The 72,089-nt window shown below is 44.6% G+C and overlaps 1 long non-coding RNA gene across 1 annotated transcript; it reads right to left on the reverse strand.

The window, feature by feature from the left end:
- Positions 1-5,650: 5,650 nt before the first annotated feature.
- Positions 5,651-33,365, reverse strand: LOC121000003. Its single transcript, XR_005778722.1, has 4 exons — positions 33,287-33,365; positions 9,990-10,094; positions 8,283-8,361; positions 5,651-5,946 (listed from the first exon to the last, which is right to left on the reverse strand). It is a non-coding gene; the product is annotated as an uncharacterized LOC121000003 (long non-coding RNA).
- Positions 33,366-72,089: the final 38,724 nt, after the last annotated feature.

Here is a 72,089-nt window from a genome sequence, read left to right on the forward strand (position 1 = left end):
GCCCTAACTCAATATTTTGTGGAAGCAGGTATATCAAACCCCTTATTCAGTATTTGGTGGAAGCTGGTATATCGCACCCCTCAATCAGTATTTGTGGAAGCTGGTATATAGAACCTCTTAATAAATATTTGGTGGAATCAGGTATATCGCACCCCTCAATCTGTATTTTGTTGAAGCAGGTATTTCAAACCCCATAATCAGTATTTTGCGGAAGCAGGTATATTGCAGGCCTCAATCAATATTTGGTGGAAGCAGGTATTTCAATCCCCTTAATCAGTATTTTGTGAAAGCAGGTGTATCGCAGGCCTAAATTAATATTTGGTGGAAGTAGGCATATCAATCCCCTTAATCAGTATTTTCTGAAAGCAGGTATATAGAACCTCTTAATCAATATTTTGTGGAAGCAGGTATATCGCACCCCTCATAAGTATTTTGTGGAAGCAGGTATATCAAACCCCTTAATCAGTATTTTGTGGAAGCAGGTATATCGCACCCCTTAATCAATATTTGGTGGAAGCAGGTATATCGCACCCCTCAATCAGTATTTTGTGGAAGCAGGTATATCGCAGGCCTCAATCAATATTTGGTGGAAGCAGGTATATCGCACCCCTCAATCAGTATTTTGTGTAAGCAGGAATATCAAACCCCTTACTCAGTATTTTATGGAAGCAGGTATATTGCACCCATCAATCAGTTTTTTGGGGGGCAACAGGTATATCACACCAGTTGCAATTAGTTATTCCAATAGTGTTTGTACCTCTATATAGCTGCGGTATCGCATCAGAACCGCACACAACTGCTGCACAATACAAATGCACTATAATATACGTTCTATGTTAGAAACTAAATTACAAGTATATCACACCCCTCAGTATATCACACCTATTGATAGCACACCTATTCTAGTCCTTAAAAGGACTTTTGTGGCTCTATTAGCTAGTGTTTGGTGTCCCTAACAGTCTGTCCCTGCTCCACAAAGCAATCTCTCCCTACACTGGCAAAACACAGAATGTAAAATGGCTGCTAGATTAATGTTATAGGGTGGGGGGGTGTCCATGTGCTGAAATATCTCAATTGGCTGTTCTGTCCCACCTGATGGATTTGTCATGGATCAAAGTTCGGTGCAATGCGAAAGAATATGGCGCATACGAACATGGCCACATGTTCGCATGTTCGGCAAATCACGAACGCGCAAAGTCGCCGGGCGAACCGCAAGGCTATCTCTACTCATCAGTGATACCAGCATCAGCTTGAGAAGGACATACATACAGATACGGTATATAAAAATAGTTCACATGGCACATACTATAAATCCAAAGTTGTTACTTTATTCCAAATACTGTACATCGTAACTAACTCACATATATGGGCTTGGAATAGCAGGACTCCCTCTCATTTTGACAGTGTCACTTGAGACATGAAATGGCCATTGTGTCTGCTAATTGAGAGCATTGCTTTCCTGTACCCCAATCTGTCTTTATTTTGATGTCTATGTAATTAAGTAAAAACATTGGATGTATGGTGAGTGCCATATTAACAATTTTTTCTACATCTAAGAAAGTGTTTATAATGTGACTTTTTTTCACTATTGACCACCGCTGATTGATAAGTAGAATGAATTTGCAGACAGATATTTATTAATTGAGGTATGGTGGTTTGTGGATGGTGCAGCGCCAATTGTTTTCTCCATTGGATTTGATCTGTTTGAGAAGCACTGATATGGAGTTAATGTCATGTTTGGCATAGCTGTGATTTAGAACAATGCTTTTACAGTATTGAATTCCTTTTTATTTCCATCTTGTCCAGTTCCTACTTGTCTACCTTGGTCTATCATAGACATTTGACCATTCAACTTCCCCTAACGTTCATAATAGTCTTGAGCTTCTTTCTGGTGCTCAGTTATTACTATGGGCCACATGCAGGTTGAATGATACTGTTTCTCTTGTCAATTACCTCAGTGAAACTATATGGACAAATTTCAACAGTGTAACAGTAGCTGCTGTGTGCCGCTGTTCTCCTGCTCACCGCCGCGGTCCTGGGCGCCGTGTTCAGCGGTGATCTGCTGCCTGTGCTTCCCCATTCACCGCTGCTGTCCTGAGCTCTGTCCTTGCAGGTACTGTTTGTTCTGGGACCCGCTCCACAGTTTCCTTTGAGCCCTGGCCACAGCATGCTTGCTGCTTCTTCCCTGCAGTACTTCCTTAAGGGCCTGTGCTCATCACTTCCTGTGTTTTATGGGTTAGATCATGTGACCTTGCTCACCAATCCTAGCCCTCCTACATGTATATAAGTGGCTGAGCCCCCTTCTCAGATGCCTGAGTGTCAAGGTCCTTGTGTCCTGCAAAGGTTGCTGATTTCACTGCCTGTGTTTCTGTGTACCTGACCCATGCTTGAATTCCTGGACTCTGCTATCTGTTTTATCTCTGCCTGCATGCCTTGACTCTCCTGTTGCCTATCCGGACTGCCTGACCTGTACTTGTGCCATATGCCCTGACCTATTGCTTGTTTGAGCTCGCCTCTGTCTCATCTTTCGGTCCTGCACTGTTGCTCCTGATTACGACTCGGCCTGCTGACTATGTCTGTACCCCTGGTACCCTGCTCAAGTACCTACTGGTCCCCCTGGACCAGCTGCCTGGTGTGCCAGTCCTTCTCAAGAGATAGCGACGTGGTGTTCCACTTAGGAAAGCCTATCCCCACCATCAGGGATACTGTAAAGAACGAGGTGTTCACTTAGACAACGCTCTTAGAGGAGGTAGGATGCGTGGCATGGTGGCTTCACACCCACTGGTTCATGACAAACAGGGCTGACACTTTAGCATCACATAGGATCAGTTGACTTTTGTCATCAAATTCTTTGGCAGGTAATAATGCAGTAACTTGCATAATTGTTTCTGGTACACAAGTGAGAAATTGTTCAATAGTTACTATACATTCTTTTTTTTTCTTGATTCCATAATTGAATGAAAGACAACTGCAGTACCATTTTAAATGGGTTGTCCGGGTTCATAGCTGAACCCAGACATACCCATATTTTCACCCATCATGCACCGATGCTCTTCTTTGCCCTGTGCTGAATCGCGCAGGCTAAAGTCATTTTCAGAAGACCGGGGACGTACCGGCTGTTCTTAGGGCTGCCAGGCGGAGCTTCTGCCCAGCAGTGAGCCCGGTGACATCAACAGCACTGATGGGCGGGCTATAGTGCTGCCTTAGCCTGTAAAATGTTACCGAACACACTGCTGGGTGGAAGATTCGGCCCAGCAATGTGTTGTTGTAAATAAAAAAAGTCCTAGTCCTGCACGATCCAGATCTGAACCCGTACAACCCCTTTAAAGCACCATTTTCCCCTTCCAACAGCTAATCAATTGGGCTTCTATGAGTCACACCACCACTCACCTGATATTGATAACTAGCCTAAGCCTAGGTCATCAATTTTAAGGCTGGAAAGCCCTTTAAGGTTCAATATCTACCATTTCTGTTTAGAAGCAATACATTTTGCACACAAAAAGCACACACTACTGCGAGTAATAACACATTAAGATGATTATGAAGAAGAAGAAGATCATATTATACTAAATCTAGCATCTCTATCTTTGGCACTTTAATAAAAAATGATTAAATAGTAATTTATTTGACCCTAGTTAGTGGACAATGAGCTAAGGCTTTGTTCTGCAGGCTACTATAGCCCACCACCATATAATTACACCCACATATGGATTTATTTCATTGAAGAATAAGGAGCAATAAATGGATCCAACCTTTATGTGCACCTGCGGGGTCATGATGTAATCATTTTAACACATTTCTGCTTAATATGGAAAATAGGCAGAATATATTTAATGATGAAGCTTGCAGCTTTGCTTGCCTGACCAGCATGTGTGGTTTGTTTGAAGTGAAAGTTGTTCAGAAAGCATCTCTTCAATCTGAAGAAATAGCTAATAATATACGTTAATGTTATACATACATGTAATAAAAAAGGGTGGATTTTTATTAACAAATAGGGGAAAAACTTTTATAGGTAATACTTGAATTTGAAATAATATTGAATTAAATAGAATGTACACACTAGTTTTTACATCCACATCTTTATCCCTTACCATGCTTAAAGTAGAGATTGATTTTCTTTCATCAAACTTTGATCTAAACAAAACATTCAACCTGCAAAATGACTTAAAAATACAGTATGTTCCTTTTATTATTTCTGATGTCCCCCAGCTGGCCACGTGCGACTATTGCAGTTGTGGATCAGTCTGTACATGCCCAACATTTCCATTGTACAATTATTATCTCCAGTAACCTAGCCACTTATAACCAAAGAAAGTCAATCCCAGACGGCACTTTGATCTCTCATAGGGTTGACAGCAGCAAAAAAAGATATCTGTTGTATTGTGCAACTTGTCAAAAGTGGGCTGTTTTAGATGATTTGCAACATATGGTGGCAGCTAAAAAATAGTAAACTAAAAACTTTAAATAATAATAACCTAAAGATACATACTGTACTGTGTCTAACAGCCAAATAGCTCCAAAGAGAAAAAGGCTGCATGCTACGTTTTCCTGTCCGGTGCTGGCAATGTATAGATGCCAGAGCTGTGCACTGACGTGCAGTACACACATATCAGTTGTATCCAGCTCACGGCCTAAAATAGCTGGCTGGGCACAACTGATATACTGCCTGATAAACCGACTGTCTAGATCTACCTTTAGAGTGATACAAAAAAATCATTTTAATTACAATGTATTGAAGGAGATCAGATCATACATTTAGTAAATATCGAAAATAACATTCATACGCCAAAACAAAATCTGAAAGATTGCATATGAGTACATCTTCCGTTCTCTTTCTAAATAGTATTTTCTAACTGAAACTCCAAGCAACAATACAATTGAGATAACACAAGATAAAAGTATAACAGCCGTTAAACATGCTGTGTTTAAAATGATTTCTTACACCATACATCAATTTTATTTTATCACTTATCTTTATAAAGAAAAGTTTATAATTTGATGTAATGACCTTTGTGTGTCCCCCAGTGAGTGTCCATACATGACCTCTTAAGAGTGACGGCTTTCTCAGATTAAGGTCCTGCTCTCCTGACCTTTTCATGTTCTAAATGGTCTAACACACAAAACCCTCTTAATACCTTTTCTCTTATTTACTTACAAGACATGGATTACCACAAATCTGTTATAGCCAAGATTTACTATAGTTGTGTTTTGATTATTGCTGGAAATTCAGTTTTGCTATATTATGGAGTTACATCATTCAAAATCAATTACCCAGATCAAAGAGGGGCTGAAAATAACATTTCTCTCTCTTTCTCTGGGAAAAATCGAACACATCCATGTATTACATGGTAAAATGATTGACACCTCTGGGCACCATCTAAGGTTTAGTTTCCTCTGTGGTGGTGCTACAGGGAGACTGAGCACTTGCTGCCAGATTAATCTATAAATTATGCTGATAACTTGGGGTAAATGCAACAGGACAACCTGTCATGAGTTTATTTTAGGGAATAGATAAAGCAGACAACCATTTTAGAAAGCATAGAAAGATTGGTAATGATAATCTCTCTTCTCGGACTCTTGGGTTGGGATTATGTGTTCAGGTCATGATGTGAATGTATTTTTCAAACTTGGATTGTATGAGGACAATGGCAATAACGATGATTTAAAGCAACACTTTGGTTCTAGAAACAAATCATATTAACTGGGGAACGAGCAGAACACTAACCTGTTACCTCCTTTTCATCTTTTTAGCTGCAGCTCTGCCAATTCCCCGTCTCCTCTTCTGTCATTTAAGATGGCCACACTGTGTGATTAGTTGGGGGACTTCTAAAACTGCAAGAAAGCTGAATTTTCACTTTTGCCGTGAGTATTACTTTGTTTCTATTTAAAGGGGTTTTCCAAGATGTTCTTTTTACTGATGACCTATCCTTTGGTTTTCCATACAACCTGCAATAAATTTATAAATACCACAAGTTAGATTTAGAAAAAAAAATTAAATGTAATCAACCCATGGATGAGCAAATTGCTTGTATGCCAGCACAGGGAAGGAACACTATGCCAACACTGCGCATGCGCTAGCTGGCACATCGCGAGATTACGGCGCTCTAGCTTTGTGATGTCGGGGAGCAAGGAGAAGATTCGGAGTATGCGGGGCAGTGCTGGGCTCCTTCACAGTGGGCGTGGCTGGGCTCCAGAAACGTTAGTAGTCTCATTTACATATATGTAAAAAAAAAAAATTTACACAATAAAAGCACAGAGAGCTATGGGGACTGGGTATTGCGGATGTGCTAGCGGCCATCTGGCAGCCCATGTCCTCAGCTCTATACCCAAAATCCAGGTGACAGGTTCCCTTTAATTCCGGCTGTGCACAGAAGAAACACTGAACCACGCATAAGGTAAAGATCCACCTCAAACAAATAAGATTTCCAACATCTCCAGCATGAAAAGGTAAAGTTAAAAAGTTAAAGTTTACACTTAAGCATTTCAGGTTCGATAGCGAGTAAAGGCCTCTGAAACGTGTAAACACCATTTTTGGTTGCACCCCCATAACTTTTTGTTTTAGTATAGATGGACCTATTTTAACGTCATCTGTTCAAGCTGTGGTTGCTAGATATCTTTTTTGTTGTAGAATTTAGATGTGATCAATGTCATTTGAGGAAATATATTTAATTTCTACTAACATAAAATATAGAAAAGTGACCTGTGTTTCTGCAAACACATGAATCACATTGATTTATATGTTGGAATTTGCATTTTATTATTAAACATGTTGCCTTTTTTCAAAATTCCTTATTTGACTTTTAGCCTCAATCAGAGCTATTTATTTGTATTGCTATGTTACTAATTTTGTTTATTTTTGTTGTTCATCCCTTCCAAAAAAAAAACTTGATCTGCAGTACCCATAACTCAAGAAAGCCAGAAAGCTGAATATAAGCAGCTCAAGATTTCATTATTTCATGACTAAAAAAATAACTGAAAGGAATTAAAAAAGAAAGCAAAATTTAAATTGTCACCGGAGAACTGGATTTTGGCAGTGTGACTTCTCATAGAAATTGGAGAACTTTCAACTTCTCAATAGTTTGTCTGAAAGATGCCAAAATATCAGTTTTGTCAGAATGAACCAAGCCTGGATTTAGGAAGATTTCCCCACTCTTCAGACTGAGGCCGATAAATAGTTCTGGTCTTGCCTTTTTTTGCCATTGTTGCTGCCTGTCTGCGATCATATTCCTTACGTCTGCTGCTGCCGCAATCATGCCGCTGCCTCCATCATGGGTTGATGTTTCTGGAGAAATACACCAAATGGAAAAAGATTTAGGAAAACTAGAGAAATGGAAAAAAATCGGACAACTAAAATGTAATGTTGATAAGTGCAAGATAATGCACCTGGGGTGTAAAAACCCAAGAGCAGAATATAAAATCTGTGAAACAGTCCTAATCTCAGTATCTGAGGAAAGGGATTTAGGGGTCATTATTTCAGAAGACTTAAAGGTAGGCAGACAATGTCATAGAGCAGCAGGAAATGCTAGCAGAATGCTTGGGTGTATACTAAACTAGTACATGGATTGCAGGATAAAACTTACCAGGAAAGATTAAAGGACCTTAAAGGGCTTCTGTCACCCCCAAAAGTCTTTTTTTTTTTTCATTTTTGGGCTAATTAAGAACCTTATAGTGCGATTATTCAATATATAGTGCTCTTACCTTTTTCTGTGGCTTAGTTTCTTTAAAAAACGCACTTTTATAATATGTTAATTACCTCGCTACCAGCAAGTAGGGCGGTTACTTGCTGGTAGCCGCCGCATCCTCCTTTCAAAAAAACGCCCCCTCCTCCTGTTGATTGACAGGGCCAGCGAGCGCTCTCCTCCTCCGGCTGGCCCTGTCAGCATTTCAAATCCCACGCCTGCGCCTTACGTGTCTTCATTCGGCACAGGGCGTTTTTTTGACAATTTCTTATAACTAATGCCAAATATTTCATCCCATACACTTCATATTTTTGAAACAGAAAACATATTTTAATTGAGTGGGTGAAATGACTTCCATACTTTCATGTGGCTAAGTTAATAGGAATTGACGATGGACATCAGAGATTGGACTAAATCAATGACCACATGACCACCTAGTTTTTCTGGATATTTGTATTTTTCCTTTTTATGTTTCAGACATTTTATTCCCTTTTATATATGAACTTTAAAATAATAGGATCATTTAATGAAATGTATCTGAGTCAAAATGCACATTGATTTATAACAAGCAGAATTGTTTGGCGACATAATAGACAAATTTACCTTTTATGTGGTTAGATGTACATTTTCATGATGTATTTATTCCAAGAATATATAATTTCCTTTTTGTACATGCCATTGACTGAATTACACAACCAAATTATCCACAGACATGTAAAAAGGGCAAAAATGTATTGCTTCTATTGCATATAAAATTATAAATTCTTCCAGCAAACAAATGGGACTTTATCACCATCAATGGTGGTCATCAACCGTAGTGAATGGGCAATATTTCTCTTGATGAGTTATTTGTTTATGTCAAACTGTCTGTGCTCTTATCCTGTCTGCCTTTTGCCTTGTGCCAATGAATAGGTTAATCAACAAAAGCTTTATCAGCACTTAGGCTTTGTGAGGGATGTTGTCTTGAGTGAGAAACACAAGGCTGTAAAGAGCTGAGCCTTGGATCTCTGAGCCTACCTTCTAAATAAGGAAGGTGACAGAGAAGGGAACAGTCAGAGAATAGATTAGGCTGGTGTTTTGTGATAACAGATTTCCTGACTAACATGACTCTCCAGACATGAGGGAAGATCTGAGGACTGTTCTGCTGTAGAGCTTGCTCTGCACAGTTATCGCTAGAAATAATGTTTTTTTAATGGGTAGACATTACCCATCTGTGCTTAGTGCCCAACCCACCAAACTTTCACAGCCAAAATGCCTTGTCTATACCTTATCTGACAAAGGAAAACACCCTATATAACATATGCACAATTAGTGCATGTACTGTATCATACCTCCCAACTTTTTGGAAGGTCAAAGAGGGACAATTTTGGTTCACTGTGTAAAAGATCCATTTTCCCTGCATATCTATACACCTCAATAGTTTTCTTTTACACAATAGTGCAACAGTTATCTCAATATAGAACTTTCTAAAATCCAAATTGCATATAATAATGAAATAATATGCAAGGTGAGCTCTAATACACAGAGAAAAACCAGACAAGAATTTCTTGATCAATATTGTAAATGTAATAATGCAAATCTTACCTCAGATCAAAAGGAGCGACATTTAAAGGGGTTGTTCCATCTCAGACAATGGGGGCATATCGCTAAGTCCAGCCACCACCAAGAGCACTCCCCATAGAAGTGAATGGGAGCACACCGCACATGACTGGCCACCTCTCCCATTCACTTCTATGGCCCCGACAGAAATAGCCGAGTCAGCGCTCGGCTATTTTTGGCGGCCCCATAGAAATTTATGAAAGCGGCTGCGCAAGTGCAGTGCACCCTCCACAAGTTTTCGGGCCCCGTTCTATGTATTAGTGGGTCGCTGGGACCCACACCTATAAGACAATGGGGGCATATCCTAGCGATATGCCACCATTGTCTGAGATAAGACAACCCCTTTAAGGAGCAAAGTGGGACAGAGAGACTTTGGTCAAAAAGAGGGACTGTCCCTCCAAAAGAGGGTCTGGTGTATATATTTGAAAAATGCCTCATTGTGATTCCCATCTATCTGTACATCTGTCCTTCTTTGTATGAAAACAAATTATAGTGTAAGATGAAAAGCAATAATTTTTAAAGGGGTTTTCAGTATTATAAAAATAGTCAAATAGCTGTATATGACCATAATGTCCTATCCCACAGATATGTAATTACAACGAGGGGACTCATAGGGGCATAGTACTATTAGTATTATATATGTTTATGTTTAATATGTCCTATGTGTATATATACTATGGTAATAATGGTGTGGTATATTAATGAACTTACCTGAATGCAGAATGTCCTTGTTTTGGATAGCCAATCTTCTGTCTTACATGAGGCAGGAAGATACCATGAGGGAACAGCAGCTGTTAAACCACTAACATGAGATACCTAAAAAAGAAGAAGAAAAAATGTTAGTGAGCATTCTCATTTGGAGGAAGAAAAGAAAAACACCCTCCTTCCCTTTGTCGCGATGTATGTCTTTAGGGGTAAGGCTCCCAGTTTTAATTTGGCAGAGAATTTATAGTTCAATGGTTAATATATATGGTTATATTAATCTGATATGTTATTGATTCGAAAACTATTATTTGGTTAACCATAAAATAAATATTGCTATAAATTTTGAACGGATTCGCCTAATAGTGTCATTATTTAACATTAGAATTATTGGTGAGATTTAGTAATAATAGGAATTATGCCACAATGAAAAACAGCTTATACTTAATGTTTAGTTCCCCACCTTTTCTGTGAAAATAGTGCCATTCTCCACCCATGGGCCATGTTGAGCCAGGTAACTCAAGGATTTACTATTCTAGAAGTAGAACAAAGCTAATCACTGATTTTAGCAATGGTTTGGGTTCCCATTCATGATTAATGGTTGCTTTGGTCCCATGTGCAGTAAAACATGCCATTGTAGGGCTATGGTAATTTGAGTAGTGGCAGGGTGAATGACACTCTCAGTGTCAGAATGACAAGGATTGTATGATCTATTCTATTCTAGGATTGTATGTTGATTGTATGATCTATTCTTATTTTTAGGCATATTGAACTTATAGACCCTTATTGAAAAATGGCAGGAAACCCCTTTAAAGTGGTTATCTGGGAATTTATGTTGATGGCCTATCCTCTGGATAGATCATCAAAATATCATATCAATGGGGGCCTGACACCCAGGACCCTGGCGAATCAGCTATTAAAAGAGGCCTGTGCTCCATAAGCGCCGCAGCCTCCTCCTGGACTATGTGACATCACTGTACATCGTTCACATGGCCTAGTTGCAGCTTAGCCTCATTCAAGTCAATGGGGCTGAGCTGCAATACCAAGCACTGCCACTATACAATGTACAGAGCTGTGCTTGTAAAGCTGCCAGAAGCCGGCTACGCTCACCAGAGCTTGTGAACGTGGCGGTTCCCTGAAACAGTTCATCAGTGGGGTTGTTAGGACTTGGACTCCCATTGATGTGAAAATGATGACCTATCTCGAAGATACAGCACAGTGACTCAGTGGTTAGCGCTGGTGCCTTGGGTTGGGTTAGAACCCGACCAAGGACAACATCTGCATGGAGTTTGCATGTTCTCCCCATGTTTGCTTGGGTTTTCTTTGGGTACTATGGTTTCCTTAAATCGCTGCAAAAGGTGCACCACAATAATATGCTTCTGACAATACTGGCCAAACCTGATGTTAAAAACTGAGACTTTGGCCAATATATTCCAGCCAAGGCACCCCGTCAAAGTATCTCAATGTGGCATAGGTCCTACCGCTAACCTACCTACAGTGTGTGAATACAGTCCGATAGGTGCTGAGGTCCGACTCACAGCAAAAGTCCCACATACCTCTATAGCAAGATCACTAATACAATGGGAGGGTAGGAGGAGGCTGCGAGCCCCACCTATAACAGGCCATGTTACACAGGCTACCAGTTGCACAGAATGTTACCAATGATAATCTATGGCACATTCCATATATATCAAGAAAAAAAAATCACTGAATGAAATGGCCTAAATGGGAGGAAGTGCTCGAAAGCCCAAACACTGTAGCGTGTTTATCCCCGGGGAAGCAATCCCTCCGCATGTGATCCGCTGCTAGCGGCAATCCCCAGCAAAAATGCATACAATGGAGGATGTCGACAGCGGACCACATGCATCACAAAAACATCCTACAAAAGATGGGATAATGAGTGGATGAGAAAAAAAAATCCATAAATCAGTGCAAAAGATGTACCACAAGTATATGCTAATGACAATACTGGTCAAACACTTACGCTGATGTTAAAAACTGAGACTTTGGCCAATATATTCCAGTCAGGAACATATCGGAGCCCAAGGCACCCTGTCAAGGTATAGGTCCTACCGTTAACCTTCCTACAGTGTGTGAACACAGTCCGATAGGTGCTGAGGTCCGACTCACAGCCAAACTCCCACATACGGATGTAGCAGGGTTAACACACATGCTTTATGAGACATGTTATCTAAACTAAATGCAACTAAATGCGTTAAGCAATTGCTTTTCAATGGCTTTTGTTTCAAGATAACGCGATGAGTTAAGAAATTTGAGTTAAGAGTGTGTGTGTTACCCCTGCTACATCTGTATCTCCATAGTAAGATCACTAATACAATGGGAGGGTAGGAGGAAGCTGCGAGCCCCACCTATAACAGGCTATGTGACAAAGGCTACCAGGTGCACAGAATGTTCTAGAAAAAGATCTAAAGCTAGAAATGGTGGAGGATCCGCCAAAGTTATGAAAAGGCCGGCATCTCTACATAACTTCGGTGGATTCACCACCAGCTATGGGGTTTATTAAGACTGGCATAATAAATGCCAGTCTTAATAAATGTGCCCCTAAATCTTTGTCTTGATATGTTAAGTACATAAGGTGCTAGGAGGCAGCCATGAATGGAAGTCATTAAAGTCCCCATGGACTGTGATTGGTGGTAATGCCGATCGCAAATACAGTGGTCAAATGTCACCAACATATCGCAATCTTCTCGACTCGGGCTGCCTTTCCCTGGCTTAGATCAAGGAAGGCGGCCAAAACTAGTAATAGGCCTGAGCCTGTATAAGGCTTCCAGATCAATTACTAGTATATTACCCTGCTGGCATGCAGATAGCAGCACTGCTTTGGAATATACTGAATCCTGTATTCTGTAATGCACAGATATGCATTACAGATTACAAGTTGCAGTCTAATGATTGCATGATATAGTCATTTATGGTGACTTAAAAAAAAGTTTTCAAAACCATTAGAAAAAAATATAAAAATTCAAATCCCCTCTTTTCCTAGAATAAAAAAGTTAAACATATACAATAAAAACATTAAACATCATGGGCATTGCAACATTTGAAAATGGGCATACTATTTAAATATAAAAATATTTATCCCATACGGGGAACGGTGTAATGGAAAAAAATCTAAATTTGACAATTTTTTTCACTTTTCCTCCCCAAAAATTGAATAAAAAGTTGGTGAAAAGTAATACACAATCCAAAATGGTATAAAAAAAAAACGACAGATCATCTGGCAAAAAAAATGCCCCATACAGCTCTATAGACTTAACTATAAAAAAAGTTATCAAGGTCAGAATACGGAAAGAAAAAGAAATTGTCCAAAGATTTTTTTTTCAGTATTGAAACACAAGAAAAGATATATAAATATAGTATCATTGTACTGAACAACAGAATGAAGAGCATGGATCAGTTTTACCGCACATTGAATACCTTAAAAACAAGACCCATAAAATTGTGGTGGAAGTAAGTTTTATTTTTTCCAATTCTACCCCATTTGGACTTTTTTTCTACCTTCCAACTAAACTGTATGCAAAAACTGGTGCCATTAGAAAGTACAACTTGTCTAGCAAAAACACGCCCTCATACGGCTATGTTAAGGGAAAAATAAAAAAGGTATGACTCTTGGAAGGCAGGGAGTAAAAAATAAGAGTGCAAAAAAGGAAAATGGCAGACTCCTGAAAGGGTTAAACTATACAGCAAGCTGTTCTAGCATAGGAACATCCTGTCGGAGTTCATTGAACGTGGCATAGCCGGATACTGCCTTTCCACACTGGATCTCATTAAGTATAATGGGACCCGGCGGGATCTGTCCTGGGGCACCGTTTTTTCTGGCCGAATCCCGGCACTAATGTCGTAAACAGGCCAGATCCCTGCCATGTTCCATTGCAGTCAATGGGGTCTGACGGTGCTCCAGTCCTTTCTGTCTATGCCGGATGCGTTAAACTCTGGTAGGCTCTTCCTCTAAAGGAACAGCCTGCTAACTAGTTTTAATGCTAGTATGAAACTAGCCTTAGTTGTCCACAGATTTTAGACTTCAAACCTACATCTTTGTGCAGAATTACATTTGTTAAGCACATATACATGCCCTTTTTCCATACATGACACATCTGTTGTACATGAAGAACCTCCTTACTTACCCTTGTGTTGAGATGCAAGGGTTATTCTTTGGAAAAATTCATAAATTGAAAATGTTTAAACAATGTAAACTCTGACAAATCTTCAAGTCTCACAAGTGAACAGAAAATAGCAGAGTCTAATTAGATGATAATTAGTAGCAAAAATGAAACAGCATAATTTCCAGTTATCTTAAATTACAGTCTTAATAGAATCTTAAGACACTTGCAAAGTAAAGGAAAGGAAACTTTTGCCTCCCCCCTTCCTCCCCGACAAACAATGCTGTATTATTCTGTAGACCATTCATTTATCCTGTGACTAGAATCCACATTAGTTGTTGTACGGTACACTGAAAGATGAAAGCATCATCCTGAGGACTAGGTTAATACCTTGAAAGGCCAAACACTTGACCAAACATTGCACCAATCTCATTTTACATTGTTGGCCTTCATAAAGCTATTTATTAAGCGGAAATCAGTTTACTTACAGAGCAAGCTGAGAAGTCTATGTTAATCTCCCCTGCATTAGTCACGCTGCACTAAGTAAGCGTATGTCGAAAACAAGTACTAATTGTGAGCCGTAACCGCCATCACATTTAATGCAGAGGCCTACAAGATATTTGCATAAAATGTTCAACTCAACTGCAAAGTCATTATATGGATTTTCCACTTCATGGCTAGGTAATGTTGGGTGATTAATCATTACGAGTTTTTCTGTTTGCCTAGATGAGCAGTTTCGGTCTGGAAGGGACAAGTGGGCAGCCTGTAACCCTTCATTAGGTCAAATGTGTTTAGGCAAAATTCGAAGATGGATCAGAAAGACTTGCAGAACATATAACCAAAACTGTATGTTGGTGTTTTCTCAACATACAATACCTATAGTATAAAGGGCTACTTTTTGGAAATGGGGCCTTGAACAACAAACAGCTTGCCTTTTTCAAACGGTTTGTTTAATAATTTTAAATCATATAATACTATCATATTGTGCTAAAATAATTATGTCACCATATAGTGCACCAGTAATATGTACTATTCAAATAATATTGTCATATATTTTTCACATGCATTAAAGGGGTATTCTCATCTGAGACAATGGGGGCATATCTTTAGGATATGTTCCCTTTGTCTGATAGGTGCGGGTCCCATCTCTGGGTCCCGCACCTATATCAAGAACAGAGCGGGAAGGTAGTGACTGGAGGACCCCGGGTTTTCCCTGTGTGCAGCCACCACCAAGTGCTCTCCCCATAGCAGTGAATGGGAGCACACCTCACTTGAACGGCCCCTGCTCCCATTTATTTCTATGGGGCTGACGGAAATAGCCGAGCCAGCTATCACCTATTTTCGGCAGCCCCATAGAAATGAATTGAGGGCGGCTGCACATGCGCAGTGCGCCCTCCACGACCTTCAGGGCTCTGTTCTCGGTGTCCCTAGAGATATATGCCCCCATTCTCTGAGATGGGATAACCACTGTAATACTAAAATCAGTTCTTTAAGAGGTTTTTCCGGAATCAAAACTTATAACCTATCCACAGGCAATTAACCAGTTTAACACCTTGAAATAGTCTTGACTGTATAAAGAATGAAAATAAATTCACCGACTTCACACCAATGATACCTACATATAAAGAATACTTCCGTGTATAATATAGCTCCATTTGTAAGTTCTGCTATACTTCCGACCAGTAACTTAAAAGTGATGCCATGATAAGTATCAGGGAGGATAGGGCTGCAGACAGCTGGGTAGTCAAAGCATAATGGTAAGATACTCACTCTCTACCAAACAATCTTTGGGAGTATTATTTTTGGTTTAGAAATGTATATTATAGATGCTGTGACCAAAAATGTGTTATATGAAACCAAAGAATCTGCATTGTAGCTAATACAAAATTAAACGTGTTTCTAGAAAAAGTGGGATAGATTTACCAAGACTGGCAGTCCAGTCTTGATCCCCTGTGCACTGTAGTGAGATGCACCTATTATTTTTCTACTAAGGCGAGATGAGACACCGTCCTGACCACCAGCAGGCTGGTAAACAGCATAGCGCTCTGGTGCTCGCTGTTTCAGTAGCTCCTATGAAGGTGCAACTCTCTAACTTAGAAACACCATAGCTTGCTGTGCCACGCTGTTTCCATGGCTCTCATACACAGCAATGGAAGCTAATAAAACTGTGACCATCAGAGCACTCTGCTGTTTCCAGGCCGGCTGATGCTAGGGACTGTGTCTCATCTCGCCTTAGTAACTGCGAGATGAGACAATCCCTTTAAGGGGCAGATGCCCCTTAATAAATTAAGTGCATCTCTGACACTCTGTGCACCAGAAACTTAAAACTACGCCTGCTAGTATTTGTCATAGACTTAAGCAATAATTGACACCAGTTTCTGGCATAAATTATAGTAAATACCAAGGCCTCACCCCCTCCTACTAAGCACCACACCCTCTTCTTGCCACTTTTAGAAAAGCTAAAATTCACTACTTATGGCACAAATGTGTCATACACCATTGTTTGTGATGTTTTAATGCCACTTTTGTGGCATAAAAGTGTTGTTAAATATTCCCCTGTATATGCTCTCCTCTTTTCATTTCTAACAGTGACTCTTCAAGTCTGAGGTGTAGCTGCTGTAGGAGTAGAGGAGGGCAAAACACATCAAACACCTAAGTGTGCACCAAACCGAGGTGTGCACACCATAATCACTTCCAAGACCACTTTATTACTGACTGAATATTACCATACTGTCATTAAATAGAAACACTGTATACAGTATAGTAAAATGCAATGACTTACAGTTGACAAAAGTGTTCTCTGATTGTCGTTCTCCCCATTTCCCATCTTTTCCATTTGGCCCAGACCACTATGACGACTTCTTTCACCCTCAATTTGTGTTTGCAGAGTTTGCAGAAATTTTAGGCTACTCCATTTTCCATCATCTGCCTATCATGAGAGGCAGCCGTAGCGCTTCCGTTCCTCTGTGCTGCCGGTGCTCTCCTATCTCATTGCAGCCCGGACGTTCGCGGCGTCCGGCTGCGCTTCAGGGTTCCTGGCGTCTCCGTTGCCATTGTGACGGGGGGCGCTGTACGTCCGACCGCACTCCTTCAGCTGGAGTGGTCGGCGTTCCCTGTCGCCACGGGAACCAGGAGGGACTGAGGGCCGAGCTAGGCACTCGGCGCTCGGCTAGAGTCAGGGAGGATGGGTCATGTGACGCTGGTCACGTCACATGATCCCTCTCCTCCATTATTTAAACAGGCAACCTGCTGGCCACAGGTTGCCTGTGATTTTTGTCTCTTAGGCTGTGTGTATTGTAAGATACTCTATTGATTGACCTCTGGAATCTGACCTTGACCGTTTCCTGACCTCCCTTTGCCTGCTCCCTTGGTTCTGACGCTACATCTCGGATTCTGACCTCGGCTCGTTCTCGGATTTGCCACCTGCCTCTTCTCTTTGTATTGATGTGACCTCCCAGACTAACCTCGGCTAGCTGACCCGCCTTTGCCTTCTGACCCGCCTTTGCCTTCGCCTTTGCCTTCTCGGCTAGCTGACCCGCCTTTGCCTGACCCGCCTTTGACCCGCCTTACGCCTTTGCCTTCACAGGGTACCTCTTTTTTCCCACTTCCTTGTCCATTTGTCTGCCTGCTTCTCGCATTCTTTGCCTTGCTGTCTGGCACCTTCTCTGTTCCTTACAGAGGTTAGGGACCGTCGCCCAGTTGCGCCCCGTCACCGTCGCCGGTGGTGCAAGTAGGCAGGGACAGGGTTGAGGGTGGCAGTCTAGGGGGTGCACTTCCTTCTACCTTCCCTTCCCGTGACAATAGGTGGTTGTGCATCAGTGCATTCTATGTCTTCCACCCCTGGGGAATGGCTAGGTGGATGCCCTTGGGAAACCCTGCCAGCAGAGTCTTCAAACAGCATAAGAGACTGCTGCATGACTTGAGGCTCAGACAGGTTCCCCAATATGCACAGGGGTGATGTGACAGAATCACAGGCCTAATTAGCATGGACCCTCTACAGAGTCTTACCGAGCATGTGCAGGGTCTTGCTCAAATTGTGCAAGAGTTAGGGGAAAGGTTACAGGCACAGGAGACCGCCCGAACACCCCCCATTCTCACTCCCGCCGCCATTCAGGTGGAACCGCATATTAAATTACCCGATCAGTTCTCGGGTGACCGCAGGAGTTTTTTAGCTTTCAAAGAAAGTTGCAAGCTCTATTTCCAACTACGACCTCACTCCTCTGGTCCTGACCAACAAAGGGTTGGGATAATCATCTCTCTACTTCAAGGGGACCCCCAGGAATCGTCCCTTTCCTTGCTGCCAGATTCCCTGCGTCTTAATTCTGTTGACCTCTTTGTCCAGGCCCTAGGGGTCCTTTACGATGAGCCTGACCGAGCGTCTGTGGCTGAATCTAATCTAAAGGCCTTTACCCAGGGGGATCATCCCGTGGAAGATTATTGTACCCAGTTCCGCAAGTGGTACGTTCCTTCGGGTTGGAACGAACCAGCCCTTAAATGCCAGTTTAGGGCAGGGTTGACAGAGAGGTTAAAGGATAGTCTGGCCTGTTACCCTAGTGCTGACTCTTTAGAGGAAACCATGACGTTAGCCATCAGACTAGACAGACGGATTAGAGAGAGACAGCGGGAGCATTTGTTTTCTCCTCATAGCCTTTCAAGGTCTGAGGTTTCTCCTATCGAACCCAAGGTGGAGACTCAGATGGATGAACCAATGCAGCTCGGGATGACACGAAGAGAACTACGCCATCGCCGGGGCTCTTGTTTTTATTGTGGTGATTCCGACCACTGGGTCCGTCAGTGTCCCAAGGCTCCTCCTTCCGGAAGATTTTCCAAGTCAGAGGGATCCAAGGACAAGGTACTCCCGGAGGTGGTAAGAAGCAAACTATTGCTGCCTGTCTCAATTGCTTTTGGGGTCTTAAAGGGTTCAGGAAGTGGATTAAGGGTCAGCATTTAGTTTTATTGATCTCAAATTTGTTGAACGGTTAGGTATCCAAATACTAAAATTGTCCACGCCGATTCATGTGTTCGCCATCGACTCTACCCCCCTGCTGGGGGGCACGGTAAAGCTCCGTACTCCCGAGATAATCCTGTCTGTGGAGGTCTGCCACTCAGAGAAATGTTCCTTTTTTGTTCTAAAGAATCTTCCTGTTCAGGTAGTACTAGGCATGCCCTGGCAACATAACCCGGTCATCAACTGGAGTTCGGGCGAGTTAGATAAATGTTCCAACTGTAGTTCTTGCTTAACTGTAATTCAAGCTGGGGTTTCTTTAGATGTCATTCCTCACTTTATTGCTGACTTTCATGATGTTTTTTCCACTGCTGAGACAGACATTCTCCCTCCCATAAGCCTTATGACTGCTATTGAGTTGGTTCCTGAGTCAAAATTTCCTAAGGGGCGGATTTACAATCTTTCTAGCCCTGAACGCAGTGCCATGAGAGATTATATCCAGGAAAGTCTTAAAAAGTGGCATATTAGGCCCTCCACCTCTCCTCTGGGAGCAGGGTTCTTTTTCGTTAAGAAGAAGGACGGTGGTCTCAGACCCTGCATTGATTATAGAAACTTGAATAAAATCACTATTAGGAATCAATATTCCATCAAGTTGATTCCTGATTTATTCAGCCAGGTCTTGGATGCTTCTTGGTTTTCTAAACTCTATCTGAGGGGGGCTTATAACCTGATTCGTATTAAGGAGGGTGATGAATGGAAAAATGCCTTTAACACTCCAGAGGGACACTTTTAGTATCTTGTTATGCCATTCGGTCTCTGCAATGCCCCAGCTGTGTTTCAGAATTTTATGAACGACATTTTCAGAGAGCTTATTGGCAAGGTTTTGATTGTTTATCTTGATGATATTCTTGTCTTTTCATCGGATTGGAAGACCCATGTTTTGCACATCAGATTGGTTCTTAAAATCCTCAGAGAGAATCATCTATCCGTTAAATTGGAAAAATGTGTGTTTGGAGTTCAAGAGATTCCCTATCTCGGATATATTCTTACTCCTCATTCATTTAAAATGGATCCCAGTAAGGTTCAGGCTATCCAAGACTGGGTAAGACCATCCTCCTTAAAGGCACTTCAACGCTTTTTAGGATTCTCCAACTTTTATCGTAAATTCATCAAAAAAATTTCAGTCATTGCCAAACCCCTTACTGATTTGACTAAGAAAGGGTCTGACCTTGTCAACTGGTCGTTGGAGGTCTGCCAGGCCTTTGAGACTCTAAAAATTAGTTTTCAAAGGGCCCCAGTCTTGGTTCAGCCTAATCCAGAAGAACCTTTTGTGGTGGAGGTGGATGCCTCGGAGGATGGCGTGGGGGCCATCCTCTCCCAGGGGTCTTCCAGCTTCACAAATTTAAGACTGTGTGCCTTATTTTCTCGCAAGTTCTCTCCCTCGGAGAGAAATTACGATATTGGAAACCGTGAGTTACTGGCCATTAAATGGGCATTCGAGGAATGGAGACATTATTTAGAAGGGGCTAAACACTGTGTTACTGTTCTCACAGATGGCCAAACGCCTTAATCCTAGACAAGCCAGGTGGGCCCTGTTTTTTACTAGTTTTAACTTCTCTGTTACTTTCAGACCAGGAAGTAAAAATATTAAAGCAGATGCCTTGTCCCGAAGTTTTATTGTCGTCCAACCTCCTGACACCCCTTGTGAACCCATCTTGACGGCAAGCATCTTTGTGGCAGCAATTTCTTCAGATCTTTCCTCGGAGATTCAACGGGACCAGCAACTTGCTCCTCCACAAACACCTTCAGATAAGTTGTTCGTTCCCGAGCATTTTCGTTTTGGACTATTGGTTGAGTGTCATGACTCCGTTCTATGTGGTTATCCAGGCATTGCTGCCACTAAGGAATTACTATTGAGGTCTTTCTGGTGACCCACTTTATCTAAGGATGTGCGATCTTATGTTTTGGCTTGTGAGGTATGTGCCAGATCTAAAACCCCGAGGTCACATCCCGCTGGTGAACTACAACCACTACCCATTCCCTGCAGGCCATAGTCACACATTTTCATGGATTTTATGTCTGACCTGCCCCCCTCTGAGGGGAGGTCAGTGGTTTGGGAGGTGGTTGACCATTTTAGCAAGATGGTGCACTTTGTTCCCTTAAGTAAGCTCCCTGATGCGAAAACCTTAGCATGCTTGTTTATTGAACACTTGGTACACCTTCATGGTGTTCCTGAAAATATCGTCTCTGATAGGGGCGTTCAGTTTGTCTCTGGATTTTGGAGAGCCTTTTGCCAAAGATGAGACATCACTTTATCCTTTTCGTCCGCCTTCCATCCAGAGACTAATGGGCAGACGGAACGGTTAAACCAGGCAGTGGAGCTTTTTTTAAGGTGTTATGTATCGCACAATCAGCTCTTGTGGGTGAGATACCTCCCGTTTGCAGAATTTGCCATCAACAATCGGGTTAATTCATCCACGGGGGAATCTCCTTTTTTTTGTAATGGTGGTTTTCATCCGCGTTTTTGCTCTAATTCTTCTGTGTTCTCACTAAACCCGCAAGCAGATTCTTTTACCTCTAGACTGTGCACAGTCTGGGCACAGGTTCAAGCGAACCTGGAAAAGACCCGGGAGATTCAGCATAAACAGGCCAATAAGAAACGCTCTAAGGGAGTAAATTTTGTACTCGGCGATAAAGTGTGGTTGTCGACTAAAAATCTTTCTTTAAAACATTGTTCTAGGAAATTCTCTCACTTTCATAGGACCATATAATATTATTGAGGTTATTAACCCGGTGTATTTTAGAGTGAAACTACCCAGCTCCCTTCGTATACATAATGTGTTCCAGAAATTGTTACTCAAGAGATATGTGTCACCAGTGGCTCCTTCCAAAAAACCTCCCCCACCTGTGGAGGTTGAAGCTCAGGAGGAATTCATCATCTCTGGAATTATTGATGTTAGAAAGGTTAGGAACTCCTTTCAATACCTGGTCCACAGGAAAGGTTTTGGACCTGAGGAGAGGTCCTGGGTTCCTGTGTCTAGGATGCATGCCTCCAAGTTAATTTATAAATTTCACAGGGAACACCCTGAGAAGCCCTCTCTGCGATTGTTGGGTCCAGAGGCCCCTCGTCATTCCATTCCTCTGCGCTGCCGGCGCTCTCCTATCTCATTGCAGCCCGGACGTTCGCGGCATCTGACTGCGCTTCAGGGTTCCCAGCGTCTCCATTGCTATGGTGAAGGGGGACGCTGTACGTCCAACCGCACTCCTTCTGCTGGAGCGGTCGGCGTTCCCTGTCGCTATGGGAACCAGAAGGGACTGAGCGCCGAGCTAGGCACTCGGCGCTCGGCTAAAGTCAGGGAGGATGGGTCATGTGACGCTGGTCACGTCACATGATCCCTCTCCTCCATTATTTAAACAGGCAACCTGCTGGCCACAGGTTCCCTGTGATTTTTGTCTCTTAGGCTGTGTGTCTTGTAAGCTACTCTATTGATTGACCTCTGGAATTTGACCTTGACCATTTCCTGACCTCCCTTTGCCTGGTCACTTGGTTCTGACGCTACATCTCGGATTCTGACGTTGGCTCGTTCTCGGATTTGCCACCTGCCTCTTCTCTTTGTATTGACGTGACCTCCCGGACTGACCTCGGCTAGCTGACCCGCCTTTGCCTTCTCCTTCACAGGGTACCTCTCTCTTGCCCACTTCCTTGTCCATTTGTCTGCCTGCTTCTCGCGTACCGTTCTTTACCTTGCTGTCCGGTACCCTCTCTGCCCGACACTTACGGAGGTTAGGGACTGTCGCCCAGTTGAGCCCCGTCATCTAGGGCGGGTGGTGCAAGTAGGCAGGGACAGGGTTGAGGGTGGCAGTCTAGGGGGTGCACTTCCTTCTACCTTCCCTTCCCGTGACAATAAGTGGTTGTGCGTCAGTGCATTCTATGTCTTCCACCCCTGGGGAAGGGCTAGGTGGATGCCCTTGGGAAACCCTGCCAGCAGAGTCTTCAAACAGCATAAGAGACTGCTGCATGACTTGAGGCTCAGACAGGTTCCCTGATATGCATGGGGGTGATGTGACACTGCCCTACTTTTTACAACTTACAAAATGCTCCCCCTTAGTATATATTGTATAATAATGCCCATTTTGCTCCCTTAGTATATAGTAATGACTCATAGGGGGCCCTTAATATCTAGTAATGCCCTGTTGTGTCCTGATAATATGTAGTAATCCCATAAAGTAATGTCAAATTCTGCCCACTTAATATCTAGTAATTCCCTTATTGTCTCACCTTACTATATAGTATTGCTCCATTGTGTCCTCTTAAATGAGTTCTCCAGGAATGATTTAAAATGGCCACAAGCAACCTGTCCTAGAATGTGAGGAAAACTGCTTTCCTCCACCTGCAGAGCTGTCTAGAGGGGTGAGGGGGTTGAGCCTTACAATACACTCTGGCTCTTGCATATACTGCACACTGGTGAGTGTTTCTGATGGTATATTGTGACCAGGATTGCTTCTATTTTAGAACATGTAATGTGTCCCCATACTCTCACCCCCCCCCCCTTCCCAGGCAGCTCTGGAAGTGGAGGCAACCAGTCCCAGTCCTGCTCACATTCTCGGATAGTAACTAGAGTAACTGATGAAAAGTAGTTTATGGCAAAACCCCTTTAATATTTAGTAAGGCCCCATTGTCTCTCCTTAATATGTAATAATGCCTCATTGTGCCCTTTTAATATGTAGTAATGCCTCTTAGGCTCCCTTACAATATAATCATATAACTTTTGCCCCCCTAATATATAGTAGTGCCCATTCATATATGAAATAATGTCCCTTTTGCACCTTTAATGTATAATAATGCCCCATTATGCTCCCTAAACATATAATAATTTAACTTGCCGCTCCATTAAAAAAATAATAAAACTTGTAATCACCTTACCCTAATCCTCTGACGTGTGTGACGAGTCATCTACCTCCCTGGACAGTAAGTGTCCCAGGGCAGGTGACAGTAAGCGGTGTCGACACTGCACCATCTACACCAGGATGCTGATATCCTGTGAATGGTCCAGCATAAAGAAGATGAACGATAAGGCAGGAAGCCAGTTAAACTCATCTGATCAGTCCTCCCCAAGTGGGCCCCACCATGTCAAGGAGCCCTGGTCCACCACTCCCTGCACCCTCATAAGCTACGCCACTAATCTCAGAGATGTCCTTAAAATCAACCTGTCATTATGAAAATGCAATGCAATCAAAAAGCTGCAAGTTATAGAGCAGGAGGAGCAATCTATAATGCTGTCGTTTTTTTTTTACAGTATAACTCGTCGTATTTCATTCATTAAAATTTCTGCTTATTCCAGGCTTTGACGTGCAGGGAACGGTCCTATCAATGTCTGACAGCTATCTCTGTATGCACAGTTATATCCACGTCAGATCCTACAGATCATCTGCATCGATAGAACATGGTCTTCATTTTGTAAACCTATTTCTGCCATGTCAAATATATACATTATTCATTTTGAAAAAAACTGATTTGCCATAAAAATTTTATGTAAAATAGAATCCCAGTGACTTTCCAAAAATTCCAAATGACCACATAAAAGCATCATTTCCACTCGCAGCGCTGCATTTACAATTCTGGAATATCACATATTGTGTGTGTTATTTCATCAGCTCTTCAACCCCCTTTCTGTATGAGGACAAATCTGCTTTAAACCGCAGCGAGTGACAAAATCTGAGCTATCATCCAAACGCAGGATTTGGAGTTCACTTGCAGCCGCAGCCGCATAATTTGACCTTGAGCAAATCACTTCATCTCCCCATGTCTCAGATCATGAACAGATTACTTTATCTCCCAGTGTGTGACCTTAGCTGTTTGTAACCAAGTGAGGATAAGGATATCATGGCTCTCATGCTACAATTCAGCCCGCCAGATGGCTGACCAATCTGGAAATAGATTTAGGTCCAATAATGTTCATGCTAATTATCTGTTCTGACCTGCAGTATAGCAGGTTGTGTGTATGTATGTCTGTACCGATGTATGTTTGTGTGTGTCTTGAATATGAATGTACACAGTAATTGTATGTGAAGAGCACTTAGCATCATTTTTTATTTTGTGTATTGTGATTTATCTGAGTATGTGTAATCGTATTCTGCTCCACTGCCTGCGCCTTAGTTTATGGTAACAAATAGGCTTGACCCTGAATGAACAACGCTTTGCAACAGGAGTCTGTAATGTGCCCATATATTTCCCTGAAGTGCTTGCTATTCCCTAGTACATAGGTTATTAAATGGTGTCCTCATGTAGTGTGCGCCAAATAATGGCATTATTCTTCTTGTCACTTTATAGGATTACATCCTGTAGACAGGTTATTGTCTATGGTCTATAAGGACAGATTGAAAATGCTACATAATTTATTAATGACATATTTGTAACTATGTAGTAACACACATACTGTAGTAACATACATAGGAACTAGTGATGAGTGAAGTTCTTGAAAATTCAATTTGGCCAAATTTCGCCAAATTTTACAAAGAAATTCAATTTCTGATGAATTTGTGATAAATTCACGATTGCGCCACCCCCATAATTGAACCCCTCAGATGCCATGTTCATAGCGGCATCTGAGATGCACATTGTGGCTTTCAGGGGTTAATCCGGTGAAAATAAATAAATAAATACTCAGCTCATCCATTTGATCAAGTAGTGGCCACCGGGTCCATCTTGATTGAAGATCCAGCACAAAATCCCGTGAGGAGCGTGATGACGTAATCGCACCGCCCAGTGTGGTGACATCATATGTCATTACATGCAAGATTTCTCGCTGGATCTTCAAGGCAGCCTCTACGTGATCAAATGGATGAGGTGAGTTTGATTTTTCTTTTTTCCCCCATTTCAGGGAAAATTGATTCGTTAGCACGAAGCACAAGGAAATGTGGCTTTGCTGCGAATCTAATTTTCCCTGAAATTCGGATCGAAGTCCACTGTGGATACTTCGATTTGCTCAACAGTAATATTAGCATATGAAAAAAGACATCTGTCCATCTAGTTCACCCTGTTGTCCTACAAAGTTGATACAGAGGAAGGCAAAAAAAACAATGAGATAAAAGCTTTTTCCTCATTTTAGGGGGAAAAAATTCCTTCCTGACTCCATTCAGGCAATCAGAATAACTCCCTCTCTAGTAACTATAGTAACTATAGTCTGTAATATTATTACTCTCCAGAAATACATTCAGGCCCCTCTTGGACTCTTTTGTGAACTCACCATCACCACCTCCTCCGGCAGAGAGTTCCATAGTCACTGCTCTTACCATCAGGGGTGCACCACCAATGAGGCCAGGTGAGGCGATCGCCTCAGGCAGCACCAGGTAGGGGCAAGAAGGGGGCATCGGAAGGGCCATGGTCAATGAGTCTTTTCATTGTGGCAAAGGAAATTAGGTTAAGAAATTAGCATTGGTGGGGGGGCGCTGTTTCAGTTTTCACCTCAGGCAGCAGAAAGGCGAGGTGCACTCTTGCTTACCTCAAAGAATCCTCTTCTATGTTTGTGTGCAAACCTTCTTTCCTCCAGACGCAGAGGATGTCCCCTCGTCACAGTCACAGTCCTGGGGATAAAAAGATGATGGGAGACATCTCTGTACTGACCCCTGATATATTTATACATAGTTATGAGATCTCCCCTTAGTCTCTTTTTTTTCTAAACTGAATACCCTAATTTTGATAATCTTTAATACTGTAGTCCACCCATTTCAAATATTACTTTAGTTGCCCTCTTTTGAACTGTCTCCATGTGTGGTCTGACTAGTGATTTGTAAATTGGCAGGACTATGTTCTCATCATGGGCATCTATACCCCTTTTGATGCAACCCATTAACTTATTGGCCTTGGCAGAAGCTGCCTGACACTGGTTTCTACAGTTAGATTTACTGTTAACTAAAAGTCCCTTTCTAGGTCAGTGTTACCCAGTGTTTTACCATTTAGTATGTACGGGTGACTTGAATTTGGCCTTTCCTCCGCAGGGAAAGTCTAGATCCCTGTAAGGGGTAAATGTTGCAGGATTGCCAGATTATTATTTTTTTTACAGTTAGCCCAAATCCGAACCAGTTGGTTGGTACAGTGGGACCACACCCACTGCCAGTGGCAGTTTCTCTCTATTTGCAGGCTATTGCTTTCTGTTGTGAGTCCCCTCAGACAAGTAGCTCTGAAGAATGGGTCTGTAACTGTTATCTTTAAGCCATATTTTCATTAGTTTGATAAGATAAGAATTCAGCTATAATGACCAAGTGACCAATGATCAAACCCTACACAGATGTTTTTGGTCAGATTCGAACCCAGGAACCCAGTGCTGAGCCTTTTGTATTCCTCAAAAATGTGTAACTATAAGATATTGGGGGTCATTTATTAAGACCAGCGTTTTAGACGCCGGCCTTAATAGCTCCTATATCAGGTGGCGGATCCGCTGAAGTTACGAAGAGGCGCCGGCCTCTACGTAACTTCGGCACATCCAGCGCCAGTCTAAATGTAAGACAGCTTCCTAGCTGGCTTACATTTAGACCATTTTCCATGCCTAAAACATTTTCCACACCCTTCCCTGCACATGCCATGCTCCCTTTTTCCACACCCGTCCCTTTCCCTGCCCACACCACGCCCACTTTTTTCAGACCTGGTGAGAGCAGGGAAATGTCATAGACTAACAGTTGTGCTGCAATCTGCTCTTGAAATACGCCTGATATAAGGGTATTTCAGGATAATAAATGACCCCCATGATTCCTATTTGAATTATAAAATATGTATGCACTCTGTAAAGTTAGTTTTAAACATATTTGTAGCAAGCAATTAAATACAACGACAAATATTTTTTTTATCAGATAAGGTTAGAATTTATTATAATAATTGACACGCACGGATGAGAAAAACTTGATAGACTTTCTGCTCAATTTTGAGAACTGCCATTTACCTATAATTCTTCCGCTCTTGCATGTGGACATATACATTATCCCCCTCCTCAGCACCGTGGCCTCAATTAACTCGAGCTCGTTAGGGAGCGCTCGGCTAATGACGCTCTGTCTGTCAAAAAGAGTAAAAATAACCACAACACATCATAATATTTAATCAACACAGAGATTTTGTGGAGCAATCTTGTCTTGAAGTATCAGGTGTAAAAGCTGCTGTAAGCGGCTGGCGGGAGAGACAGAATTGACAAGGCATGAAAGCGGAATATGTTTTATAATGTAGTCTAACGAGGACGTAAAGCCTGCCTTCTCTACCTGGGTAAATATATTACAGGGCCTAAGAAATGTACAAAAATTTTCAGCTAAAAGGAAATATTCATATTACATTCAAATCGTAGGCTGTCAAATGCTCAAATGCAATATGAAAAATAGCTTAGTATATCGTAGACAATGTAGTACAAATTATTATCCTGCTGAGAGTAATAAGGAAATGATTTCAGATGCTAGTCATTGCCCCTAATGTGACATGGAACTACAGGATGTTCCATAGAAAGGCACATAAATAATACATAAAATACCAAAGCCCAAAAGTCTATACTGTGCCTTGCAAGTCTTATATTGAGAGATCACTGTAATGATGTGCTGAGTGAGCAGGCAACTATTGGGAAGGGACAGTTCCTTCCCAATAATTGCCTGCTCGTCAGTGGAGGAAAGAGGTGCATTAGATTAACTGATCACTTCTAGTGTATGGGGACGAACAATGGCTTCTGCTATTGCTGTCCTCATACAGAGTCATCACTTTTCACACACCACGATCTTAAAACAATCATTTAATGTGCTGCAAGACAGATCGTTTCACCTGATGAACTAGAGTATTGCTCATTCATCGGGTGATCAGCAGTACGTTTACATGGGCAGATCATCGGGAATGAGCATTTGTACCAAAAAATCGTTCCTGATAGTTGTGCAGTGTAAATCTGCCCTTAGTTTCCAATGTGTCAGGGCAAAGTGCAAGAGAAGCAGATCTTAAAGGGAGTCTGTCAGCAGTTTTGATAAACTGCTGACATGGCTTGTTAGGTGCTGGGGAGAGCAGTACAAACATACCTTTTGTGAAACATTTCTCATCAAGGGTAGTGAATATAAGAATTTTTATTTTGCTAAATTGTGCTCTCAAGTGCCCAGGAGGCGGGGCTTCTCTGTGAAGTACTTCAAAGCTCCTCCCCTCTGCTCTGAGTGGCAGCTGTAGCATCCAACCAGGTGACCCCTGCAGCCACCAGTCAGAGCAGAGGGGAGGGGCTGTAAAGCAGCTTAATCCAGAGAACAGAGAGCACCGAGAAATATTTTCCTAGTAACCCCCTTAGGAATTCTTGCCCATTTCAGCACTGTTACCACTACTATCCTTTGTGACAGTATCTCCCCTAACCACAAAGGCCAACAGAAACTGCTGTGGTCATGTCACTATGAACCATATTTCACCCTAAGCATCTGTAAAACTGAAAAGTGCTGCTGTAACCTAGAACACAGTGCTGTGAAAGGTAAGTAAATGTAAGTGCCATTCCACTAGATTGCCACAATGCAGTGTGCACCACAGATCATTTTTTTTTACCAATTTGTAGGCAAGTTGCCATGGAAACCAGTGACTTCATGATCTGTGTCACTGCTGTCTGCTCCTATTGTATCGCTGATAATAATCATGTGTATAAAAGGAAAGGGAAATTGGTTCCCCCGCACTTCTATAAAGTACTATCTAAAAAAAAAAGTCCTGAAATCTTCTGAGCTACTGAGCCTCATAATTGGCTCATATGTCCTGTTCTGCTGAGACTTTCAGCAGTCATCTCATTATCGTTACAAGCAGGATTACAATGAAATGTAACATTTATATATAGATAACACAGGAAGGTCACACCTAACCTCCTCCCGCTCACAGCACAATAACCCTTGCACAGGTTACACATTATACCCAGAACACTCTCTCAGAGAAGTCAACGAATCACCTCCCATCCATGGAGTTTATGGCTCATGTGTGTAAAGCATATACTGGAATGCTGGTAGCCACTGCTCAAGCAAGATGGCCTTCTCCATAATCAAGTACAGAAAAGAAACAATCTGTAATCAAAAATAAAACATAAAAAGATTAGGATTAGGAAAATGGCAATTATTTTGCCCACGTAAAAAATTGAATCAATGAGCATTTCATCACTTGACGTTTGTTCGATGGTCCCTTTTAGGGCCCCTCTACAGATGGATTTGGCTCTTTTGACCACTCCAAAATGCCACAGAAACCATGTGCTCTTTTTCTTTGTACCGCATGCATTTTTTATGTTACTTTTTTAGACAGTTTTTTGTAGTGTGGTGGGGGTTTTTTTGAGAATTTTTTTTTTTACTATGGAGGAAAAATAAATACCATTGCTTCAACAGGTTGCATTTAAAATCACAACCATGACAAAACAAAATACCACTAATCAGAAAAAAATACCACTAGACTAAGAAACGTGTTTAGCGTTTTGTATTTCCCATAGACGTACAATATAGTTAACATTTAGAGCTAATGTTTTTGTTAGTGAAACATGCACAAAAATATGAAAGTGCGAAAAATGCCACTAAAAAATTAAAAGTGCTGAAAATAGATACGTGTTAATCCAGACTTACATTAGCCAATGATTAGGAATTCATATGAACGATGGTTACCCCGTGTGAAAGGCCCTTTGGTGAATCCGTGTGAGACACAGCATTTGATAGACTGAATAAAAGACCAGCTCACACTGCCCAATGTTCAGGCCGGACAAGCAACAAGGGATGATAAATGCATTTATTGGTGCTCGTTGGCACCCGCTTATTACATAGGTCAATGCAAAGTGAATGTGGGAGGAAAGGCTGCAGTTCTATTGATTGGCACATTCCTGATTACACAAGGAGGTGCTGCCAATAATCAGCCATCTTTCATCCTAAGCAAAGACACAAGTTAACCGGCAAACCGAACATCGACTCATCCGCTGATCATAAGCAACACAACTAGGTTACGGCCACACATTCAGGTCTTTTGATGTAGTTTTGGAAGTCAAAACCAGGAATGAATCTGAAAAGAGAAGTTGTACCTGTCCTTTATACATTCTATCCTTTTATGATCCACTCCTGATTTTGGCTTCTAAAGCTGCATTAGATAACCTGACTGTGTGGCCGTACCCTATACTATTCTGAATAAAAAGAAAAAAGGATTTTGTCCAAAGTAAAAAGTGTAAAGCCTATTTACTGGCCCGTTGATGTGCGCTTGGCAGCTGAAGGCATCTGTTTTGGTGCCATGTTCATATGTATCTGCATTATTGAGAAAAATGGTGTTTTAATATATGTAAATGAGCCTCTAGGAGCAATGGGGGTGTTGCCGTTACACCTAGAGGCTCTGCCCTCTCTGCAACTACTGAGCCCTCCCCACTTTGATTGACAGGGTCAGAAGTGATAATGTTATCCAGGGATGGACTGGCCATAAACACTACAGGGAAATTCCCAGGGGGCCACCCAAGCCCTCCATATGACGACAGCCAGGTACATGTCACAGAACTGATCAATAAGGATATCAGTAATCCAAGTCGGTCACTAGTGTAACTAAATCATAAATAATCACAGAGCACCTTCACCAGTGCAAAACGTAACCTTTACTGATAATATTAAAAATACCCCAAATTTTTGACTGGTAAGCTGGGTTAGGTAGAGGAAAAGAAAAATATCTTGCCCTCACACTTACCCTATATACTGGTATCCCTGCCTACAAAAACGGAATGGGGCGATCCCGTGTCAGTAACCTCCTATTTGCCCTATATGCCCCTGACAAGGGATAGATATCACCATCCGATAGAAGACCTATCATACCTGTTGAGCCAGTGTATAATGTCAGTGGTCAAGATACACATAAAAAAAATAATTCATAAATATATGATTATCACACACATATCATGTCTGCGCCTATATATCCAGTGGCATCAAATTTTTGATTGCCCCCAGACAAAGGGAGCACACACCCTTTGTGCCAAGTATTTCACTTTTTCCCGACTCAGGGGACCACATCAACAGAAATATTACCAACCTTTAAAGATGAAGGGAAGATACACGTAAATGTGCGAATCAACTTAAATCCACAATGCCTATAAACTATCATATACATTTATTGATTGTTCCAAAGAAAAAAACACCACTTAAAATAGAATTCAATATCTATTAACTGTATGCATATTATAGATAGTAAAAGCTTTAATACTCATAGTATAGCAATGTATATAATTCAGCGGATAAGCGTATCTATATACTTCCTTAAAAGAGCAAATATCAGTAATCACCATTAGTAAACGGACACCATACATATGGACTATATAAATATATAAAAAATAATGAAGATATTCATGGAAATAGTATAGCAATGCGTAAGCTTAGACTAATACTATGAGAGGCAGGTCTGTAGACTCAATTATATGAGTCACCAAGGAAGATTTAATTACACTTCCCTTATGCCAAGTCCAGATCTAGATGGGTCCAGTGGTGAAAGTAAATCAGCATATCAGCATTGGTGGTGCAGCGGTGGCCATCATGATAGAAGTTTGGTGACTGTCCATGTGTGCATGCAGTCAGCGTCGCTCTAAATACCCGCGTGCCGGAAAACCGTAAATCACGTGATCAGAACGCACGGCCCGTGGTGGAACGGAAAACCAAGAAGTAAATCACAACTATTAAAATATGCATCTAACAGGACAGAAGACTTGCTGGGCATGTAAATCATGATTAAGAGCCAGCCAGGTACATAAAGATCTGATGCTCTCAGCTTTAAAAGGCTCCATTCACACGTCCGTTTAATGGGTCCGCATCCGTTCCGCAAATTGCGGAATGGGTGCGGAACCATTCAATCTCTATGGGGACGGAATGGATGCGGAGAGCACACTATGTGCTCTCCGCCTCCGGATTTCCGGAGCGCGCCACCGATCTTCTGGTCCGGTCTGCAGCTCCGGAAAAAAATAGAACATGTCCTATTCAGACAGACAAGTCTGTTCTATGGGGGTGCCGGCCGGGTGTATTGCGGATCCGTGACGCACTACGGACATCTGAATGGACCCTAAATGCTAGGAGCATCAGGCACTTAGACACCGGGCCAGCGCCAACAGGTGCCCTCCTGAATTCCACTATATTGACGTCCCCAGTACAGTGATACAGTTTGATACTGTGGCACAGGTGACAGTATTTTGTGCTGCACTGAGGTATTTGGTTCTGCTGGACCTGTATTTAGTTTTGTACTATGGTATTGCTGGCCCTACCTACTTCTGTTGTACATGCCAACTTGTGTTGCCATCTTTTGGGGCCACTTTTTTTTTTGTTTTGTTTTTCCAGGGCCACTTTAGGTTCCCTGTCACTGCCTGACCCTGTAAATCAAATCAGTTGCAGAGAGATCAGAGCCTCTAGGAGTAACAGCAAAGCCCCCATTGATCCTATTGTATATATTAAAACACCCTTTTTCTCAGCATTGCGGGCACATATGAACACGGGACCAACACAGATGCCTTCAGCTGCTAAGGGCACATGTAACAGGTCAGCCAGTGTCATAGGTACAAATCTGCTGATAGATGACCTTTAACCATCTATTTTGCTTCTGAGTGTCTTGCAGGACACATTTATTTTGCACAAGCATCAATGTAGTTTAATATTTGGATGCATATATTCAGAGCAGACATGCTGATGAAATGTACCTCTATGTGTATTTCCAATATGAAATACTGAATTCTAACAAAAGGAACCCAATCCATGGCAGCAAAATGTGAAACAGAAGATGTAACAGATGACTGAACCACCATGATGGACGGTCCTCTGGCTTTTTACATCTGTTCCCAAGCAGCATGCAGATCCCATGTCATGCTAGTGATCACACAGCCACAGCCTGGAGCCTGCACCTTAAATCACAGTGAAGACTTACCTTCAAATTCTGTCTGTGCAAAAGACCTAGGAGAAAATAAAGATATTTTTTTTTAACTACTTTGCTGAAAAGGAGGAATTAAGCATTTTATACAGCAAAGGTGGCACTGGTTAGCTCAGTGTACCGATTACGTATGTGACATTAACAACGCCAACTGAGAGTTCAAAAGAGAGGAAACAGTGCCCTCTACTGGCCTGGTATGAGAAATAAAAACTAGGTGAACACATGAACAAAAAATGTTAAACTTGAGTTGTCCTTGTATAAATTAGAACCCGATATCCATGTAATAAATTAAATTGTAGTCTATTACACTGCAATAGTAAAAAATGAGCGCAGAAGGGCAAGAATGCCTAGGAAAAAACTTTCTTGTCCATTAAAGCTTTGTGTGCCAATGTATAATACAGATTTGCTAGAGTTGAGTTCATTTAGCATCATGATTGCTCTTCTTAGGATTGAAGGTAAAATCTGCTGAACTATTTCTCCTCATCATCATGCACGAAAAAAAATCGAAATGACATACGGTGTGCTTATGCAAGTGTTGCTCATCCATTGACGAGTAACATAAATATAGAAGGCTGTTAGGATATACAGGGAGTGCAGAATTATTAGGCAAGTTGTATTTTTGAGGATTAATTTTATTATTGAACAACAACCATGTTCTCAATGAACCCAAAAAACTCATTAATATCAAAGCTGAATATTTTTGGAAGTAGTTTTTAGTTTGTTTTTAGTTTTAGCTATTTTAGGGGGATATCTGTGTGTGCAGGTGACTATTACTGTGCATAATTATTAGGCAACTTAACAAAAAACAAATATATACCCATTTCAATTATTTATTTTTACCAGTGAAACCAATATAACATCTCAAAATTCACAAATATACATTTCTGACATTCAAAAACAAAACAAAAACAAATCAGTGACCAATATAGCCACCTTTCTTTGCAAGGACACTCAAAAGCCTGCCATCCATGGATTCTGTCAGTGTTTTGATCTGTTCACCATCAACATTGCGTGCAGCAGCAACCACAGCCTCGCAGACACTGTTCAGAGAGGTGTACTGTTTTCCCTCCTTGTAAATCTCACATTTGATGATGGACCACAGGTTCTCAATGGGGTTCAGATCAGGTGAACAAGGAGGCCATGTCATTAGATTTTCTTCTTTTATACCCTTTCTTGCCAGCCACGCTGTGGAGTACTTGGACGCGTGTGATGGAGCATTGTCCTGCATGAAAATCATGTTTTTCTTGAAGGATGCAGACTTCTTCCTGTACCACTGCTTGAAGAAGGTGTCTTCCAGAAACTGGCAGTAGGACTGGGAGTTGAGCTTGACTCCATCCTCAACCCGAAAAGGCCCCACAAGCTCATCTTTGATGATACAAGCCCAAACCAGTACTTCACCTCCACCTTGCTGGCGTCTGAGTCGGACTGGAGCTCTCTGCCCTTTACCAATCCAGCCACGGGCCCATCCATCTGGCCCATCAAGACTCACTCTCATTTCATCAGTCCATAAAACCTTAGAAAAATCAGTCTTGACGTTTCAGCTTGTGTGTCTTGTTCAGTGGTGGTCGTCTTTCAGCCTTTCTTACCTTGGCCATGTCTCTGAGTATTGCACACCTTGTGCTTTTGGGCACTCCAGTGATGTTGCAGCTCTGAAATATGGCCAAACTGGTGGCAAGTGGCATCTTGGCAGCTGCACGCTTGACTTTTCTCAGTTCATGGGCAGTAATTTTGCGCCTTGGTTTTTCCACACGCTTCTTGCGACTCTGTTGACTATTTTGAATGAAACGCTTGATTGTTCGATGATCACGCTTCAGAAGCTTTGCAATTTTAAGAGTGCTGCATCCCTCTGCAAGATATCTCACTATTTTTGACTTTTCTGAGCCTGTCAAGTCCTTCTTTTGACCCATTTTGCCAAAGGAAAGGAAGTTGCCTAATAATTATGCACACCTAATATAGGGTGTTGATGTCATTAGACCACACCCCTTCTCATTACAGAGATGCACATCACCTAATATGCTTAATTAGTAGTAGGCTTTCGAGCCTATACAGCTTGGAGTAAGACAACATGCATAAAGAGGATGATGTGGTCAAAATACTCATTTGCCTAATAATTCTGCACGCAGTGTACATAGGAGCACATTTATTAAGACCTGCGTTTTAGATGCCTGTCTTAATAGATCCCTAAACTGGCGGTGGATCCGCCGAAGTTATGTAGAGGCGCGGGTCATGGCCGTCCTTAACGCAGGGCAAAAGGGGCAGCTGCCCCGGGCCCAGTTGCTCCTGGGGGACCAAAGGCAGCTGGATCTTGAGCCCTGCTGGCCACTGACCCATAAGACGCACTTTTTTACCCCCAAAGTGAGGGCAAAATTCCATTATGGAAGCGCTAGTACCGGAGGACCAGGAAGTAGTGAAAGCTCTATACTCACCACTTCCTGGTCCTCCGCTGTCGGCTGTGAAGGCTGCGCACAGCGTGAGGGCGCTCTGTGACCTCACGCTGTGCACGCCGGTTCACAGAGCACAGCCGACAGCAAGAGGAAGAAGATCGCAAGCGGTGAAGAGTGGCTGCATCCAGGAGCAGGAGAGATAAGTGCTTTACTTTTTTTTGTGATCTGAGGTTTGGGGCTGCTGCATTATGGCTGGGGGCTGCATTATGGCTGGGGGCTGCATTATGGCTGGGGGCTGATTATATATGGCTGGGGGCTGAATTATTGCTGGGGGCTGATTATATATGGCTGGGGGCTGATTATATATGGCTTGGGGCTGATTATATATGGCTGGGGGCTGAATTATGGCTGGGGCTGCATTATGGCTGTGGGCTGAATTATGGCTGGGGCTGATTATATATGGCTGGAGGCTGAATTATGGCTGGGGGCTGAATTATGGCTGGGGGCTAATTACATATGGCTGGAGGCTAATTACATATGGCTGGGGGCTGAATTATGACTGGGGGCTGATTATATATAGCTGGGGGCTGATTACATATGGCTGGGGGCTGATCACATGCGGCTGGGGGCTGATATGAGGCATGGAGGACTGATATGAGGCATGGGGGTCTCATCTGAGGTCTGATTGGGGGACTTCTTTATATTGGGCTCTGATCTGAGGTCTGATTGGGAGTCTTCTTTATATTAGGCTCTGATCTGAGGTCTTATTAACATTGGGGATCTGATTGGGGCTGTGAGCTGAAGGCTGATTAATATTGGGGGTCTGACCTGAGGGGTAATGACATTTTTTTTTTTCCTATTTTCCTCCTCTAAAACCTAGGTGCATCTTATGGGCCGGTGCATCTTATAGGGCAAAAAATATGGTACTTGCTTGCTCCTCCTACTGACCTCCCCTGCCCTTTGCGTACGCCGCGCGCCGTGACATCACGCGGAGGCACTGCAACGCTAGGGTGAGCCGAGCCCCGCTCTCCTTCCTGAACTGCAGAGCGGTGCCCACTTCCATCCCTGAGCCAGCTGCCCAGAGCACTGATCCTGAGCCTGCTGGAGTCTTCAGAACTGTAAGTATTTACAGTAATTCACTGTAAGCTATATTATATATATATATATATATATATATATACACAGTGCTGCCCATAATTATTCATACCCCAGGCAAATTTTGACTTAAAGTTACATTTATTCAACAAGCAAGTAATTTTTTGACGGGAGATGACATAGGTGTCTCCCAAAAGATAATAAGACGATGTACAAGAGGCATTATTGTGGGAAAAAAACATTTCTCAGCTTTTATTTGCATTTGAGCAAAAAGTGTCCAGTCCAAAATTATTCAAACCTTTCTCAATAATCAATAGAAAAGCCTTTATTGGCTATTACAGCAATCAAACGCTTCCTATAATTGCAGACCAGCTTTTTGCATGTCTCCACAGGTATTTTTGCCCATTTATCTTTAGCAATGAGCTCCAAATCTTTCAGGTTGGAGAGTTTTCTTGCCATCACCCTGATCTTTAGCTCCCTCCACAGATTCTCAATTGGATTCAAGTCTGGACTCTGGCTGGGCCACTCCAAAACGTTAATGTTGTTGTTTGCTAACCATTTCTTCACCACTTTTGCTGTGTGTTTTGGGTCATTGTCATGAAAATTGTCTGAAATGTCCACTGGTGCCCAAGGCCAAGTTTCTCTGCAGACTGCCTGATGTTGTCGTTGAGAATCCTCATGTATTGCTCTTTTTTCATGGTGCTGTTTACTGTGATTAGGTTCCCTGGTCCACTGGCTGAAAAAAAAACACCCCCAAAGCATTAGGTTCCCACCACCATGTTTGACAGTGTGGAAGGTGTTATTTGGGTTGAAGGCTTCTCCTTTTTTACTCCAAATGAAGGAAACATCATTGTGACCAAACAATAAAATTTTTGTTTCATCTGACCATAACACAGAAGACCAGAAGTCTTCTTCTTTGTCCAGATGAGCTTTTGCAAAGGCCAAGCAAGCTTTTGTGTGCCTTATCTGGAGAAGTGGCGTCCTCCTTGGTCTGCATTGTGCAGTGTCCATTGGATTGTCTGCCTTGAGACATTGCCACCAGCAGAGCCCAGATTCACCAGGATGGCCTTGGTGGTGATCCTTGGATTCTTTTTCACCTCTCTAACTATCCTCCTGGCCAGCACGGGTGTCACTTTTGGCTTCCGACCACGTCCTCTGAGATTTTCCACATTGTGGAACATCTTGTATTTTTTGCTCAAATGTAAATTAAAGCTGAGAAATGTTTTTTTTTTCCACAATAATGCCTCTTGTACATCGTCTTATTATCTTTTTGTGAGACACCTATATGTCATGGTCTTACCTGCTTGCTGCTCTCCTTCGTTTGACATGTGCTGGCGGCCATCTTGGGTTCTGGGTTTCTTGTAGCCTTCCACCCTGCGGCTCCTCCTTCCCCTGGGAGGAGCTGGATGCCTAGCTCATATATATAGGAGGTCTGTGGCTTCAGTTCCTTGCTTGGTCCTCCTGTGTTCACATGCTTCTAGACTGCTGCTGCTTCTGGTTCCTGATCCTGGCTTCGTCTGACTACCCTGCTGGTTCCTGATCCTGGCTTCGTCTGACTACCCTGCTGGTTCCTGATCCTGGCTTCGTCTGACTACCCTGCTGGTTCCTGATCCTGGCTTCGTCTGACTACCCTGCTGGTTCCTGATCCTGGCTTCGTCTGACTACCCTTCTGGTTCCTGACCTCTGGCTTCGCAAAGACTCTGCTCGGTTTCACCATCCGTTTGGACTTTTGCTTTACAGCTTTATTTTCAATAAAGCCTTCTTATTTTCACTTATCTCTTGTTGTACGTCTGGTTCATGGTTCCGTGACATTAGGACCAAGCCATGAATTCTGACGGTACAGGGCCATCCTCGCTACCCACGCTGGTTGCCAGACTTGATCAGCAGGATCACCTGTTGGGTCGGTTCGCTGTGGCGTTGCAAACCCTGCTTGAACGCACGGCTCATTTCGCTCCCGTTGCCGATGGGTCGGTTGTCGCTCCTGGGCTCGCTCCTACTGCCGCTCCGGTTGTTGCGCCAGAGTCTACCCCGACACCTGTTGTTGCGCCTGCAGTGTTTCGGGGTATGACCGGTTCTGCCCCTCTTCCACAGCGCTTTGGGGGAGAGCCAACTCAGTGCCGAGGTTTCCTTAACCAGGTGGGCATTTATTTTGAGTTGCTGCCACATGCCTTTCCTACTGAGAGATCAAAGGTGGGCTTCTTGATCTCGCTGCTCTCGGACAAGGCCTTGGCCTGGGCCAGCCCTTTATGGGAGAACAACAATCCGGTGGTTGCCGAGTTTTCCGGTTTTGTTGCTTCTCTTCGGAAGGTATTCGATGTGCCGGCTCGTGCTGCCTCTGCTGCGAAGCTCCTTATGTCCATCAGACAGGGTTCACGATCCGTAGCTGAATACGCCATTGAGTTTCGTACCCTGGCAGCAGAGGTGGGCTGGAATAATGAGGCTCTGGTCGCTGCTTTCTCTCATGGTCTCTCGGATGCCTTGAAGGATGAGGTTGCAGCTAAGGACCTACCAGTTGAGCTCGAGTCTCTTATTTCTTTCCTGATTTTGATTGACACCAGACTCAGGGAGAGACCTTCCTTTAAGGAGAACCTGCGGAGGTCTTCTAACAGATTGGTGCCTACGTTTGCTGTCCCACCCGTGCCTCCCTCTCCTCCCACGCCTCCTGGGGATCACTTGTCTGGGGGTGAACCCATGCAGCTGGGGTTTGCTCGCCTGTCCGAGGGGGAGAGGGCACTCCGGAGACGCGAGGGCCGATGCATGTACTGTGGTCTCGGTGGGCATTTTCGGTTGGCATGTCCGAACCGTCCGGGGAACGCTCGTACCCTGAGATCCTGTCGGGGGCAGATCTTGGGTGGAGTCTCCTCGTCCCCGGTTTCCCGTGTTGACAAACCACTGATCACTGTTGTCCTCTCCTGGGTCGGGGGCTCGGTGACGACCCAGGCGTTGGTGGACTCTGGTGCTGGTGGTTTGTTCATTGATAGTGTGTTCGCTGCCGCCAATTCCATTCCTCTGCAGTCTCGAGGTTCCCCACTGGCTCTTGAGGCGATAGACGGCAGACCCCTTCTGCCGCCACACGTGACTCATGAGACCCTTCCAGTGGGGATAGCCATTGGTGCCGTTCACAGAGAGTCGGTCTGCCTCCAGGTTATTTCGTCTCCACACTACTCGGTGGTCTTGGGGTACCCCTGGCTCCAGAAGCATAATCCGACTTTCGATTGGAGATCGGTCGAGATCCTCTCGTGGTCACCGCAGTGTGGGGCTAGTTGCATCCATGGGTCTGTCCAGTTGCTGTGTACTTCCTCGGACTCTCTGTTGCCTCCTGAATACGAGGAGTACCGGGATGTATTCGATAAGGTGCGCGCGGTTGCCCTACCTCCGCACCGCCCATACGATTGTGCCATAGAGTTACAATCTGGTGCCGTTCCTCCTCGTGGCAAAGTCTATCCACTGTCGGTAGCGGAGAATGAGGCCATGGAGGAGTACGTGAGGGAGGCGCTTTCACGCGGACACATTCGCAAGTCTTCGTCCCCGGCAGGGGCTGGATTTTTCTTTGTGAAAAAGAAGGGCGGTGAGTTGAGGCCTTGCATCGATTACAGGGGTCTCAATCGCATCACGATCAAGAACGCTTACCCGATACCCTTGATTTCCGAGCTGTTCGATCGCCTTAAAGGGGCCACGGTCTTTACCAAACTCGACCTGAGGGCGGCATATAACCTGGTAAGGATCAAGGCGGGCGATGAGTGGAAGACCGCGTTTAACACCAGGACCGGTCATTACGAATCCTTGGTTATGCCCTTTGGGTTGTGCAATGCGCCCGCAGTCTTTCAGGAATTCATCAACGATGTTTTCCGTGACCTGTTGCAGCAGTGTGTGGTAGTCTATTTGGATGACATCTTGGTATATTCTGAATCCATGGAGGCCCACATTCTGGATGTCAGACGAGTGTTGCAACGGTTACGAGAGAACAAGCTGTTCGGTAAGCTTGAGAAATGCGAATTTCACCGATCCCAGGTAACCTTCTTAGGTTACATTATTTCCGCTGAGGGGTTCTCCATGGATCCTGAGAAGGTTTCGGCTGTCTTACAGTGGCCCCAGCCCAGTGGTCTTCGTTCCCTGCAGCGCTTTTTGGGCTTCGCCAATTATTATCGGAAGTTCATCAGGGACTTTTCCATGCTGGCCAAGCCTCTCACGGATCTGACCAGGAAGGGCAGTAATTCCCAGGTCTGGCCGCTCGAGGCCATCCGAGCTTTTGAGGCCCTAAAGTCCGCCTTTGTGTCGGCTCCGATTCTGTCGCATCCCAACCCTGGGTTGCCCTTTGTCCTCGAGGTGGACGCGTCTGAGACGGGAGTAGGCGCCCTTCTGTCTCAGCGTAGAACACCAGAGGGTCCTCTGCTTCCTTGTGGGTTTTACTCCCGGAAACTGTCTTCCGCGGAGTGCAACTATCAGATTGGTGACAGGGAGTTATTGGCCATCGTGCAGGCCCTTAAAGAATGGAGGCACTTGCTCGAGGGTTCGGTGGTTCCGGTTCTCATCCTGACGGACCACAAGAATCTGACCTACCTTTCTGAGGCCAAGAGATTGACACCACGTCAGGCCAGATGGGCTCTGTTCTTGTCACGTTTTAATTACGTGGTCTCCTACCTACCCGGTTCCAAGAACATCAGGGCGGATGCCTTATCACGGCAGTACTCCGAGCTGTCCAGGGAGGAGTCGATTCCGACTTCGGTCATACCTCCGAATCAGATCCTGGCCGCCATTCGCACCAGCCTGACCTCTCCCCTGGGTGAGCAGATTTTGGCGGCTCAATCTGGTGCTCCCTCTGGGAGACCCAACGGCAGATGTTTTGTGCCTGAGGAGTTGCGCACTCGGTTGTTGCGAACCTACCATAACTCCAAGACCGCGGGGCATCCTGGAAAGAATCAGCTGTCCTGGGCTGTTTCACGTCTGTTCTGGTGGCCTTCCCTACGTTCCGACATCGCCGCATATGTAGCGGCATGCTCCGTTTGTGCCCAGAGTAAGTCCCCTCGGCACCTTCCGTTGGGCCTTCTGCAACCCATAGCCACCGGGGAGCGCCCATGGTCACACCTGGGGATGGATTTCATTGTGGACCTCCCTGCATCCCGAGGCCATACGGTCATTCTCATGATTGTGGATCGGTTTTCCAAAATGTGCCACTGTGTTCCTCTCAAGAAGTTACCCTCTGCACAAGAGTTGGCCACGATTTTTGCCAGGGAGGTCTTCCGGTTGCACGGTTTGCCTAAGGAGATTGTGTCGGATCGGGGGAGTCAGTTTGTGTCCAGGTTCTGGCGCGCCTTTTGCTCCCAGTTGGGGATTCATCTCTCCTTCTCCTCGGCCTACCACCCTCAGTCCAATGGGGCCGCAGAACGATCCAATCAGGCCTTGGAGCAATTCCTTCGTTGCTATGTCTCCGATCACCAAGACAATTGGGTTGACCTCCTGCCTTGGGCTGAGTTTGCCAGGAACACGGCGGTGAACTCTTCCTCTGGGACGTCTCCCTTCATGGCCAATTATGGGTTCCAACCTGCCGTGTTACCGGAGGTATTCTCTCCCCAGGATATTCCGGCTGTGGAGGATCACCTTTCCGTCCTACGTGCTTCTTGGGTACAGATCCAGAAGTCCCTTGAGGTCTCTGCGCAGCGCCAGAGACTCCAGGCTGATCGCAGACGAGCGCCTGCTCCTTCCTACCAGGTCGGAGACCGTGTATGGTTGTCCACCCGCAACCTCAACCTTCGAGTGCCCACTCCCAAGCTGGCGCCTCGCTTTGTTGGTCCCTTCCGAGTGCTTCGCAGGGTAAACCCGGTAGCCTATGCCCTTGCGCTTCCTCCTGGCATGCGGATCTCCAACGTGTTTCATGTCTCCCTGTTGAAGCCACTGGTGTGTAATCGTTTCACTTCCTCGGTTCCTCGGCCTCGTCCGGTCCAAGTGGGCAATCGTGAGGAATATGAGGTGAGCAATATCCTGGACTCACGCCTGGTCCGCGGTCGGTTGCAGTTTTTGGTCCATTGGCGTGGTTATGGTCCAGAGGAGCGTTCCTGGGTTCCCTCCGCAGATGTCCATGCTCCTGCCTTGCTCCGAGCCTTCCACGCACGCTTCCCTCAGAAACCGTTTTTTGCTCCGCGGAGGAGGGGCCCTTGAGGGGGAGGTACTGTCATGGTTTTACCTGCTTGCTGCTCTCCTTCGTTTGACATGTGCTGGCGGCCATCTTGGGTTCTGGGTTTCTTGTAGCCTTCCACCCTGCGGCTCCTCCTTCCCCTGGGAGGAGCTGGATGCCTAGCTCATATATATAGGAGGTCTGTGGCTTCAGTTCCTTGCTTGGTCCTCCTGTGTTCACATGCTTCTAGACTGCTGCTGCTTCTGGTTCCTGATCCTGGCTTCGTCTGACTACCCTGCTGGTTCCTGATCCTGGCTTCGTCTGACTACCCTGCTGGTTCCTGATCCTGGCTTCGTCTGACTACCCTGCTGGTTCCTGATCCTGGCTTCGTCTGACTACCCTGCTGGTTCCTGATCCTGGCTTCGTCTGACTACCCTTCTGGTTCCTGACCTCTGGCTTCGCAAAGACTCTGCTCGGTTTCACCATCCGTTTGGACTTTTGCTTTACAGCTTTATTTTCAATAAAGCCTTCTTATTTTCACTTATCTCTTGTTGTACGTCTGGTTCATGGTTCCGTGACACTATATCATTTCCCGTCAAAAAATTACTTGCTGGCTGAATAAAAGTAACTTTAAGTCAAAATTTGCCAGGGGTATAAATAATTATGGGCAGCACTGTATATATATATATATATATATATATATATACACACTGCGTGCAGAATTATTAGGCAAATGAGTATTTTGACCACATCATCCTCTTTATGCATGTTGTCTTACTCCAAGCTGTATAGGCTCGAAAGCCTACTACCAATTAAGCATATTAGGTGATGTGCATCTCTGTAATGAGAAGGGGTGTGGTCTAATGACATCAGGTGTGCATAATTATTAGGCAACTTCCTTTCCTTTGGCAAAATGGGTCAAAAGAAGGACTTGACAGGCTCAGAAAAGTCAAAAATAGTCAGATATCTTGCAGAGGGATGCAGCACTCTTAAAATTGCAAAGCTTCTGAAGCGTGATCATCGAACAATCAAGCGTTTCATTCAAAATAGTCAACAGGGTCGCAAGAAGAATGTGGAAAAACCAAGGCGCAAAATAACTGCCCATGAACTGAGAAAAGTCAAGCGTGCAGCTGCCAAGATGCCACTTGCCACCAGTTTGGCCATATTTCAGAGCTGCAACATCACTGGAGTGCCCAAAAGCACAAGGTGTGCAATACTCAGAGACATGGCCAAGGTAAGAAAGGCTGAAAGACGACCACCACTGAACAAGACACACAAGCTGAAACGTCAAGACTGGGCCAAGAAATATCTCAAGACTGATTTTTCTAAGGTTTTATGGACTGATTAAATGAGAGTGAGTCTTGATGGGCCAGATGGATGGGCCCGTGGCTGGATTGGTAAAGGGCAGAGAGCTCCAGTCCGACTCAGACGCCAGCAAGGTGGAGGTGGAGTACTGGTTTGGGCTGGTATCATCAAAGATGAGCTCGTGGGGCCTTTTCGGGTTGAGGATGGAGTCAAGCTCAACTCCCAGTCCTACTGCCAGTTTCTGGAAGACACCTTCTTCAAGCAGTGGTACAGGAAGAAGTCTGCATCCTTCAAGAAAAACATGATTTTCATGCAGGACAATGCTCCATCACACGCGTCCAAGTACTGCACAGCGTGGCTGGCAAGAAAGGGTATAAAAGAAGAAAATCTAATGACATGGCCTCCTTGTTCACCTGATCTGAACCCCATTGAGAACCTGTGGTCCATCATCAAATGTGAGATTTACAAGGAGGGAAAACAGTACACCTCTCTGAACAGTGTCTGGGAGGCTGTGGTTGCTGCTGCACGCAATGTTGATGGTGAACAGATCAAAACACTGACAGAATCCATGGATGGCAGGCTTTTGAGTGTCCTTGCAAAGAAAGGTGGCTATATTGGTCACTGATTTGTTTTTGTTTTGTTTTTGAATGTCAGAAATGTATATTTGTGAATGTTGAGATGTTATATTGGTTTCACTGGTAAAAATAAATAATTGAAATGGGTATATATTTGTTTTTTGTTAAGTTGCCTAATAATTATGCACAGTAATAGTCACCTGCACACACAGATATCCCCCTAAAATAGCTAAAACTAAAAACAAACTAAAAACTACTTCCAAAAATATTCAGCTTTGATATTAATGAGTTTTTTGGGTTCATTGAGAACATGGTTGTTGTTCAATAATAAAATTAATGCTCAAAAATACAACTTGCCTAATAATTCTGCACTCCCTGTATATATATATATGTATATATATACACACACACGCACGTGGTGTGTGTGTGTGTGTTTGTGCTTTAGGGTGCACAACCTAATGCAATAGGCTGCGCACGCCTATGGGCAGCAATATATATTTTTAGCGCAACCTGCGCTAAATAGCTTGCATTTGTTTGGCCGCTGGAGACAGCGACATTATCGGCACTACATCTCCTGTGTAACGTGTGCGCAGCCTAAAAATATCTGTGACATCCAGTATACTTTATCTGTAAACGGTGTCTGCTGTGGACAGTTACATTACCTGCGCTACATCTCCTGTATAACGTTTGCGTATCCGAAATATCTGTGACATTCAGTCTAATATTTTTGCTTCTAGTGGCAGCGACATTATCTGCGCTACATCTCCAGTATAACGTTAGCGCATCCGAAATATCTGTGACATTCAGTGTAATTTTTTTCGCCGCTGGTGACAGCGACATTATCTGCACTACATCTCCGGTGTAAAGTGTGCGCAGCCTAAAAGGATAGTTACATCATCTGTGCTACATCTCCTGTATAACGTTTGCCCATCCTAAATATCAGTGACATTCATTCAGAGTAGTTTTTTATTAGCCGCTGGTGACAGCGAGATTACTTGCGCTATACCTCCTGTATATTGTTTGCGCATCCTAAATATCAGTGACATTATTTCAGTGTAATTTTTTATTAGCCGCTGGTGACAGCGACATTACTTGCGCTATGCCTCCAGTATAACATTTACGCATCCTAAATATCAGTGACATTCATTCAGTGTCATTCATGACAGCGACATTACTTACGCTATAACTTCTGTATAACGTTTGCGCGTCCTAAATATCAGTGACATTAGTTCAGTGTAATCTTTTCATAAACGCTTCTAACAGCGACATTATTTGTGCTACATCTCCTGTTTAACATGTGCGCATCCTAAGAATATCTGTGACATTCTGTGTACATTATTTGCGCAAACACTTACAAAACCTGCGCTACTGTACGTGTGACATACATGCAAGCATATATACCATTTAATATGCGCAAGGTGAGCAGTAAGGGACGGGGAAGTGGCCGTGCTGTTGATGGTGCACGCAGAGGCCGTGGCCCTGGGCGCAGTGAAACTGTGCCTCCTGCCAGAGCACACGAAACACACTCATCCACGATACCTAGCTTCATGTCCCAGTTTGCAGGACGGCGCAGGACACCACTTTTGAAGTCAGACCAGTGCGACCAGGTGGTCGGTTGGATTGCAGTAGATAATGCTTCCAGTCGGTTAAGCACCACCCTGTCTTCCACAAAGTCCAGTCTCAGTAGTCTCAGGAGGTGCTGGACGATGAAGTCACTGAAGCAACCCGGGATGGTGGCAAGCCGAGCGAGGACAGCAGTACAGAGGGAGAGGGATCCGCAGCACCGCAACAGCCTAAAGAGGCAGTTTGGTGGCAAAAGGGAGAAGGCGGACCACACAAAACAGGCCCACAGCACCCCCTTGTGGCAATCTCCCTTACCATAGCACCCCCTTGTGGCAATATCCCTGACGATAAAAGAATTGTCATTTGCAACCTGTGCCGTATGAAAATGAGCAGGGGCGTGAACACTAGCAACCTCACCACCACCAGCATGATCCGCCACATGGCTTCAACGCACCCTAATAGGTGGGCCGAACTCCTGGGTCTACAATTAGTGTCTGCGGGTCACACCACTGCCTCCTCTTCCCCTGTGTTACGTACTGACCAATCCTCTGTCCAAGACGCAGGACTGAATGCCTCCCGCCATGAACCTGGACCTTCACAAGCACCATCAGCTAGCACATCCACTTCTGTGTCCCAGCGCAGCGTACAGCTGTCTATACCCTAGGCCTTTGAAAGAAAGCGCAAATACCCAGCCACCCATCCAAAGGCCATAGCACTAAATGCACATCTTTTCAAATTGCTGGCCCTGGAAATGTTGCCATTTAGGCTTGTGGACACTGAGGCTTTCCACAGCTGGTTCAATCTCCCTTTTCTCCTTCTCCTCCTCCATCATATCAACATGCTTATTAGTCTTACCTCGCTCCAAATGTTTTAGAGGGTCAGCTCAGCAGCAGGCCCTCACCCATAATGTTTTAGAGGGTCACCAGCAGGCCCTCACCCATAATGTTTTTGAGGGTCACCAGCAGGCCCTCGCGCATAATGTTTTTGAGGGTCACCAGCAGGCTCTCGCTAATAATGTTTTAGAGGTTCACCGCAGGCCCTCACCCATAATGTTTTTGAGGGTCACCAGCAGGCCCTCGCCCATAATGTTTTAGATGGTCAGACCAGCAGCAGACCCTCACCACTAATGTTTTAGATGGTCAGCTCAGCAGCAGACCCTCACCCCTAATGTTTTAGAGCGTCAGATTAGCAGCAGGCCCTCGCCCCTAATGTTTTAGATGGTCAGATCAGCAGCAGGCACTTGCCCCTAATGTTTTAGAGGGTCAGCTCAGCAGCAGACCCTCACACCTAATGTTTTAGATGTTCATATCAGCAGCAGGCCCTCGCCTCTAATGTTTTAGATGGTCAGATCAGCAGGCCCTTGCTCCAAAAGTTTTTAAGGGTCACCAGCAGGCCATTAATCATAATTTTTCAAGGGTGTGTACGATGCCCTCCTTTATGTGTAATAAAAGGTGTATTGGAGTGCCCGTTCCTTGTAATTTTTGGCAGCCCTTTCACTTAGTGCATAGACTTTATGAGTGTAGGAGTCCCACTACCTTAACAATTGTACCACAATTTGAATGAGGCCCTCCTTTATGTGATATACAGGTTGTATTGGAGTGCCTTTTCCTTGTCATTTTTGGCAGCACTTGCACTTTATATACAAGTAAATATACAGGAAATGTTTCCTAACAATTTTTCCACTAAAATCAATTTTATCTTTGGTTATGTGGGTATTATTGTCAGTCTGTAAAAAGTGGAGTACAAAATCATTCCCAGCAGCGACCTGGGAGTCCAAGATGCATCCAGACATCCTCCCCATGCTGTTCCCAAACCATTTCAGTGGTGTTTCCAACAATGTCTGACCTTTTCCTGTGAACCAGACACCCTCCCCTCTTCAGAGCAGGGGGTGCCAGGTTTTATGCTCGGTTTCTCCCATTGACTTCCATTGTGCTCGAGTGCTCTGTAGAGCACCCGAGCATCCCGAGGTGTTTTACTCGAGCAACCGAGCACCCGAGCACTTTGGTGCTCAATCAACAATAGTATAGAGTATCCTGGGCTGTAGAGAGTTCTAAATGAAAGTCTAATTATATGTTTCATTCCAATTTTGCCTCATTCCATGTGGGTATTTATCACTAACCTACTATCATGGCTTATTTAATCAGAAATATGCTGCATTGAGCCGCAGAAGGTCACCGATTATGGGGATTACCTAGCCTAGCTAGCAGATGGCTCAACTTTGGGTATAATTAGTCAGCAGGAATTCCCGTATCTGGTTCTATCTCCTGATTTGCTATTTATAAGAATCTGCATGTAATGTGAGATTTCTAGAAAGTGAAACTGGTTTAAAAATATTTCTAATTGTTTCAATTCTAATTAAGTTGAGATAAAGAGTTTTTATCCCAAGTGCCGAGTGCAGCAGATAAGGGATGTCAAGCTCCTGTTGAGATCTTAAGCTATCATTTTCTATAACCTTGAGCCATAAAAAGTAAAAAAGAAAATGAAAAAGAAAAGTTATAAATGGTCAGACAAATTTAAATTGAAATACAGAAATACTGTATTAATTACTCTTAAAATTTAAAGGTGGTATGAACAGGACCATTGGAACTGCCCAAATCTGGGAGGCATGAAAAATGGAAGTAGATGTTAAACAAAGAATACAAGCAAAGTGTTATGTACCCCAAAATGGTACTACTGAAAAGTATGTGGTACCACAAAAATAAAGCCCTTAAACAACTGGGTATAACAAAAAATATAAAAGTTTTAGGTCTTGCGATGCGGCAATGCAAAAACAATTATTTTTATTTTTTTTCTTAAATCACTGTAATTATACTGACTAGTGTTAAGTGAATCACGTTTGGATTGCTGTATCTAAACCCGATTCATTTGTAAACTTCGTTAACAATATAGCCTCCATTCTACTGTAAAATGTATGAGCTCCGCTGAGGTCTTTGCCAACTTGCAGCAAATATCACGCAAATATGCTTCGTCTTGCATCTATTACATGACATTTTGTTTATTCGCATAAATTACTGTGTCATTTATTGAGACTGTTATATCCTACACCAGTCGGATCTGCTAAGTATCACAGAGATATGCCACTAATTTAGTACAATGCAGTAGCCTCTTTAAATTAGGCTAATCTTTTGCCATTTCTGTACCAGAAACTCAAAAGTAGAGGCAGTTTTAACAATCCGGTCTAATAGTTGGACAGTGTAAACTTAGAGAGGCTGTGTAAAAAATCACCAGCTTTCTGCTAGATGATAAATGCTAGATGATAAATATGGCCAGCCTGTAAACTGGTTTGGTTATCTTTATATCACTAATTTAAAAAATCTTTCATCTTACACCATGACCCCTTGGCAGAAATAGCACAATCAATAATTCTTTTAGGGTTTCTTGCTTTTGAATATATTGTTTTTTAAATGTCACAATTTATGGCAGATTTCAGGTGCAGCCACAATAGTAAACGTGGGCCACAATCTCAGTTTGTTAGAGTGATCTTCCTGACTATTCCTTACTAAAGGTCATTTGCCTCATTACATGTGTGGCCGTTTCCTGATGATCTTCTTTGTCTCGCTGCTAGTTTAGTAACCTGCACTTTGTAGTCATTCTACTTCTGTTATAATAGAGATCAAATATCTGAACACTGACTTCCTGGAGAGTCACAACATCCAGTCTGTGGAGGCAGAGCTGCAGGGGAGGGAGAGAGCAGCAGCCTGAACCAATGATGAGACAGAAGGTGTATCTCAGACTCCCTGTAGATCATATCTCAGTCGTAACAGAGCTAAGCTGGAAACTGCTGAAGGCACAAGTTCTCAGAACAGCAGATAATTATCCCCGGTAGGTATTAATTTACATATCATTTTAAGGATATAATTATTATATTGTATTTTAATAAGCATCATTGCCGGTCTCCAGTATTCACACAAGAAAACTGTAAATCATTTTCAGGAAGGGAAATGATTCCAGAAGGGAAAGTAAATGGAATCATATGCCAGAATTGATCAAATGCTTTCTCATGGGAGCATTTTTAGCATCCGCTGCTTTAGATGCCACGCTGCAACTCTCCCTGCATTGGGCAGAAAAACCCTATATGTAGTGTTTTTTATGTCTCGCTATGTGTGCAAAGTGTACAAAAATTTTTTATTTTTTTTTAATGCCTGAGCATTGGAACACAGAGTTATTTATTAGTAGCCAACTACTAAGTTATTCCTGTTTTATCTGATATACTGATAATTCAGCTACAGTATAATAATAGATATAACGAGAGGTACTGAGGGCACCGTCCTCCCACCTGGAATATCAGGGAACACAGTCCTGGCCTCCTCCGACCATTCAGGAAAGCGGGGTGCAAGGCTTAAACATAATAAATATAATAGGGCGTCCAGGGGGATGGGTCAGAAGAAAGCGTGCACAGATCGGCACGCAAAAAGAAACAGGTCTCGTGGAGGAGTTAAAGGAAGGGAATAATGTTTCTTCTAACCTCGTAATCAACATTAGTGGTGTCGAGTTGCCCTCGGACTGCACCTCAGTCCTCAATTTGGGACTGGGGTTCAGTCCGACAGAACAATTCGATAGGACCACATTCGAAATTGATTTGTTCAAAAATGTTCGTAAACTGTATTTAAAAAAGCACTTTAATAATGTCTTGATCTCCCACAACATTATAAGAGAAGGGGATAAACCTGTGAATTTAAATCCTTTAGGGTATACCATCTCTGAACCCTTTAATATACAGGAAGTTGCCTGTTTGAAATTTTTGGCAGACATAGATTTGAGTCCCGACTCAACCACCGTACTTAGCGACTTTAGAGGAGGTATCCCATCCTCCTTTTGTCCCCCTATGCCCGCCGGCTCGATAATTGATGTATTTTATAAGAGGATTCTGAGAGATACAAAAGCCCTAATATATCCGAAAGAGAAGGAGAATTTGAATAAAAGGCAATCTACTGCCATACAATGGCTACGGAACTCAGACCTCATTATCAAGCCGGCGGACAAGGGGGGTAATGTTGTTGTAATGTCACGCAATTTTTATGTCACTGAGGCGGAGAGGCAGTTGAATGATGCCTCGACATATGAGAAGTTACCCTCGGATCCAGTTTCTGAGACCAGGTCCAATTTGGTGGACCTGTTGCGGAGGTACATTGAGGCAGGTGTTCTCCATGGATCAACCATTGACAAATTGGTTCCTCTCTTCCCAAATAGACCCTCTTGGTATTTTCTCCCTAAGGTGCACAAGTCACTGACCCATCCCCCTGGACGCCCTAATGTGTCGGGGGTTGGGTCAGTGACTGAACCCTTGTCGAGATACCTAGACTGGTTACTGCGTCCTATTTTATTCAGATTCCCCACATACCTTGGTGACACCAACGACTTCCTCCTGGCCCTTGATGGTTTTCAGTGGCAGGATGGTTGGAGTTTGGTGTCCCTGGATGTGGTCAATCTTTACACCCGTATTCCACAACGTGGAGGTGTGAACACGGTTCTTGAACTCTTCGAACATTTGGGGAGAAACCCTTTATTTAGTGAATTTGTAGAAGAATCACTGCTGTTCATTTTGGAAAACAATACGTTTCTCTTTAATGATCAGTGGTATAGGCAAATTTTTGGGACTGCCATGGGGACACCTGTCTCATGTACCTTCGCTAACATATTTTTGGGCAGATTCGAGGATAGATATGTCTTCTCGACGTCTAACCCATTCCTCAGTTGCATACGTCTATTTTTACGCTACGTGGATAATATCTTCATGGTGTGGTAGGGGACACAGGAGCAGTGTGAGCAATTTGTGGCCCATCTCAATGACGCGAACGACATGAACATGATATTCACCCTCAATTTTGGGGGGTCGACCATCGAGTTCTTGGACGTTCGCGTCGTTGTGGGAAATGGTGCCCTACATACCGAAGGGTATCGCAAACCCACTGCTACCAACACCCTACTGCACCATTAAAGCTACCATCCACGTAGCGTAACAAAATCAGTCCCTTATGGACAATTTCTAAGACTCAGACGCATTAACAGTCAGGATGCAGTATTCCTGAGACAGGCGAATGAACTGAGGGATAGACTGATCCAACGCGGGTACCCGCCAGAGCAATTGGATATAGCTTTGGAAGGGGCAAGGACCTATACACAACGATCATTAAAGAAACGCAGAAAATGTAAGGTGGAGAATGATGCAGAGAAAAAGGACAGATTTGTGTTTGTGTTTAAAGGGATTCTGTCACCAGGTTTCACCCCTGTCAGCTAAACATATCCTGATGTTCAAGGCCTCATCAGGATTCCTAATGTGGGCTTCTAAATGTGATCCTTAGCCTTATTTTGCTAAAAAAAACAGGTTTTTACTAACCTGTCACTCAAAGGGGATGTCAAGGGATGCAAGGTGCCGGCCGCACCCACCGCCGTTCGTGCTCAGCGCCACCTTTCCAGACTTCTGCACCGCCTCCTAATCCTCTGTGCCGCCTCTCGCTCTCCCTCCATCCCCCCTCCTCCCTCCTCACTCCTCCTGCTGTAAGATCTTGCGTGTGCACACAGGGCTCTGCCTGATGCGCCCGTGCGGACTTCTCGATTTGGCTTCTTAAAGCGAAGTGCGCATGAGCCGGCACTTCGCTCAACCCAGGTATGACCTGCACTCTGGCGCCAGCCTCTCAGAGCCCTGTGCGCACGCGCGATATCTTACAGCAGGAGGAGGGGGGAGGGAGAGCGGGAGGAGGCACAGAGGATTAGGAGGCGGTGCAGAAGTCTGGAAAGGTGGCGCTGGGCACGAACGGCGGTGGGTGCGGCCGGCACCTTGCATCCCTTGACATCCCCTTGGGCACCTTATTTCTTTGAGTGACAGGTTAGTAAAACCTGTTTTTTAGCAAAATAAGGCTACGGATCACATTTAGAAGCCCACATTAGGAATCCTGATGAGGCCCTGAACATCAGCATATGTTTAGCTGACAGGGGTGAAACCTGGTGACAGAATCCCTTTAAGCATAGTCCTATGGCAAACTGTATAAAGAGAACAATATTAAACAACTAGGAGATTTTAAAAGCAGAAGTTTCTAGATCAGAAACCTATATTAGCTTTTAAAAGATGTCGCACAATTAGGGACATTTTGGTGCGTAGCCGCTACAGCGAGCGGAAACCACGCGATTGGTTGTCACTCGGTAAGCCGGTTGGCAACTATCGCTGCAGTGACTGTTCCCTGTGCGGCTATATGTTTCAAGGCCGCCATTTTTTCTTTGGAGGTTTTGAACATTGCGTGCACCAATTTATCAATTGTAGAACAACATATGTAGTTTATGTATTGATCTGCGTGTGTGGATCCTTTTATGTAGGAAAGACCAAAAGATCCTTAATGGAGCGGGTACGAGAACACCGTAACTCAATTAAAACAGGCAAGGGACGCACTCGCCTAATCGAGCATATACGGTGCCAACATGGAGGAGATGCGAGCGCCCTGCGATTTGCGGGTTTGGAGCATGTTCCGCCATTATCTCAGGGAGGTGATAGATACCGCACCCTGCTCCAGAAGGAAGCTCGGTATATTATCAAAACCGATGCTACTGGTTGTTTGGGTCTGAACGAGCGCAATGATTTATCAGTATTCATTGAATAGGATGCTATATGAATGTGTCTCTTTTTTAAATATATTTATTTACCATAGGGAATTAGCAGCTAATTTTTGTACTTAGCTCACCGTTTGTGGGCACAGATATCATTCCTGGTATACATGCCAGCTTTGTGTCACTTTTTTGTAACTTTTGTTTCACTTATGTCATCACTGTTTTTAAATCTTGCACTAATGTATCGATGCACCTGTGTCTCGTACGTGCGCTGCTGGTGTAGCGTCAAGGGTCATTGAGTGATGGGTCGGTTGAACCCTCCCCCATATGACATTATAAGCCAGCGCACGCACGATTCTCAGAGTGGATCAAACAGCCGGAAGAAGCGGTCGCACCGTGAAACGGCCATTGCTGTAAACTGATACTCCATGTGAGTCTGCCCCTGGAATATACTCTGCAATAAAAAAATCGTGAACACGGATGGTGAGTGCGGCTTATCTTTTCTTCTCGTCTTTTACAGTATAATAATAGGTTCTTAAGATCAAAAATTCTCCTGTCTTTATTCAGGAATCTCTTGTATTACATTTAACAGCAAACTGCAAGTTTGTGAAATGGAAAGAAGGCAAAAGGGCAACATCATCAAAACCTGTAAATATGTTTAAAGACATTATATTTCAAGAGGGAAGTGCGTTTTAATTTAAAAAAAAAATACACAAGAAAAGGGGCACAATCAAAAATTAGTTGTGAGGAGCTTCAGAACTAATGAGTAGTTCAGGCTTGGAACAAACTAGAAGCAGAAGTGGTTGGGAAATCTACAGTAAGTGAATTTAAAGATGCCTGGGACAGACACATGTCTATCCTAAGAAAAGTAAGGTATTTTCCGCTGTCAATCTTCTATGTTTCTAAGAAAATAAAGCTACAGTACCAAACTCACTCTCTAATTTTACCTTATTTAGACCGGATTACATTGTTTTTTTCAAATAGGCAAACCAGACACTATGCCCAGGGTATATTGAACTAGTACAAAAGTTGCCTTATATTTATTACTTTTGTTTTAGCATTTGCCACCTGGTCTCACAAATTAGTTTAAAGGGGTTGTCTTTTCTTACCCCCAGCCTACAGTTCCCATGGAAAAACCTATGAACACCTGTTCCCCATCACACCCTTCCTGCTCCGTGGCTATCTTCACTGATGTTCTGGTCCCTGTCTGTCATCTGATGGACAGGTTAAATGTGCCACTGCAGCCAATGACTGATCTCAGCGGTGACATGTCCCCAAATGGCACATTACTGTTGGGTCATATGCTTCTTGGGGAAACGTCACCACTGAGGCCAATCATTGGCTACAGTAGCAGATCTGACCCTATCCATCCAGAAGTTTACAAACAGGTACCCGAAAACCAGTGAAGAGAGCCAGGTTGTTGTAGCACAGGTAAGGTATGAATTTTTCCACAAGTACTTTTAGATAGGGTGGAAATTGCGAAAATAAACCTCTACTGTATTCTTCTTCCCAATGCCATTTTAGGCTTTACAACATTATTAAAGGGATTTTCAGTGATTTTGATATTGATGACCTATCCTCAGGATAGGTCATCAATATCTAATCAGTGGGGTTCTGACTCCCAGCACCCTCCCTAATCAGCAGTTTGAAGAGACCATGGTGCTCCAGTGAGCACTGCAGCCTCCTCATGGCTTACCAAACACAGAGTCGTACATTGCATAGCGGTTGTGCTTGGTCCTGCAGCTCAGGCTCTTTCACTTGAAAAGGACAGAGCTGCACCTAGGCCATGTGATCAATGAATGTGACATCAGTGGCCTAGCAAGAAGCTGTTGCATTCACTGGAATGTGATGGCCTCTTCAAAAAGCTGATTAGTGGGGCTACCAAGAGTCGGATCCCCACCATTTAAGTATTGATGACCTATCCTGAAGATAGGCCATATAAAGATCAAAATCCCGAACAACCTCTTTAACAAATCTGGCCCAACAATATTATATCTGTGTGCAAACCTCAGCTGCTCAATTCAGTGAAGCCTTGCACTCCATTGTGGAGAACACTATCGCACTACATTCAGAAGTACATTTTACTTTTCATAGATGATTTCAGAGAACTTCCTTTAAAATGACAACATTAGGTGGTCAGATGATGAATGTGAACACTATGCAGTCTGGTCATGTCCGTGTCATTTTTAGTGTACTTGAAGTAAAAGGTCTTCTATGCACATTGCTTTACCGTACGCCTGACCATGTACAAATCAGAAAAGCTGCAAAAGAAACACATCGGCTGTCCATGATAGGCTTGAGATGAGTCATGACAGTGTAAATGAAATCTCCACAGCCTTCAACAAAGCTTTGTCTTGATACTTGATCTCCTATCAACATGACCCATGGATAAAGATTAACCTTTTGGTGCTATATGCTTGTTGTCTTATGTGTGACAGCCATGTTGACTCTCTTTGATCAGAACTAATTCAAAACAGGGAGTCAGTAGTGCAAATCCAAACATTGAGACATCATCTGGTCATCGCTGCTGGACCGTTCAACTCCCGGGCTAATTTCTTCCTTATTTAAATGTCAGTGCATATAAAACTCAGCCACTGCAAGATACAACAGAAGGAATATTAGAGCCATGTGTAACATAAAATTACAGAACCTTCAAACTTGTAGGAAAAAATGTCTCCTATATCATACAATATTAAAAACAACCATATTATAAAGAGACTGACTATTCATGAAAGAGTTAACACATCTTTACTAGTGTTGAGCAAGCATGCTCAGCCGAACTGCTGTTTGGCTATGCTCGGCACATTGCAGTGCTCGGCCGAATACTGGGGGTGCTAGAGTATAATTTAATACAATGAAAGTCAATATGAGACCCGAGCATCAAACAAGGCACCCCATTCTCTGAAGAAGGGAGGGTGTCTGGTTCACAAAAAAGGTTAGAAATTGATGGAAACCCCATCAAAATGGTTTGGAAACAGCATTAAAAGGATGGTTGGATATGTCTTGGACTCCTATTATCTATGACATACAATAGACAACCACACAAAGGCTATATGCCGAAAGCCAGGGATGTGGAAGCCAACAATCTATCCATGAGACAGATAACAGTCCGCATACCCTACAATGGCAGCCTTGTGCACTATGAGACAATCCAAACCAGCTCTCATCTGATTGAGAGCCATTAAGCCTCAAAGTTGCTTTACATCTGTTGGATGGCTTGGGTGGACTTGCGCACCTAGATAAATATCATTAGGGTGACAAAAAGTTTTCTGATTGTCCTAACATAATATTTAATAACCTTTCTATACAGTTTTGTTATGTAAAAACTCATTTGCATAAACATGGGCATATGGGAAAGACATGTAAATGAGCAGAATCTGCCTTGTTTCTCAGCTGAAAATTTGCGATCTACACTACTCATTAACAGCGCCATCTATTGAATTTATAGTCTTGTCATGAGACTATGAAACCAATAGATGGCGCTGTTCATCTTGTTGGGGCGCTAGTAAGTGAGGCACCCTTCTCAACAGAGTCCACACACCGTGTAGCACTCAGCCTTTTGCATGAAAAATTTGTGATTAGAATATTTGCAATCTACACTACTGATGAACAGTGCCATCTATTGGATTCATAGTCTTGTCATAAGACTATTAAACTAATAGATGGCACTGTTCATGAGTCATTACAAGCAGGGCAATAGTCCTCAGATACACCCTAGCAAGCTTATATTACCGCAGATAAAGTGCCAGAAGATGTGTGAATGACAGCAGAAATTCGATCTACACCTAAGTGTTAGTGCAGGCTATTATAGGCTGAATGCTACATGGTGTGTGGACTCTGTTGAGCAGGGTGCCTCACTTACTAGCACCCCAAAAAGATGAACAGCACCATCTATTTGTTTCATAGTCTTATGACAAGACTAATAGTATTGTCATAAGACTATGAAACCAATAGATGGCGCTGTTCATGACTCATGAACAGCGCCATCTATTGGTTTTATAGTCTTATGACAATACTATGAATGCAATAGATGGCACTATTCATGAGTAGTGTAGATCGCAAATTTTCCATGAAAAACAAGGCAGATTCTGCTCATTTGCATGTCTTTCCCATATGCCCATGTATATGCAAATTAGTTTTTACATGACAAAACTGGTTTTGTACAAAATGCATTTGCCAAGCATCACACTTTAGAAATAAGCGTAGCATTAACATTTGAATGTTTTTTGTGACTATGGCATTATTGTACTTTATCTGATTTGCAGAGTGCTGTTGCATTGTCTTTTTTCTCTACATTGTCTATTGTATATCATAGATAGAGTTGAGCGGACACCTGGATGTTCGTGTTCGGCTAGTTCGGCCGCTCTTGAAAAAAAAGTTTGGGTTCAGGACCCGAACTTGACCCGGACTTGACCCCGAACCCGAACCCCATTGAAGTCATTGGGCACTAAAATGGCTCTAAAATAGTCCTGGAAAGGGCTAGAGGGCTGCAAAATGCATCAAAATGTGCTTAAGAGCATGGCAACTGTTCTGCAAACAAATGTGGATAGGGAAATGACTTAAAATAACATAAAATACAGAAAAATTTAAAATAACAATCTGGATCTAGGAGTAGGAGGTTGAGGAGGTGGTGGATGGGTTGATGTGGCAGTGTAGGTTGATGTGGCGGTGTAGGTGTAAGCGGCGGTGAAGGAGGAATAGGTAGTCAACACTGATTTGTGTTATTTTTTATTTTTAAATTGGGATATCCCCCAAAATATTCGGACATATAACAAAATAAAACAAAGAATAAGTGCACTTGAGTACAAGAATGGATGGTTGAGGCTGGTATGAATGTCTATTCTGCACAAGGTACGGACAAGTCCTGTGGGATCCATGCCTGGTTCATTTTAATAAACGTAAGCTTGTCCACATTGGCTGCGGAACTGTGATAATGCTCTCTGCCGTGCTAAACACACGTTCACACTATACACTGTCTGCAGGGCAGGTCAGCACCTCTAAGGTTGACAAAGCTTTTTCACATTTTGGCCATGCTAATCCTGCCTTCTCAGGTGCTGGCGGTGCCCCAGCTGCGTTGGCAACCGCTTCCTCCTCCTCTGCCTTCGCCTTGTGCTTCCACTGTGCCCCCGCTGTCAGGTGGGAATGCTATCATCAGCATGCGCTTGTAGTCGCGCATCTTCCGATCAGTAACAGATGTTTTCACTAAATTTAGTTCCCTCTCAGCAATGCAGAGCAGGGGTTCATTCACGGTAAAAGGGGGTTCATGTCACCCAGCAATAGAACAGAGGATTTTGAGAGATTTAGGCCCCTGTCACCCAGGCACAGCAGGGGTTCATTCACAGCAAAAGGGGGTTCATGTCACCCAGCAATACAACAGAGGATTTTGAGACATTTAGGCCCCTGTCACCCAGGCACAGCAGGGTTTCATTCACGGCAAAAGGGGGTTCTTGTCACCCAGCAATAGAACAGAGGATTTTGAGAGATTTAGGCCCCTGTCACCCAGGCACGGCAGGCGTTCATTCACGGCAAAAGGGTGTTCTTGTCACCCAGCAATACAACAGAGGATTTTGAGAGATTTAGGCCCCTGTCACCCAGGCACAGCAGGATTTCATTCACGGCAAAAGGGGGTTCTTGTCAACCAGCAATAGAACAGAGGATTTTGAGAGAACGAGGCCCCTGTCACCCAGGCACAGCAGGGGTTCATTCACAGCAAAAGGGGGTCATGTCACCCAGCAATAGAACAGAGGATTTTGAGAGATTTAGGCCCCTGTCACCCAGGCACAGCAGGGGATCATTTACGGCAAAATGGGATTCATGTCACCCAGCAATACAACAGAGGATTTTGAGAGATTTAGGCCCCTGTCACACAGGCACAGCAGGGGTTCATTCACGGCAAAGGGGGGTTCTTGTCACCCAGCAATAGAACAGAGGATTTTGAGAGATTTAGGCCCCTGTCACCCAGGCACAGTAGGGGTTCATTCACGGCAAAAGGGGGTCATGTCACCCAGCAATAGAACAGAGGATTTTGAGAGACTTAGGCCCCTGTCACCGAGGCACAGCAGGGGTTCATTCACAGCAAAAGGGGGTTCATGTCACCCAGCAATACAACAGAGGATTTTGAGAGATTTAGGCCCCTGTCACCCAGGCACAGCAGGGGTTCATTCACGGCAAAAGGGGGTTCTTGTCACCCAGCAAAAGAACAGAGGATTTTGAGAGATTTAGGCCCCTGTCACCCAGACACAGCAGGGGTTCATTCACGGCAAAAGGGGGTTCATGCCACCCACCAATACAACAGAGGATTTTGAGAGATTTAGGCCCCTGTCACTCAGGCCCAGCAGGGGTTCATTCACGGCAAAAGGTGGTTCATGTCACCCAGCAATAGAACAGAGGATTTTGAGAGATTTAGGCCCCTGTCACCCAGGCACAGCAGGGGTTCATTCACGGCAAATTGGGGTTCTTGTCACCCAGCAAAAGAACACAGGATTTTGAGAGATGTAGGCCCCTGTCACCTAGGCACAGCAGGGGTTCATTTATGGCAAAAGGGGGTTTATGTCACCCAGCAATTGAACAGAGGATTTTGAGAGATTTCGGCCCCTGTCACCCAGTCACAGCAGGGGTTCATTCATGGCAAAAGGGGGTTCATGTCACCCAGCAATTGAACAGACGATTTTGAGAGATTTAGGCCCCTGTCACCCAGGCACAGCAGGGGTTCATTCACGGCAAAAGAGGGTTCTTGTCACCCAGCAATAGAACAGAGGATTTTGAGAGATTTAGGCCCCTGTCACCCAGGCACAGCAGGGGTTCATTCACGGCAAAAGAGGGTTCATGTCACCCAGCAATACAACAGAGGATTTTGAGAGATTTAGGCCCCTGTCACACAGGCACAGCAGGGGTCCATTCACGGCAAAAGGGGGTTCATGTCACCCAGCAATAGAACAGAGGATTTTGAGAGATTTAGGCCCCTGTCACCCAGGCACAGCAGGGGTTCATTCACGGCAAAAGGGGGTTCATGTCACCCAGCAATACAACAGAGGATTTTGAGAGATTTAGGCCCCTGTCACGCAGGCACAGCAGGGGTTCATTCACGGCAAAAGGGGGTTCTTGTCACCCAGCAATAGAACACAGGATTTTGAGAGATTTAGGCCCCTGTCACCCAGGCTCAGCAGGGGTTCATTCATGGCAAAAGGGGTTTCTTGTCACCCAGCAATACAACAGAGGATTTTGAGAGATTTAGGCCCATGTCACCCAGGCACAGCAGGGGTTCATTCACAGCAAAAGGGGGTACATGTCACCCAGCAATACAACAGAGGATTTTGAGAGATTTAGGCCCCTGTCACCCAGGCACAGCAGGTGTTCATTCACGGCAAAAGGGGTTTCATGTCACCCAGCAATAGAACAGACGATTTTGAGAGATTTAGGCCCCTGTCACCCAGGTACAGCAGGGGTTCATTCACGACAAAAGGGAGTTCTTGTCACCCAGCAATAGAACAGACGATTTTGAGAGATTTAGGCCCCTGTCACGCAGGCACAGCAGGGGTTCATTCACGGCAAAAGGGGGTTAATGTCTCCCAGCAATACAACAGAGGATTTTGAGAGATTTAGGCCCCTGTCACCCAGGCACAGCAGGGGTTCATTCACGGCAAAAGGGGGTTCATGTCACCCAGCAATAGAACAGACGATTTTGAGAGATTTAGGCCCCTGTCACCCAGGCACAGCAGGGGTTCATTCACGACAAAAGGGAGTTCTTGTCACCCAGCAATAGAACAGACGATTTTGAGAGATTTAGGCCCCTGTCACGCAGGCACAGCAGGGGTTTATTCACGGCAAAAGGAGGAGGAGGAGCTGTGTTTCTGCCTCTGTGCTGCACTCTGTGAGAGGATCGAGTGCCTGACATCGTGTGCTGGGGGATACGCTGCCCTTTCCCCAGGGGGTGGCGTGTTCTCCAGGTATGGATCCTCGAGCCCCTGACTGCCGCCGTTTATCTACACGTGCCGGCAGCCATAATGGAACCCCGCGTGCGGCAGGAAGACCCCCTGAAACTGGAGACTTACCTCCTGATTCTCCAGCATCAAGAATCAGCGGCAATGTGACATCGGCGGCCAGTGGAAAGCCTCAGAGAACCCCGCAGCGTGCGGCTGCAAAGCCGCAGGGAACAGGTGACAGCCCCGCTCAGACTGCGGGCAGGAGAGGAGCAGCAACCAGGAGCAGCAGAGATCCACTGCAGGAATCCCTGTGTGACTCCAGCAGTGCACCGGGCGGGGTCAGGAGAGGTCCTGGGAGGAAAACAAGCCTAGGATCCTCTCTGAGCTCCTCTTCAGAGCAGATAACTCTGCACCCAGGAAAGCTGGATGGAAAAGAAAGGCCCACTGCTGAGCAGGCAGCGGGTGAGCAGAGAGCAGAGCCGGCGGGTCAGGTTGCTGCACAAGCAGCCTGCGAAGTCTCTGGACCAGGAAAAGCTGCAGGAATGGAGCCTGGAACCCCAAAGGGTGAGGTATGTGAAGCTGGGAGTAGTATTTCTGTGCCTCAGCCCAGAAGGGGTGCTTCAGGTGTAACTAGCAGTGACTTAGCTCCTGGTGTGGTTGCTGGTGTTTCTGGCTCTTCTCCTGGTTTCTCCTCTGGTGTACAAGCTGGAGAGGCCAGGAGACTGTTTAATTGGGGTGTCATGAGCCCCACTGAAACCCCCTCATTATACTCATCAAGGGTGGCGTATTTTTTAAACCAGTATGAGGAGGTAAAGAAGCAATTAAAACGACTTAAATTGCAGTATAAGAATGTGAAAGTTCAGGACAACATGTTACCAAGAAGTAAAAAAGCGGTCCTCTCCTCCAGGCTGGAGAAGCTGGAGGAGGAGATTGCGACTTTGGAGGAAAAGAGGGCCTCTATAGTGAAAAATGGAGGGCCGTTTATGGAAAAATTTAAAAATGACTGTCGGTTTGAAAGCATGTCTGGCTCCAGTCCGTTAGGGCTGCGGTCTGGAAGCCAGAGGACGGTGAAGGAGTCGGCGGTGGAATCAGAGGTGGACTCATTACCGGGTGGCCAAGGGGACCCCTCTGAACCAGTTATGTCATCCTCTGGGGATGAAGGCAGGTCTGGGGGGAGACTAATGGTGGAGATCAGGCAGCTGGAATCCCCAGTGGGCAAATTGTATTTCGGTGACGAGGAGGTCCCAGAGGATGAGGTGGTAAAAGAAAAGAAAAAGAAGATCATAAAAGAAGAAGTATTACGTTTTGTGCCTTCTGAACCCATTGCTGAGCCCAGCCCGGTTCCTGTAGTGGAATCAGGCCAAACAGCACGGGAGAATGAATCTGAGATGGTGGCAGAAGGTGTCCCCCTTTCCTGCAGTGGAAAGGAGAACACAGGAGCAGACAGGGTTAAAACCCCTGACAGTGTTGCGGACAAGGTGAAGGATGGAATGGCTGCGGACAAGGCTCAGAAAAAGGCATTAGAAAGGGCCAGGGCAAAATCTGGAAGGTTTATAAAGACACCAGTAAAGAAACCAGTAAAGAAACCATTAAAGTCTGTGGAGGTTGCAGAATCTTCAGGGACTGTGCGGGCTGCAGAGAGGGTGAGGGGTGTGGAGGATAAGAGGTCCTCTGCAGTTCCTGAAATGGGGGGCCCTTCAAACCCTGCCTTTAATGACGCCAGTACTTCTCTAGGGAACCCGACCAGTCTGAGGGGAGTGAAGAGCGATGGGATTGTAAGCAAGGTAAAAGATGTTGCGAGTGGTAACTTAGGAAGAGACGCAAATGAGAGTATGAATGAGAGTATGAATGAGGACATTGTTACAAATAAGGATGGAAATAGTGAAATGAATGGCGAGGCAAATGAAGATATAACTGGTGAGAGTATGAACGAGGAATTGGTAGCTGCTTATGCAGCAGATACGGAAGTCGAGGAGGAAGAGGCTGAGGAAGAGGCTGACGGGAGGAGGCAGGTTGCAAGGGAAGCAGGGGATTGTGTAAGTCCAAATAGGAGATCATATGCTAGTGTGGCTGCAGGTGACTCTTTGCCCAGGGAATCAGGTAATGGTAACTTGCAACGGCGCCTCTTGGAGGCTTTGAGGAAGGGGAAAGAGACTTCCATGCAGGTGGAGGGTGAACCGGTTAACCTGTCTTTTTGGACAGAGAGACATGGTCTGAGAACCTTCCGAGAGGAAAGAGCGGGAGAGACCGTTTGGTCTCTCCCTACATCCGGGGGGAGCCGTAGGAATGTGGCCCGTCTCTCTTGGAGGAGTGAAGAAGCAACGCCTTCTAGGAAAGACGTTGTAGAGCTTCTCCTGGGGATGGGCTTTGTGGCAAATGACATCTTTGCCCTAATCCATCCCTACGGCACCAAGAGTTTTGATGTTAGTTTTGTTAGACCAGAGGGGCTTGAGCTCTTCTGGTCTAAATATGAACTGGCAAAGAACACCCTGGCCTGGCGGGGATTTTCTGTCCAGGCTATAACCCGCCAGACGATGGTCAAGAAAGTGACGGTATTAACCTGTAACGAATCACTTTCTAGCGTGGAGATTATGACATGGCTCAGTCGTTATGGCGAGGTTGGACAATTCCCCGCCAAAGTTTTGGATGATCACGGCATCTGGTCAGGTGCCTGGACCTTCAGCGTAAAGCTGAGGGCACAGGGCAACTCAGTTGCTCATATCCCCTCCTCTGCTTTCTTGGGTAGAGATAGAATTATGGTTTTCTATCAGGGACAGCCGAAGGTCTGCTATAGGTGTGGTAGTCCCACCCACTTTAGCGCACAATGCGACGTTCGCAAGTGTGCAAAGTGTGGGGACATTGGCCATCTTGCCGCATCCTGTAGACGGATTCGGTGTAACCTATGCGGGGACCTGGGTCATCCCTTCAGTCGTTGTCCGCTTGCCTTTTCCAACAAGGCTCAGGGACGGGCCCGGACTCAAGCGGATGCTAGCCATGAAGCTGGGTCTGTTGTTGAAGAAGGGCCTGCTGCCGGGACTGGGCCGGTTGGTGAAGGGACGAGTGCCGGTGATACCAGCACTGGAAGAAGCAGACAGGGTACAGTTAAGAACTTAAGGCCTTCCAAGATTAAACGGCAAGAAAAACGACGTAGAGATAGGGAGCAGGCGGCAGCTGGTCCCTTGGTTGATCCTCTGGCAGGCCTTTTGGCTGGGGATCCAGGTTGTAGCGACCCAGGGTACAGCGATGAGGAGGGAGGACCTGGGGTTCAGCCTGAGGAAGCCAACCCCTCTACTACATCCGTATCCTCGTACGGCGAAAGCATGGATGAGGATTACAGGATGTGGTTGAGGGATAGGAGGAACAAACGGAGCAAGAGGAAAAAGAAAGGAGAGGGTCGCAAGCCCTCTCTGGAGTGGGATTCATCTGTCCCACTCACCCTTGACCAGATGCCAGAGGAAGAATTAGTCGGGGCCCCTCCTGTGGATCTCTCCAACCGGTATCAGGTCCTTGACGAGGATCCCCCAACTCCAGTTGGGGAGGAGGAGGATGTGGTACCGGAGGGCGCAAAGGCATCCTCGCAGGTTGCCGGGCCCTGCCCTCCTTCTTCTGGAGGGGGGGCTAAGCCTGATTCCGTGGGCAAACAGAACGGTATGGATGTATCAGTGTGTCTGAAAAGGCAAAAGGAAAATGAAGGATCAGGAGATAATGATGAGGAGAGTGGTGGTGGAGGGGGGAAAAAGAAAGCTATCCAACTCGATCATGTATGATGGCGGAACTCACCCTGTTGACGCTAGCAAGTATTAATGTTGCTAGCATTAAGTCAGACGTGGCCCGTTTTATGGCCTTTGATTTTTTCAGCCGTATTGATGCTGATATTTTATTTTTGCAAGAGACCTGGTTAACAAGTGTTGAGTTGCTGGCGAAAGCCAAGCAGGAATGGCGGCTCGGTCCGTCATTCTGGTCTCTTGCGGCCGAGCCACGTAGCGGGGTGGCGGTCCTTTTTAAAACCGCCGAAAGAGTAGAATGCAGGAGGATTATCGAGTTGGAAATGGGAAGGTGCCTGATTCTAGATGTCCTCATGGGAAGACAAGAATTAAGATTAATCAACATCTATGGACCACAAAGTAGGTGGGACCGTAAATGTCTTCTTATGAGGATTAAGCCTTTTCTTTTTACCAGCCGACAAGTGATCTTTGGAGGAGACTTTAACAATGTGACTAGAGTCTGTGATAGGGGGGTCCCCAGAGGTGGGCTGGATGCTGATGGCGTCGTCTTGAGTAGAATAGTTGAGGAAGCTCGTCTGGTGGATGCTCATTTACGGCACAAACCGGATCACGTGGATTTCACCTTTAATCAGGGAAATCGTAGGTCTAGAATAGATAGGTTTTATTTGAAGGAGGAGGCTGTTTTTTCGGCTTTACAAGCTGAGGAAGTGGAATTCTCCGATCACTGTTTAATTAGTTTCTCTCTGAATGTTACAGAGACTCCCCGCATGGGAAAAGGAATATGGAAGTTGAATTCGTCTCTCCTGGAAGAAGCTATGGTAAGACAATCCTTTGAGGATTTCCTTCAGAGCCAGGTACCTTTGGTGGACATGTGCAACAGTAAGTCGGAGTGGTGGGAGATGTTTAAAAAAAGGACGGCAAGGTTTTTCCGAAAGCTCTCTAACCTCAGGAGCTGGGACAGATACCGTCTGTACCAGGAACTGAGGAAGAAACTTGAAAGACTTGTGTCGACGGGAGATAGCCGCGAGGATATCTCTCGTGTGAAATCCTTGCTCAAGAGGTGTCAGTATGATAGGTACGCCTCTTTGGTTACCGAGAGGGATTTCGGGAAATACCGCTCGCCCGACCCTTACGGGAACTGTAAGATGGCAGTAAGAAGTAAACTAGTGTTGGGCCTGGTTGACAGTACGGGCTCCCTGAATAGGTCCAAATCAGGGATCCTGGAGGTCGTCAGGTCCTTCTACTCTCACCTCTTGGGTAGGAAAGAACTAAATCGGGACAGTCTTTCAGCTTTCTTGGCTGGGGCGATTCCCGGGGCGGGAATGGACCCCTCTCTTGATATTTTGACAGAACCTATCAGGGAAGAGGAAGTGAGACTGGCCATTTATGGGCTTAGGCCCAAAAAATCGCCAGGTCCGGATGGCTTAACATCCGAGTGGTATAAGACTTTTAAGGAACAATTAGTTCCTCTCTTGACCGAGGTGTATAATGAATGTCTTTCCTCGGGCACTCTGCCAAGGTCAATGGGTAAGTCCGCCCTGATTCTTCTGTCAAAGGGTAAGGATCCGTCCCGCATTGAGAATTGGAGACCCATATCGCTTCTCAATGTGGACAGAAAGATTTTGGCAAAGATACTCTTCTGCAGATTGGCGAAATTTGCGCCAAAGCTTCTTTCGGGGTCCCAGCATTGTTCAGTTCCCGGGCGGAGCGCTTTTAGCGCCGTTCTCAGTGTCCGAGAGGCCGTGGAACGGGGCAGGGCGGGTCTTTGGAAGGGGCTTTTGTTATCCCTGGATCAGGCTAAGGCTTTTGACCGAGTGAATCACGAATACCTGTGGTCTGTCCTCTTGTGGTATGGTCTACCCGGGAGGTTTGTAGATTGGCTAAAAACCTTGTACAAAGGGGCCGAGAGTTTCCCGTTGGTTAATGGTTGGCTGGGTCGTCCTTTTGGGGTGGCTTCCGGTGTCCGCCAGGGATGTCCTTTAAGCCCTCTGCTGTACGTGTTTGCAATCGATCCTTTCATCAGAAGGGTAGATCGTGGACCGTTGGCGGGGGTGAGGATGGAACTGGCGGTGGGGGGGCCATCTCTGAAGGTGGTAGCGTATGCCGATGATGTCTCTATTTTTACCTCTTCGGAAGAGGAGGTGGGATGGGTGATGTCGGAGGTGAATCGCTATTCGGAAGTTTCCGGGTCCCAGATTAACCGGGACAAATGTGAGACTCTCTGGCTGGGGGAAGGGGATCCTGTCTTCGATCTCCAGGGCACTCTTCCAGAACCCCAGAAATCAGTAAAGATCTTAGGCATCAACTTTGGCCAAGATGAGGATTATCATCAACAAAATTGGGAGGGTAGACTGAAAGATGTCGCCCAAAAGGTGGACCGCTGGAAGGGGTGGTCTTTATCCCTCAGGGAAAGGGTTCACTTGTGCAAAGCTTACCTGATTCCTGTGCTTTTATATCTGAGCAGTGTCTGTGTCTTGCCAGGCTCTCTCTGGGCAACGGTCTACAGCCTCTTTTTCCAGATGTTATGGGGAAATAGGCTGAACCTAATCAGGAGAGAGGTGAATTACCGCACAAGGAGACTAGGCGGGTTGGATATGGTCAACCCAGTGGTATTTTTAACAAATACCTTCTTGAAAATAAACATTGCAAATCTCTGGAAAGAGAGGGCTCCTTTGTGGGTAATTTCCTGTAGGGAATGGTTCCGGCCCTTCTTCCAGGAATGGGAGACAGGAGGGCGTGTGAAAGACCTGCGTGCATCACATGGACATCTCCCGGCTTACGTTGCCCCGGTTCTGAAGATCATAAGGCGGTGGGGCCTGAGAAGGACTGAGATAGAGACCATGTCGAGGGGTTCCCTTGACAGGGGGGTCCTGTCTTCTTTCTTCCAGGCGCCGCTGGCCTTGAAGGATTGCCCAAGTCAGGATCTGGAGGGTGGGCTACTTTTGCTTAATTCAGAAAGGATCCCTAAGAAGGTTTGGGATGTGACTTGGCGCTGCTTTCATGGAAAGCTATATGTAAGGGATAATATGAAGTGCAGGAACCCCGAGGAAAGGGGTTGTCCCCGGGAGGGGTGTGGGGGCGTGCTGGAAAGCATGGACCACTTCCTGCTTCACTGTCCCTTTAATATAGAGGTGTACAAAAGGGTGGGGGCTTCCATCGGTTGGCCCAGGCTGGCCGCCTTGTCTTATGCGGAATGGGCCTATGGCGCATTCAAAGACCTTGGTGGGAGGGACCGTCGCACTTTATTTTTAGTCAGTGCAGTGGTTAGGCATCACATCTGGTGTGCACGGTGTCTAGTGTCGACGAATCGCAAAATCCTCCCAGTGGAAACGGTACATAGGAACATTAGGGGTGACCTGGTGAAGGTGCGCTCTCTGGAGTATGAAAAGTGGGGGGACCCCAAGGCCTCTCGCCTGTGGAGGGGCTTTTGTTTTGGGGTTCCCTGACTGAGTAATACTCCTTGTCCTGGTGGTGGGCTGATCTAGAAGACACAGTTAGAGTTTTGTTTTGTTTTAAGAATAGGATGAAAAGGCTTACAGGCTACTGAACCATAGCCGACAAGTTGTGGGAAGTGTTCGGTGTTGTAGATTTTGGAAAGTAGTTAATTTGTACTGTATTATATTATATTAAGTTATGTTGTAATAATATGTTGTATTATATTAGTAGAGGTGTAGTGGGGCTTAGTTAGGTTGGGAGGGGGGTGTGGGGGGAGGAGGTGGGGTATATGTATATATGTGTATATAAGGGGGGGATATATATATAAAAAAAAAAAAAAAAAAATGTATAAAAGGAAAATATAAAAAAAAATAAAAAAATATGTGTGTATATATATATATATATATATATATATATATATATATGTGTATGTATGTATGTATATATATGTATATATATAAAAAAAAAAAAAATAATAATAATAATAATTGTGTGTGATACAAACTGGTCGACCCCAGTCCAACTGGGGATGAACTTACGGACTGACAGAGCTCAGGGTTTTCTTTTCCCTTTGAACTTTGAGGGTGGTCAGTTTGTCCGTTTGCAGTGGGGGTTGGTGAAGGGTTTAATAGTTAGTATTTAAGTTAAGGTTTCTGCTTGTGTTTTGTATATTTGTTTTTTATATACGGCTGGCATATAATTATTACATTTTGTATATATGTCTGTATATATGTTTTGTATAAATGGATTTTAGATGAGCATGAAAGCATTTTAATATATAAATATGTAAAATAGGGGGTTTTGGGGTGGGAGACTGGTCGGGTAAGGGAATAGTATTTTTGCTAGACTCTGTGTTATGTCACTTGTTTGGTTTATTGCTATGTTTGGATAAGTTTTCCATTATGTAAGTTATTTATTTATATTTTAATAAAAAAGTCCAGCAATAGAACAGAGGATTTTGAGAGATTTAGGCCCCTGTCACCCAGGCACAGCAGGGGTTCATTCACGGCAAAAGGGGGTTCATGTCACCCAGCAATAGAACAGACGATTTTGAGAGATTTAGGCCCCTGTCACCCAGGCACAGCAGGGGTTCATTCACGACAAAAGGGAGTTCTTGTCACCCAGCAATAGAACAGACGATTTTGAGAGATTTAGGCCCCTGTCACCCAGGCACAGCAGGGGTTCATTCACAGCAAAAGGGGGTTCATGTCACCCAGCAATAGAACAGACGATTTTGAGAGATTTAGGCCCCTGTCACCCAGGCACAGCAGAGTTTCATTCACGGCAAAAGGGGGTTCTTGTCACCCAGCAATAGAACAGAGGATTTTTAGAGATTTAGGCCCCTGACACCGAGGCACAGTAGGAGTTCATTCACTACAAAAGGGGGTTCTTGTCACCCAGCAATAGAACAGAGGATTTTGAGAGATTTAGGCCCCTGTCACCCAGGCAGAGCAGGGGTTCATTCACTGCAAAAGGGGGTTCTTGTCACCCAGCAATAGAACAGAGGATTTTGAGAGATTTAGGCCCCTGTCACCCAGGCACAGCAGCGGCTCATTTACGGCAAAAGGGGGCTCATGTCACCCAGCAATAGAACAGAGGATTTTGAGAGATTTAGGCCCCTGTCACCCAGGCACAGCAGGGGTTAATTCACGGCAAAAGGGGGTTCATGTCACCCAGCAATAGAACAAAGGATTTTGAGAGATTTAGGCCCCTGTCACCCAGGCACAGCAGGGGTTCATTCACGGCAAAAGAGGGGTCATGTCACCCAACAATACAACAGAGGATTTTGAGAGATTTAGGCCCCTGTCACCCAGGCACAGCAGGGGTTCATTCACGGCAAAAGAGGGGTCATGTCACCCAACAATACAACAGAGGATTTTGAGAGATTTAGGCCGCTGTCACCCAGGCACAGCAGGGGTTCATTCACTGCAAAAGGGGGTTCATGTCACCCAGCAATAGAACAGAGGATTTTGAGAGATTTAGGCCCCTGTCACCCAGGCACAGCAGGGGTTCATTCACTGCAAAAGGGGGTTCATGTCACCCAGCAATAGAACAGACGGTTTTGAGAGATTTAGGCCCCTGTCACCCAGGCACAGCAGGGGTTCATTCACGGCAAAAGGGAATTCATGTCACCCAGCAATAGAACAGAGGATTTTGAGAGATTTAGGCCCTTGACACCCAGGCACAGCAGGGGTTCATTCACGGCAAAAGGGGGTTCATGTCACCCAGCAATACAACAGAGGATTTTGAGAGATTTAGGCCCCTGTCACCCAGGCACAGCAGGGGTTCATTCACGGCAAAAGGGGGTTCATGTCACCCAGCAATAGAACAGAGGATTTTGAGAGATTTCGGCCCCTGTCACCTAGGCACAGCAGGGGTTCATTCACGGCAAAAGGGGGGTCATGTCACCCGGCAATACAACAGAGGATTTTGAGAGATTTAGGCCCCTGTCACCCAGGCACAGCAGGGGTTCATTCACTGCAAAAGGGGGTTCATGTCACCCAGCA

The sequence above is a fragment of the Bufo bufo genome, chromosome 4, assembly GCF_905171765.1.
Source record: "Bufo bufo chromosome 4, aBufBuf1.1, whole genome shotgun sequence".
Lineage (NCBI taxonomy): Eukaryota > Metazoa > Chordata > Amphibia > Anura > Bufonidae > Bufo > Bufo bufo.